Source organism: Sorghum bicolor, chromosome 8 (assembly GCF_000003195.3).
Source record: "Sorghum bicolor cultivar BTx623 chromosome 8, Sorghum_bicolor_NCBIv3, whole genome shotgun sequence".
NCBI lineage: Eukaryota > Viridiplantae > Streptophyta > Magnoliopsida > Poales > Poaceae > Sorghum > Sorghum bicolor.
The window spans coordinates 6,578,889-6,649,849 of record NC_012877.2 but is presented as its reverse complement, the minus strand read 5'-3'; the positions used below and the strand labels follow the sequence as shown (position 1 = coordinate 6,649,849).

Sequence of the window (70,961 nt, the reverse complement as noted above, 5' to 3'; positions counted from 1 at the left end):
GGATGCAAGTTCCTGCGAAATTCATCTTCTTGTTGGCTTAACACAATATTCATGATGCGTGGAAGTAAATTGTTCCAAGCCACTAATTCGTGTCCAATTAGATCTCTTTGCCAGGATAGAGTAGGTGGAGACGTGTTAGCACTTCTGCTACAGTAACCTGTTTATGCCGGGCTATGTTATAAAGGCAAGGATATTGTTGACGCGGAGTTGACAGTCCTAACCACCTGTCTTCCCAGAATCTTACTTGTGGTCCATCCTGAATTATGAAGGTCCTAAAACGTAGAAAAATCTCGTTTAACCTTCATCAGACTTACACGTAAGATGTAAGACTTCTTCTAAACCAATATTTCTACTACACTCAAAAAGGAAAAATAATAAAGTTAAAAATACCCTAGTTTTGGTCGGTGTAGTCTTGCTTCCTTGGAACCGGTCCATATTTGCTTATCAGAGTCCAATCTCATGCATAGTTTTTTTGATTATTTTGGTCCTGGTGTTTGGTTGTTTAGATTCGTTAGCCGTTTCGACTATTTTTATTTTAAGAAAAAATTAAGCGCATGTTGTCGTGTATGTTTAGGATCGTGCATGCATTATATGTGACCAGCTACTACACCTAGCATACGTCAAACTGGATGACAAACAGATAAATAGTCAGAAAGTATGCATGTATTGAAAAGCTATGAAGATATAAGCATATGCACGTCTTGGGCCTCGGGAACAGTGCCTAGCTAGGAGGAAGGGGCGCCGGCGAAGAGCAAATCATCTCTAGCCTAATTAATAAATTCAATAAAATAGATATTTTATTACTATTTATATGAAATCATATAAACATCATATATGTCCTGTTGCAATGTATGGCCAGTCTCAAAAGCAAGAGATAATTAGTTTATAATTTCATATTCATATATAATTTGGATAATATATATATATATATATATATTAAATTTTCTCTACTCCCTAGGAGTAGTTACTCCCAACTGGATGTAGGTGTGCCTACTCTTGTTGGATCGTGAACCCACCCATTAATTCAATCGGTTCTATTTTTCGGATCTAAATTGCAGTCTCACCCGTTAATAACTTTTGAATATAAAAATATTAGATCTAATCCAACCGAAATCCTCGTATGCGGTAGGCGACATCGCGGCCGAGGCACCGGCATCCCATAGCGACGACGCGGTCTTCCCAGCGCGCAAGACACCGCCAGCTCGTTCGGTAGGCATCCCTGGCGGCGGCGGTGGCGGCCCGACCGCACAGCGCCACACGACTGCGCCGCCCACTCACGTGGAGGGCACCCCACGGCGGCGCTCATGGCCAGCCCATCCGGCTGCCGCACGACCATCCCGCATGGACGGTGCTCCCGCGACGATAGTGTGGCCGCGCCCCAACTCCCCTTCACCATCAGCGGCCGTCAACCCATCTCCGCGTCACCGCCGTGGTGGTCGTGCCGTCGTGGGCATTCATCGGCGCCACGAATTGCGCTACCTGTAGCTGTGGCTCGTGGCCTTCGTCGTCACCACGTTCGGCCTCATTGGCTACTACGGGATCGATCCGGTACTGGCAGGCACCTGTTCTTCCTCACCTGCCTTGCTGGGAAGTGGGAACGGCATCTGCTTGTTGAACACAGTCTGCTACCTCCTTTGCATCCGCAACTTCGGCTCCAGCAGCGGCGTCGCGGAGAGCCTCGCAACCTGGTACCTCGGCCTCATCTGCAACTAGCTCTGATAGGCGGCCGTGGCGTGCCTGCTGGCCATAATCGAAGATCATACGGCGTTCATTCACTCTGGTGCATATAGAGATCTCCCGCTCTTTCTATTACATTAATTTGTTTGTCCTTAATCCTAGTTAAGCTCCTGAGTACACTATTTCAAGTACAAAAGTATGCAAATATACTCATTTTTTATAATTGAAGTATGCACTCATACTTATTCATTCACACAAATATATATGTATTTTATGTTAATGTGTATGTACTCATACTCTGTCAAATCCAAGTACGCAAATATACTCATTTTTGAAATCTGTGTCTACAATAAAATACTATGTACATACAGCATGTAATGAGTAGTAGATGTATATGTATATACATTTTATGACAAGAGAGTACATGTCACGAAAGTATATACATATACTTGTATGAATGCATACGGTCACGAAAAGTACACAAATATACCCAGTATGAATGCATACGTTCTTCTAAAAACTAGTATGAACATATACATTAGTATGTATACATGTACATACTCTAAAAGATTTGTATACGAGCGTACGTACCCACCAGCGGTATCTGGAAGAAATATATGCAGAGCCACAGTGGCGTATTTTCTAAGCAGCATTTGTCCATACTATTTAACTTTATCATAAAGTATTGGTCCATACTATTGTGTTGTACTATTATGTTGGACAAGTATTTGTTTATACCTTTTTAACCAATAGCATCTGTGCATACCTCTAGATTTTTGCCCGTACAAATATGCTAATGAGTGTTCCATCTATTAAACAAAGTATGAATGACATACCCATCCCTTTAAGAATTATCTCTATGCATACTTCTAAAATATTAGGTATACACATACTAGTACTATTTAGTGCACATATTTCAAAAAGATATATACCCCACCCTATGCCAACCCAACGTCAAAAGCAAAGAATTCAACCTGATCCGTTTTTCACGTGAAGTCATACGTCACGTACATATGCATGGTTCCCTCCACTGTCATCTATCAACCCGTTAACCCGTTAGCTTCTCCTGATTGACCTGAGCACGCAAAACAGGCTGCCGCTGGCCTTTGAATCTGAACGCATGCAAATGACAGTGCAAAAATGCTTAATGGGTTTTGATTGTCTAACAAAATCCAATAAGCTAGGTGGGAGTAATTACTCCCGGGAGTATAGAAAACTCACCATATATATATATAAAATTAATTAAAACAATAAACACGTGTGTGTTGCACTTGCACGTGCATATTTACTAGTACATGAAAAAAGTTGAATATTTGGAGCACCTCTTTTCCCTACACCAAAAATGCACCTAGAGGCTTGATCTGTCTAATGTAGTTGGCTGCTCTAGAAAATGACGGGGTTAGACTGTCTCCAACGGCCACCCCAAAACGCAGAATACATCATAAATAGTGTTTTGCATACCCAAATTCAGGTTCCAACAGAAGACCCAAACAGACAACCGATTATGCGTACGAGCCGAGAGGAAACACAAATATGCGTCTTCCAGAGAGGCGACTCAAACTCTGGCACCCGTAGTGGTGGGGACTGGGGAGCTCTATTGCATCTTCGTCGTCGTTCCAGCAGCAACCCAGACTTGAACCCACCACGTACGCACACAACACCGTCGTCAAACTCTTCCCGTTGCGGCAGCGGCGGAGATGGCCGCGAATCAAGAGGACGTGCCATCTCTGGATCTGATGCACGAACTGCTCCACCGCAGAAGTGCAGCTCCAAACCCGACAAGCACCTCATCCTCATCGGTACGGGAGGCCCTCCCCTTCTTCCTCATCAAAGGCAGCGGCGGTGAACTGCTCCTGGTGTGGGTCCACGGTGAGGAGCAGGGAGCAGAGCGAGGCGAGTCTGCGGAGGTGGCGTGCGACTGGCAGGGCTAGGCGGATCCACGGCGGCTGCAGCCACGAAGCAGCCATGGCCAGGTACCGCCGACGCGACAAAGGAGCGGGCGGTGGGCGGCGTCTTGCGTTTCAAGGAGCGGGTGATGCTTGGGGTCTGCGTAAGCTGTTGGAGAAGCTAAGTTTTGAGGGGGTTACCCTTTTGCTGTACATGACCCAAATCATTAAATGGGTCTCTGATTTAGGTCTCTATTGTTGGAGATAGCCTTAGTGTAGACCTCTTCAAAAAAAAAAAAACCAGTGCGGATGTGACGGCTCGGCTAAATTATAACAGTCTCAAATAGACCCCAAACGTGTTCATTTGATTTAAAGCAATTTTGACATTATTATTTTGGATTCTGGAAATATTTGTATGGATCATGCATGGAGCTAAACTGATCTTATAGAATCTCAAAACACAGATCCTAAAGTTAGAGCTATTCCAATTTCCAAATAGGTCCTTAGACCAAGTCTCAGTGGAAAGTTTCGTAACTTTATTTTTAAGGCTCTCTGATTGAAACAGTGTAAGCAAGTTTTATCTTCAGGAAACTCTCAATTCATCCCATAAAACTATTTTTACCTCTCTCTTCATTTAAACTATGCCGCATCAGCTTATTTAATATACATGAAACTCCGATGAAATTACCATCGGGACTAGCCTTATGCTAAATACAAACTTTGTGGAGCCCCGAGTTGTCTTGTAATGTCAACTGTCAAGTCCGCAATTAGCAGATGAACATTATTTTCATTCCCTTGTCCACCATTGTCGTCGTAGCATGTGATATGGTATACTGTACCATTCATGTGTGTGCCCTGCCAATATATAATGTCATTGTCACCACCATATCGTGTTTCCGACTTCCCGTGTGGTGACACAAAAATGCCACCCTGTTGTGCCCTGCAGCCGGCAATAGCACCGTCATGCATGCGAAGTTCAGCATGCAACGCGCCAGACCACGCAACACACCACCGATGGAGTCGGAGCCTGCTCCCAAAAACGTCAGGGACACCGAAGCCACACCATGGAGCGGGACTTTTCGGTGGCTATGACGAAGAGAGGAGTAACGATGCACAGCGTTGCAGCGGAGAGAGGAGCGACTCAGGGTTATTTGATTAGGGTCGATGGGGTCGTGACCCTGTTGCCCCTCGGCTGTATTTATTTGGGGTCAAACCGCTTCGCTTCATGGGCTAATTTGAGGAGCGGGTCAAGTTCGCAAGAGGGTTGACCCGAACCTCTTGTAGGCGGAAGCAAAAACCAAAAAAAAAAAAGTGTACACTACAGGAAATCCAGGCTTCGCCAAGTGCCCCAGAGTTCGCCGAGTGCCAAAAATCGGGCACTTGGTGAAGAAGGCTTCGCCAAGTGCCTGGCTCTTGGCGAAGCCAGCACTTGGCGAAGAAGGCTTCGCCAAGTGCCAAGCACTCGGCGAAGAAACGCACTTGGCGAAATGGCCTCTTCGCCAAGTGCCAAGCACTCGGCGAAGAAAGGCACTTGGCGAAGCCTGACGGCATCCATCCCCATCCCTTGCCGTCGGCTTCGCCAAGTGCCTCCGTCTGGCACTTGGTGAAGACGAGGCTTCGCCGAGTGCCATACACGTGGCACTTGGCGAAGAGAGGACCCTGGGAAATTGCCTGGAAGCGCTCTTCGCCAAGTGCCACGTTGCTGGCACTTGGCGAAGACCCCTTCGCCAAGTGCCTGCCACGTGGCACTAGGCGAAGTGTATACGTACGTTTGAACAGGTAAGCGGATCTATGCGCCCTCTTCGCCGAGTGCCGCCGATCTGGCACTCGGCGAAGCCGTCCCCACCCCCTCTTCGCCAAGTGCCGCCGATCTAGCACTCGGCGAAGTGCGTGTTTCAGTTTAAAAAAAAAGAAACGCTCAGCCGCTCCCCACCCCACGCACTCAGCCGGCCGCGCACGCACGCACGCACCCACACCACGCACGCAGCCTCGCCGCACCCCCTGCGCCCTGCGCCCCCGCCTCCCCTGCACCCTGCGCCCCCACCGTCGACTACCCGGCCGCTCTGGCCCCGGCCGCTCCGGCGCCCGCCGCTCCGGACTCCGCTCGTGCCTCGTCCTCGTCTTCGCCTCCTCCTCCGCCCGCCCCTTGATCCGGATCGACGACGCCAACGAACGCCAGATCCCCTTCCACTCGAGACTGAAGGGTGCTCCCTCGATCCACCAGAGGGAGAGAGCAGAGAGCAGAGAGGATGGTGAGCAGCACGACGATGGCGGCGGCGAGCTGCGGCGGCGGCGTTGGCGTTGGCGTTGGCGGCGTGAGGACGGCGGGCGTGCTGCCGCTGGCGTCGCTGAACCACATCAGCATCGTGTGTCGCTCCGTGGAGGCGTCGCTGCGCTTCTACACCGACGTGCTCGGATTCGTCCCCATCCGCCGACCCGGCTCCTTCGACTTCGACGGCGCCTGGTACGTACCGTACGTTGAGTAATCTGTATGTATGTACTATACACCTTCAATTAATTAATCTTGCAACGCAGAGTACAGTATACTATACGCACGGTCTATGCTTATGGATTTGTATATATCTGCAAGGAAAAGGAGAAGTTGAAGTAGATGTTTATTTCCTTACTAGCTAGTAGTACGCCACACGTACTACCTGCTGCGCTCCATATTGTTCTCTTCCAAAAAGAGATCCCTGTTTCTGAAGAAAAGACTTCAATTTGCTGTGTAGATCTTACTCCTACAGGACACAGGATCGGATCCATACATCCATGCATCGTCTCTGCAGGTTTCTGCTGTGTCTTTGTGTGATCTGTGGATCCATACATCCAGGCAGTCGTCTCCCTGTTTGCTTTGGAACTTGCATGCAACTAGTAGCTAGTGATTCGACGTGTGCTAGCATATATAGCAGCTGTGTGATGCTACTCCTTGCTTTTAATTTATTTTCAGCTGCTATATGCATGCTTGTATGTTGGCTTGATGGCAAGCATCTTAAGCTAGTGACATGACTATATATGTACACATTTGATATGGATGAATGAGAATATTATTGATGTGCCAATTTGTGTATTGGTTCTGAATGTGGTCTAGTTTTAAATATATGTGATGAGTAATTGTCGATGGATACGCTGTCCTAATAGCGGATTGCGCGGAAATAGCCCGGACATTTTAAAAAAAAAATAAAATTTCCCAGCTTCGCCAAGTGCTGCACTTGGCGAAGGCCTCTTCGCCAAGTGCCGCACTTGGCGAAGCTGGGAAAGCCAAGTGTAAAAGTCACGGGCTGAGGGGCTTCGCCAAGTGCCACGTGGCTGGCACTTGGTGAAGGCAGAGGCTTCGCCAAGTGCCTGCCACGTGGCACTTGGCGAAGAATACTTTTTTTAAAAAAATAAAACATTTCTTCGCCAAGTGCCACGTGGCCGGCACTTGGCGAAGCCTTCGCCGAGTGCCAAAGTCCCACTTGGCGAAGAGGACGGAGAAGCCACCTGCCGTCATCTTCGCCAAGTGGGGATTTGGCACTTGGCGAAGGCTTCGCCAAGTGCCGAAATTTGGCACTCGGCGAAGAGCTCTTCACCGACAAGATCTTCGCCGAGTGCTCTTCGCCGAGTGCGGCACTCGGCGAAGCCTTCGCCAAGTGTAAAGTGGCCTTCGCCAAGTGCGCCAGGCACTTGGCGAAGTCCTGTTTTCCAGTAGTGGTACTCGCGAGATTGATCGATATTTTCAACATCACCTCTTTTTTTATAAAAAATATAAGAGAGAGGGTACTAGCTAGAACGAAAACGGAATGCATGACATGATAAAGATGGACTTTTTGCAACAAAGAAAAACTAAGGTAGCATTTGGATCCATGCATGGGGATTTTAAGAATCTGGATAGGAAGAAAAAAAATCTGAAAATCCTAAAACTTCATTCAAATACTCTAAAATTCTAGACGATTCTACCACACACACAGGCATGGAATCCAAGAAACATCAGACATTATTTTTATCCACAATTCGGATTTTAGAATCCCATCCAAACATGCTCTCAGAAACACTGCGTCATAAGCATGCACGCGTACGCTTTGCTGCTGGCTCTAGTGAGCGTCTTCCTCCTCGCAGTGCTTGGTGTACTTGGCGGCGTCCAGCAGGACGTCCGCCTCCCCCGGGCTGCTCGGCTTCACCTTGATCATCCACCCATCCTCGTAAGGGCTCGTGTTGATCTGGGGGCCATCATCATGGAGATTTTGCATTATTATTATATATATTGTCAAGGAGATCGAGATTAATTAATTGCAAGTAAAAAGGTAAGGTGAAGATCGATCGCTCCAGCTGGTGGCGAGCTATCAGCTAGAGGCAAAACATGTATGGAGTAGTAGCGGTACCAGGCCGGGCGTCTCTGACAGTTTGGAATTGACCTCAACGACCTCGCCGGAGATTGGGGAGTTGACGTCGCTGGTGGCCTTCACACTCTCCACGTTGCCGAAGGATGCTCCCGCGGAGACCGTCGTGCCGGGCTCCGGCAGCTCCACGAACACCACCTCTCCAAGGTGGTCCTGCATGCATGCAGCGACCAGCGAGTAATAAATCAAGTATCTGAACCATTTCAATTTCTGAACATTTGGTGTGTGGTCTGCAAATCAAATTAAGCTTGTGTGTATATATATATATATATATGTATATATGTTCAGTTCCAAACTCTTGTAAATATGATTCTATAATGAAACATTTGTCCCTAGCTTGTAATGCTTCTTGGAATTATATTACTTGCTCTCGTCAGCTAGCTAGAAGAGCTCAGCTGACAGACAATGAGACAACTTGCAGATCGAAACTATATATGTCGCTAGCTAGTTCACTCACCTGAGCATGGTCCGTGATGCCAACAGTAGCCACGCCGTCGGCTGTCTTGACCCATTCATGAGACTGAGTGTACTTCAACCCATCATGAACTGCATGTGCAACACACCAAAATAACAAAAATACAAAGACTATACTGTCAACATATAAGACAGTAATCCAGTGTTTGGTTCCCAGCTAGCAGAGGACCAGCAGCATAAGAGACGCTAGCTTACCAGTGGAGAAGAATCTGGAGATTGACAAGGCAAAGGCCGGGGCAGCAGCAGAAGCCCCGCAGGCTCCGGCGGTGCCTGAGAGCTTGAGCGCATTGGCAGCTGAGCTCGCCCACAGCCTCAGAGCCATCCTGCACACTGCCAATGCCGGACGGTGGTGGCCAGAGAACGAAGAGGGTGGTGGACTAGTTGGCGAAGGGCAAAACAGTGAGAGGATTGGATAGGGGGGGGATAGCTTTTGATTTGTTTGGCTCAGGAAGAAAGGTGTGCAGGGATAGGGTTTGTATGGTTCTGGGGTGTCCGTTGCCTGAATATATCTGTCTTTCTTTAGATCTGCACCGCTAATTCTTACTTACCAACTTGATCCGAAATCAAGGGTACGTATGTAGTTACAGTTAGTGAGGGGCCTGTAATCTTTTTTTTTTATCACAAGGGGAATGTAATGTCAGCCAAATAGATAATTAATGCAATTAGCGTCCGCAATGGGAGGTGAGAAGAGGGCAGTAAGAAGCAGGTAATAGTTGCTGCCAACTACTGGCAGAGTTGGCGCTGACCGTGGTGGAGGGAGAAAGGGCGCGAGGGAGGAGACATCGACGCAGAGGAGAAGGAGCCAGCGCCTAGTGGAGGCAGTCGATGTCGAAGAACGAAGATGGACAAGTCCGAAGGGTCACAGTCGCAGACTCAACACGAGGTTGGATCGGCATTTTTTTTTTCTCATATTGTGGGGTTCATGTTACTTCTATACGTAGGTCTTGTTCGCTTGAACTTATCTATCGAATCTATCAGTCATTTAGTATTATTTTTCTCTCAAAATAAATTAGACAATACATTGTGTGGAGAAAGACGTACTGTTTACTACTACGGCCTGTTCTTGAGCCCACCTTCTTACCGAATGTGATAAAATACACTGCACACGCGTCACGCGTACTAACTCTATGACAATGATTGGATTAGTTAGTGAATGCATATAGTACGTACGGTACAATGCAAGGTTATGTAGTGATTAACAATGCAAGTGTCCTAATCCATTCAGCAAATATAGATGGATATATATACCTCACAAACGAGTTTGTCAATATAATCTAAGCAAATCCCAAAGATCCCCCATTGACTACTAGGCTACATATGAAGGAGAGAGAGAGAGAGGTTATAGCAAGAGAGAAAGGTTATAGCAAGAGAGAAACACAACGTCATATACTTCCTACCAAGAAAGTATACGCAAAGTTGGGTTTGGTTCTTATGCTAGTTGCATGATTCAGCTGGGAAGTCACTATTTTAATCTTTCCATTATGTATTATTAAATTGTATTGTACACACCAACTATGTTAATCCAAAAGTTTAAGATGGTAAAAATGTGGACAATTCACTAATACTTCAACACTGTCACTCATGTGTAGGCTTTTTCAAGCCTTAGACGTGTAAACAAGAGTCAACTGTATAATTATTTATTTAATCGTCCTTCGTGATTTGAACTTAAAACCTTCGATCTTGCTACTATATTGAGTTGTAGCCATTTACTAGTTTTACCAAAAAAAAAAAAAATAGAACTACTAATAGTAAAAAGTGCACAATTCACTTATATTCGAACAAATATACTTGAACTTCAAATGAACGGCGCTAGAAGTCTCTTTATATGCCTAGGCCTTGTTTACTTTCCAAAAATTTTATAAAATTTTTGAAGATTCTCCGTCACATCGAATCGTGCAACACATGCATAGAATATTAAATATAGATAAAAATAATTAATTACACAGTTTGCTTGTAATTTACGTTACAAATATTTTAAGCCTAATTAGTCCATAATTGAAAAAATATTTGTCAAAAATAAATAAAAATACTACAGTATCCATCTTACAATTTTTCCAACTAAACAAGAAACCTTTGGTGGGTAGGTGGCCCGATAGTGTACGGTGCTTGTGGGAGTGGCATGACACCACAGACCATGGGAGGTGGCAGTTGGTGGTCCGAGCTAATGACATTGGCCATGCAATCCATGGGAACGTTGGTGCGATGGCAGCGATGTTGCGGTCCAAAGCTGAAGAAGGGTGTGTAGACAAAGTGACTGGATGTGTTACAACTTGGTGTCCTTAAAACAACCTGTGGAGGCCACCGTCGACCCATGCACTACGCATGCATGTGGGGTGGAAGTCTCAGAAATATCCATAGTCCATTTTATCTCTCAACTATCGTGGTGATCTAATTTTTCTCCTCAGACTCTAAAACCAAACATCTTATATTCAGAACTCTTAACATCGTTCAAATTACCTCCCCACTTAGTGGGTTCAATGGCCAATTTATTCTTTTTTCAGTTAATAAAAAATTGACAAATACTTGGTAATATTTGTAAACCATGGAAAAGGCATCTAAGCTTCTACAAACTAGGCCTTGTTTAGATACATCCAAAAACTCAAAATTTTACAAAATTTCCCGTTACATCGAATCTTACGGCACATGCATGAAGTATTAAATATAGATAAAAAGAATAACTAATTACATAGTTTACCTGTAAATCACGAGACGAATCTTTTAAGCCTAGTTACTCCATAATTAGACATTTTTTGTAAAATAAAAACAAAAATTCTATAGTGTCAAAATCCAAAAACTTTTTGTATCTAAACAAGGCCTCAGTGAAAAAGTCCAAGAGATAGATTTAGAACATGACACAAATAAGTATTTAGAGCACTAGGAAATGAAAAATATCCTAAAAAACTAGAGAACTCGTAAAACATTCTAATAGATATCTAAACGTGTTTTAAAAACTTTTTGGCAGCAAAAATATGAGATGCAACTTGCATCAACACAACATACATTACTATCGAATGCAATGCTATGCATTCGTGTTGGTTGCATTAAAAAGTTTATATGTTCAATTGAATGTTTTGGGGGTTTAATATATTTTTTGATATTTTGTCATTTTTCTAGAGCTAAATCTATTTTTTGAAAGCTTATATGGATATTTTTTATGATATCAAAATATTTTACTTGGAATTATAGTAACCCCATCTATATCTAAACTTTTTTTATTAAGATTTTAGAAGCTCAAAGGCATTTTATGCATCATAAAAACCTTATCAAGTATTTACTAGATTTTTTAAACTAAAATGATGAGATTGCCTTCGAAACCACTTCTGTTTTTATTGGCCTTGAAAACCACTTCAAATCTAGGTAGGAAGGTATTTTGAATGGTTTGCAATTTAGGATGTAAGATGTTGGGTTTTAAAGTTCGAAGACTCGTGAAGGTAAAAATACTGGAAAAAGTCCTTCTAGCACCCTTAACTATTATTGTGGTCCGATTTATCTATACTCAAACTAGAAAATTAGATAATTTGCCTCCTTCAACTATTGAAACCAGTTGTTTCTCCTCTTAGATGGTTTTCAAGGTGGTTTAGTCTAATGTTGCACCATGTTAGACATTCAAAATGGCACCACGCATCAACCACGGGGGAGATAAATTGGATTACATTAATAGTTCAGGGTCAAATAGACTTTGCCAAAAAATGATAGAAATAAAATCTTAAAAACTACCCAATTCTTTTTTTTGGAAACGAAATTTAAAATCTAGTTTAATCTTAGAAATTTCATAGGAGATTTATTTTAGCTTAGAAAAATATTAAACCAGTTTAAATTATTTTATAAAATCGTGATCCATATGATGATGCATAGATTGCAATTATTTAGATCTTATATGGTCCTATTTTGTGTTTATTTACTAGTAGATACTCCCATTTTGTATTATAATTGTACACATTATACGTAGAAGTTTGAATGTCTTCAATGACGATACAACCCCATAGTTGAACCCTAGGTAAGCGGGCTCAACCACAAGTAACAAATTTACTTCACAATATTTTGCCCATTTAATTCCATGTCGTTCACATATGCTAATTTTGTGCTAATAGTTTAAATGTCACCAAATAGAATAAATGCATGTTTCTAAACAAGAAACAAAAAAATGCAGTAAAATTTTGTTTCTTTGTGATATGGCTAGTAGGACATATACGAGTTAGCACCAATCATGTGGCTAGATTGTTCATTTCCAGTCAAATTAGAAAAGGTTGCAATCAAATCCGTCTAACGTGGTGCCTTGTCAGACTAAGAGTAAAGCAGGCCCCTACTTGAGTCACCATAGCTAAATATGGATGCCCAGACTAAAAACAACACTCCAGCAGGGCCCCTACTAGAGCCCCCAATTTAGGGTGGGCACCCAAATCACTCCTGCAGACCTCATTCCCGTTGGCCCAACAACCCAGCCCCATTATGCATGGTGTGGCCATTACCTTCCCACACCATACAGACGCAGCCTCGCCCATCTCCCTCCAGTGTCGATCTCCACTACCGCGCTCCCTCCCTCCACCCCCGACCTCCACCGCTGGGCGGATCCACCGGTGCACAACTCCGGCGCGGCCCCTTCCTCGCCATGCGGGCGCTGCCCCGATGTGCCGAGAGCTCTTATCTCCTTTACATTCTGACCTCTGTGTGGAGGATGTGAGGAAAAAAGGTTTGACCCAGTGACAAGTGGGTTCCACATGTCATTGTCTGTCAATTTAGGAACCTTTATTTGGGTGGTGTTGTTGGAGTAGAAGTAAAATTTTTGAGCACATAAAAGTAAAGGGAGCACCCAAATAAAAAGTAAGGACTCTGTTTTGGGGCTACTGCTGGAGTTGCTCTGGCCTATTTCCTTGGACTAAAGGAGCAAAAGTTTAGTCCTTAATGGAGTGTTTGGATCATGGGCTAACTTTAGTCCTTCAACCAAAAATGTCCAATTTGCCCATAATTTAATTTAGCTATGCACATGCACATCCATACAACATCAAACTGGTGGGGTTGCAGGGTGTCTTTGTGCTCCAATGTACTTTTAGCCCAGTTTAAGTCCTTTTGCGGAGCAAATGGACCAAACTTTAGTTCTCCTCTTCTAGTCTCATTTAGCCCACTTGTTTGGATCCCCATGGATTAAAAGTTGGCAAAAAAGTATAGGACTAAACTTTAGGCTATGAGATCCAAAGAGAACTGGTTTTAATAGTTGAAGGAGCCAAAGCATGAGAAGGTATACTCTCTCCGTCCTGAAACAGAGTACATTGTAACTTCTAAAATTTATATTGAAATACAATGTATTCTACATAATGGCTATATTTTAATTTGGTAAGGTTTGTTAAAAAGAAAGCCATGATTTGACGAGAAGCGCTATAATTGGAGTAGTCTATGGGTACGTGCATCATTTGAGTGTTCTCTTAAGCTGTCTTAAAATTGACATAACACACTGTATTACAGGATAGAAGGAGTAAATCGGACTACAAGTCATAAGTTTTTTTTTTTCCAAAATACTTTCCAATGCATTTTTTAAGCACTACTTTCCAATGTATGTTTTTTAGGAACACTTTCAATGCATGTACTCCATCCCAAAATTATAAATGTTTGACTTTTTTGACCTTAAATTTGACCACTTATCTTATTCAAAAAAAAAACTATGTAAACATAGTTAAATCTAAGTCATTCTTGAAGAACATGTATTAATAAACCAAACTAAAATAAAAGAAGCAAATATTTTACATAAATTTTCAAATAAAAGCGGTCAAACTTGATATTGAAAAGATCAAACTTCTTATAATTTGCGATGGATTGAGCAGTTAACAACGACAGGCAGGCCCACGGCCACCTTATGGCCTGTTTGATCGTTCAGTCGGCTCTCATCTCTTGCTGCTATACCTTTGGCGGGTCGCTGCCAACGCAGGCGCCAGGCAAGGCACCCCCACATGGCTGCGCGCGTGGGCCTCTTCCTCCCGCACGCGCTCCTCGTCCCCACGGCCCGTGCTCGCCTCCCCTATCCTCCTCCTCCACCCATCCCTACCTACCGCCGCCGCGCCTCCTCCTCCTTTGCCTCCCGCCCCCGCCGCGCGTCGCCGCGTCTCCTCCCAGTCCGCGCCATGGCGTCGGGGAACCCCTACGCCGCCGAGCTGGCCGCCGCCAAGAAGGCCGTCACCCTCGCCGCCCGCCTCTGCAAGGTTCGTGGCTACCATGGTCCAGCTGCGGGCATAGTCCGGTGCTTTAGATTTCAAAATTCAAAAATAGTACTTAATGATAACACTGACTGAACTACCTGAAGTTGGGTTTCACGCGCCAGAAATGGGGGAAGAACCACTGTAGGCTGTACCGTAGTTTTTATACCTAATGTTTAATGTATTTCGTTTTCATAGCTATAGTATATTGTATTTCATGGCATACCAATTTCTTCTGTTTATATTTACAGAAGTGGGATGCTTGTGTAGTTGTACAGGCTTGTATTGGTGGTCTTGGCTCTGATAAAAAAAAAAACATTCGCATATGTGGTGATTGAGTGGTGTACTGTATTTGATTGTATAGACCCTTATATACCATTCAGTTTGGATTTATTGCTATTGCTTTGTGTTTCCTCCCCAGACAGTGCAACAGGACATTGTGCATTCTGGTGTTCAGGCCAAGGCAGACAAAAGTCCTGTCACGGTGGCTGATTATGGTACATGCTGGAATTTATGTTTAGTACTGAATCTTGATGCTTTTGAGTTGCATCCACAAGCCAATTCACTCCAAACGCCAAAGCTTATGAACAAAATCTGTGCAATTCATTCATGTACGGGCTGGCTCCCTCTTGGGTATGGAATAGAAGTCTGCTGTATTATATATATAAGCTGTGGTAGATAGGGTTTCAACTTAGCGGCTTCTGGCATGCATTAACCAATTGACTCCAAAAGCTTAAGCAACTAAGAGGAGCAGATACCACCTATAATTCAACATATTGCAGCACTAAAATCAAGTTTGGCAGTACCAAAAGTTAGCTTTTTAATGCTTGTAGCAATGTTTTCAGGTCGGCTGGTCGAACCTGGGACCGACAAGACGATTAATCGTGATTAATCGTCGACTAGGTCAATTAATCGACCCTGGTCGACCCATCTGGTCATCCATGTATATTAGGACATATACCTATATATATACCTCTATATATACTATATTATACACAATAAAGGAAGCATCAAGACTGTATTAGTGTTTAGCTGGTGACTTATTTGTGGGAGTTGTTTTCCTCTCTTTTCTGCACTGTCCAGAGGTCCATATTCATGTCCCAAACTCCATTTCTTTGCTGACTTGCTGCTAGAAGCCTGGAATACCATAATTAGCAAGCAGCAACACTAATGCAGTCTTGATCTTGACACACCTTAACAGCAGCACTGCTGCAATAGCAAATAACTAACATTTAGCAGACCATAGCAGCCACACAGCCAGCATATTACATAACCAAAGTCCATGTCCTGGTTAAACAGGCCCAAAAACAAAGTAACCAAACTGGTCGTCCATGTCCTGGTCGGACGACTAATCGGACAACTAGCTTTCTGGTCGAGCTGGTCGAGTCGGACCTCCTAATCGATCACTTGGGACCGACCAGGACGACTAATCGCGATGAATCGGACGACCTGAAAACATTGGCTTGTAGAGAACTAGAGATGCTGTTAATGAGAGTTGACTATGGTGGAAAACATTCTCCAACTAATATGTTGGTCATCTTAGTGTGTGAAACTTGTGCTTTCCCCCAACTTGCTGTTAACTTGCCACTTTTCTTTTCACACATTAGGATCTCAAATATTGGTCAGTCTTGCCTTAAAGATGGATGTAGCATCTGGACCATTTTCTTTGGTTGCTGAAGAGGTAACTATACTAGTTTTACTCTTACTTGTTTCCATGTAGCATTCATTAGTATTTTCTGCAATTAATAGGCATCAAGTGCGTATGTAGGACTCGGAAGAATTGAGAAAAGAAGGTGCTGAAGAAATTTTGGAAGAAATTACTGATCTTGTGAATGAAACCATCGTTGATGATGGTTCATATAACATTTCATTTACAAAGGAAGGTATACTCTCTGCAATTGATGATGGGAAGTCTGAGGGAGGTCCATCTGGACGACACTGGGTGCTTGATCCGATTGATGGTACTAAAGGGTGAGTTTGGCAACTTAACTAGTGGGTTTCATATTTTTGTACTCTAATATGTTGGATTCTTTCTACCATTTGCATTACCATATGTTGTAGCTTTTCTATTCTTGCTGATTTAATGTGTTTCTACAGTATTTCTGATGAAATTAAAGTAGCAGACACCACTATCTTTTGCGTCTCATAAACTAGAGTTGCTGACCTATATCTCTAATGTCTGAGCACTAGGATGTATTGTTTTTTTGATCAATTGCATATCGAATGATTTATCTCTGTTTCCTATGGTTTATAAACTGCAGTAAAAAGACTGATACATTCAACATGGCATGGAGTTTTGTACATACATGGCAATATATTTTTTTGTTTTTGTTTTTTTTGTTTTGTAAATCGATGTAAAGATTTTATGAAATGCTCCCATAGGCATTTATACCAAATGCTAATGTTAATTTATATGCATCTTTTTTTGTTTCTATACTTAAATAGTTAAATTACAAAAGCTGATACAGATTCAGTGTTTATCCATGTACTATGTATAAATCTTGGGAATGCCTATCAAAAGTATTGCATGTATGGTGATGATGATTCATTGCTAGTTTGCTACCTGATAATACTGAATAATTGTTTGGCTTCCATTCTATTCAAGATTTTAATTAATAGATAGCTGTTCACCACTGATTGCCTACCTTGCTAATAATTGACATTCCTTTATCTGAATTTCCATTTTATGTCTGAATCAGTTTCTTGAGGGGAGACCAATATGCCATTGCATTGGCTCTGCTTGATGAAGGTAAAGTCGTTTTGGGTGTATTGGCTTGTCCAAATCTTCCATTGTCATCAGTAAACAACCTCAATGGTAACTCTTCGGGAGATCAAGTCGGTGCCCTGTTTTCTGCTACAATTGGTTGTGGGACTGAAGTGGAGTCCCTATATGGCTCTCCACCACAAAAGGTTATAGCTCTTTTATTTTGATCATTAGTCTTAGGTTCTTAACCTCATTAGTCTTAGGTTCTTAACCTACCTACCTCCTCTCGTACTATAATATATAACATTTTAGTTTCTCTTGCTCATTATTTGGTTGTAAGCTTCAATTTATGAGTTTTTTTACTGACTCTTGGTGAGCTTTAATTTTAGATTAGTGTTTGCTCCATTGACGATCCTGTCAATGCGTCATTTTTTGAATCCTATGAAAGTGCACACTCCATGCATGATTTGACTGGTTCCATTGCGAAGGTAGTTCCCAAACTATTCTTTGCTTACTCGATATTCACAGGAGTACATAAGTAATCTGGTTTTTTAATGCTGCCAGAAACTTGGTGTCCAAGCTCCTCCAGTTAGAATTGACAGCCAAGCAAAATATGGTGCTCTGGCCCGAGGCGATGGTGCCATTTACTTGCGCTTTCCGCACAAAGGTTATAGAGAGAAAATATGGGACCATGCAGCAGGCTCAATTGTCGTGACAGGTTAATTTGAGGCTCTTTTTCTTTTCCCAAAACAACTGTTCCAAGATTTGCACTGACTCACATTTTGTCGTTGTTGCCCATAACAGAAGCTGGAGGCATAGTAACAGATGCCGCCGGAAATGACTTGGATTTCTCCAAAGGGAGATTTCTCGATCTCGACACAGGCATCATAGCAACGAACAAGAACTTGATGCCATCGCTCCTGAAGGCTGTCCAAGAGGCTATTAAAGAGACGAACCAGGCTTCCTCCCTCTTGTAGCTGTTGCAGTGGTCGACAAAAATATTAGTTGCAATTCTGTTTCATTTTCATAGTGACGAACAGGTGTGCATCCTTTTTCTGTGGCATTACAGTTAGTCTACTGAATTTACAACATCTATCCCATTGGTGATAAGACAGGCACTCTTATCACGAATCACAGGATAAGTTGGTTAAATTTGCATCATTGTACAACATCAAATAATGTAAATGGCTGAAAGCTTTGAATAAATTGTGGAATTACTCATGTCAATATAGATGATTTGGTGTATTATCCCTTTAAACTGTTGTATCCTCATAAACTGCACACTGCTTGAAATGTTCCATGAATACTTATTCAGTAGGATCTCTCATCTCACTTAATTTGATTGAATTCATAGTTGCCTGAAGTCACCTTTTGCATTTGAACTGGTTATAAAAATTGTGAATTGATTAATGGATATTTGCAAGACAAACTTTGACTATCAGTTTAAATTCAGATCTAGCATGCAAAATCTTTTTAGAACAAGGAATCCCGACCATGAAATGCATCATGGATCTATTGTTCATGTTGGCACCTTTGAAAAAGAATTCAGATAGTTGTTTTAAAAAAAGGATTCAGATTTAGGCCTTGTTTAGTTCTCCACCCCAAAACTTTTCACCCATCACATCGAACCTTTGGACACATGCATGGAGTATTAAATATAGACGAAAACAAAAACTAATTGCATAGTTTGCCTGGAAATTGTGAAACAAATATTTTAAGCCTAATTAGTCCATGATTAGACACTAATTGCCAAGTAAAACGAAAATGTTACAATAGCCAAATCCAAAAACTTTTTGTAACTAAACAAGGCCTTGAGACCAAAGGATGTGTTGCATTGTTTCCTCTTCCTGCACACACAAGCTAACGTGCCGGAAGAGGCTAGGGGCATACCTCCGTCGTTGCATTAGATGCATAGCTTTTCCCCTTGCCAACTTGTGAATATTGTAGATTTTTTTTTTAAAAAAAACAGGTTTATTTTCTACATCCTTTCACTTTGCCAGCTTGTGAATACTATAGTATTTTTAAAAAAAAAACAATTGTGAATACTGTAGCGTTGCTGTGTTGTGATTTTGACTAGATTTGTAGAAATTATGTGTATCATTTGTATCTCTAAATAAATTTATTATGAAAATAGTATCAATGGAATGGTATTAATTATATATCATAAATATTAGTATTTCTTATGTAAAATTAGTTTAAGTTATTTTTCAGAAAGCAAGAACAGTTATTAGGGATGGTGGAAGTAAGTACGAAGGAACTGCCAATTCGTGTGGCTATATTTATAGGACAAAAAAAACAGTACAATTTCCTTAGTTACATACTTGATATACGTACTAGAGATTTATGTGTTTTTCAACACCATCGTTGACTACAATATGCTATCATCGTTGACTATAATATGCTAAAATTGATACTTCTATCTTTATACATTATATCTAGCTCAATTGATAGCAACAAGTTAAGGAGGTGTTTAGTTAAAAAAAATACAAAATGCAAAATGCCAACTATTTTGGAATGATGAAATGCAAAAACTATTTCTCATGCCAACTACTTCTCATGACCCAGTACACATATGCAAAGTAGTTCCTTCTCATGTTTAGTTCCATTCAAAATACAGAATTTATTGCCCTTATGATGATCTTTTGAGGCTCTTTTGAATTTTTTTTGTTTCTTGAGACCAAAATCCAAAATGGAGAATAACCACCTTTTTATCAAATTTTTGCATGGTGTTTAGTTCTATTTTACAAAATGATGAAGCAAAAACTAATTTTTTTTGGAATAAAAGGGAAACTAAACACCCCCTAAATCGTTGTAGCCTGTGCGTTGCACACCATCATGCTGGATGTGAGAGCTCAATGAAGAGGGCTATAAGATGCGGCAATATATCGTATTTTTGTCAAGACAAGTACATGTAAAACATTTAATTACTATGATCTTATCTTTTGGTTTCCATGGCAACGCACGTTCGCAACCTTAGTATAGATATGAAGTTTAATTTAATAGTCTTGACTTAGTTTCAATCTTATATATTTGTTGCTATTTCAATGCAATATCTATTCTTTTGTTGCTGAATAATATTTTTATATACTTTAATTTATTAAACTTTTTACAAGCTTTTGGTGGCGGCTTACCTTGAGCTATATTAAACATTTATATAGCTATACGAAAGAAGGTATAGTTTGTTTGAAAACTCATAATTTGAGTGACGGCATGTGCCCCCACTCCTCGTGTACTGGGTTGACTGAGGGCATGTGCCCCCACTCCTCATGTACTGGGTCCTCCCTTGAGAAGGAACTGAGAAGACTTGTGCCAGTAGCTTTTGTGTTACATAGTTCAGGCTCTTCTCAAATGTGTTATTTCGGTAGTAGAAGTTCTAGTAGCACACAAATGAAAAAGGAGGAAGCTTCCAACCAGAAGTGTCTGAAAGAAAGTCCACTTCATTGGTGATGACATCACACGTCCACTTCATTGGTGACGACATAACCTTATTGATGCAAAAATTGGTCACACACTAGCTAGAGTTAGATCACCCAAGGGGTCACGGACCAAAGAATATAGGAGATAACCAACTCTCTTTTATGGTGAAGAACGACGAGGTTTATGGGCAAACCACTAAAGGATAACCAATCGTGTTTACGTGACGAAGGATGGCTAGTTTTCGAGCAAACTAGTAAAGGAACAGTCGAAACTCTCATCTAAGAGGGATCTCGTGAGGACAAGAACGTTGTTTGGTTGCCCTAGGTCGACCAACAACCCTAGGGCACCATCCTTGGTCATCAGATGAAACGATGAACAACATGGGATTGGAAGAGATTAGGGTAAAAAAGGTAATACATGTAAAAAAGGTCGATTAGATGTTGGATTCCTTAATCGGCCGCATAACCCCTATTTTATAGGGAGTAGGAGTGGTCTTATCCACGGAAAACCCATGTGTTACTATTTTTATGTCATTTTACATAGATTTTCTTAGATTGGGCCAAAACTGGCATGTGTCTCTTAAAATTGGCTAGGTCCAAATTGAGTGTCAATGTATGTCCCCATTGTTTTTAGGTGAGATTTGTGCATACTTATAAAATATAAAGCACCAAACAGGAAAGATGTCCAACTCATCGGTTGTTTGAGATATAAGGGAGATTTATACATCGGACATATTGTTCTTGGGGCGATATGTGTATATCGACCATTAGCTGGGCGTCACTTATGCTTCCCTTTAATTTGCTATGAAAAATATACTCTCTAACGTCAAAGCCTGATGCCTGTTGGGCCAACATGGAAGCCATACTATTCTCATGCCTTCCAATATGTATAGTCGCAACCCCAGATCTGAATTTATTCTAAAACGAAATGTGCAGCAAATGCATGCCATTCATGACATGCACTACCTTCACGGTTTCAAGTATATATATATTTCTCCTACCTGGTTCATTTTTCTAACCATGTACAAAACATACCAAGTGGAAAATGGCCTATCTCAGAGAGTAAGAGCGCGCCTATAGCAAAAATTACAAAGATGTTTCTCACCCTTATGATCATTCTTCCCCACACCACTCGCACCACTCTCTGCAGCCAAGGTTTGTATTATCATATATGTATTTACAGTATCATCATGACTAGCTAATAAAAATACATTTCCTGAATGTGAAAAGTTGAGATTTAGCTGATTAGTGCATGTTAACATGTGAGACAAGGATAGCCACTATTTTTCAAACTTATTTTTGGCTGAATCACGTGGATATGAAACAATCTGAATTCCTAGGATGTAATCTTTATTTCTCTATCAATATTTACATAGTTTTTTTCTTTTCACACAAGAAATACAAATACTGAGTACATGTAACTAACAGGCGATGCAGTGTTTAACGGCGGCATCATCACAGGACACAGTGCATTAGAGTCTACAGAAAGTCACTTGACACACAAATACGGAAAGTATGTGCACCATGCCACTGTGGCCCTGAGAACAATTATAAAAGCTGCTACAACGCGCCTTCATGTTGCATAGAGCTAATTAAGGTGCAATGGACCCAATGTACCAATAGGCAGTTGTCTAATAATTAAACACTCTTGTACTTGTACCAATTGCAATTAATCGCTGGTACCTTTGGTCATGATATAAATGAATGTCAACAAAGCATATTCAGTTTCAAGTTAATTAATTAATTAGGATACTAAAATTGCCATATCTATAAGATTGTGCAAATTCATATTGTTTAGCAGGCCGCCATGTTGGTACTGATGATCGAAGTACACCATTGCGACCTACCTCTCGAAGCCCCAGCAGATTTATTTGTGGAACTACTTGAAGGCTGCGTGTCAGATCAGTCATTTGGAACTTGGGTCAATGAGTACTTAGGTGGCAAGTATCATGGCACCGGGCCACCGGTGGTATGATATATAGTAGCTCTGCGTGAATATGGATGTTCAAACTTTTGCTCTCAGTGGGTATGCCGTGAATATCTCCTTCATGCCACGACCACTGCCACCGGGTGTATGGTCTTCACATCTCCAACTTCCGTAAATATGGATGTAAATAGTGTACTGATATTTTCTAATCGACCAATCATCCAAGGACAAGGAGGGTCACATAGTCATTTACATATTTTATTTATGTTTCTCAAATTTTCAAAAAAAAAAAAAAATCAGATATCAGAGCTATGATTTATATAAACATAAGATGTTCATATCCACTGGATGTCCAACATTTGTTAATTTGGATACATTATATAGTAATATCCAAAATAGGCTAGTTTGCATCATGAATCTATTGTTCATGTTGACACGTTAATTCAAGAGCAAAGGATGTGTTTCCATTGTTTCCTCTCCCTGCACATACAACAAGCTAACGTGCCGGAAGAGGCATAACCTCTGTTGTGCCCAATATGTCAAAATATGGTATTTGCAGAAGCTGGTGGCACAGACGATTACTCATTGTCTTGACCTGGCATAAGCATCATCAAGACAGATGAGCGCTTTGCACTGGTGCCGGTGCTCCTAAAGGCCATCCACGAAGGTCTCTCAGTCTCTCTTGTAGCACTTGACCAGTTGTAGTGATGGACGAAAATTTTAGTTGCAATACTGTTTCATATTCAAATATACTGTAAATTTTTTTTTTATTTTTCAGCTGTACTACTTTTGATCAAACATATACCCAGTGGTTGGTCATCAGACAAGAATTCTTTTACTGAATACTGTAAAAGATTTTTTTTAAAATTTTATTAAAAAATAAAGACTAGGTTTCCTCTGTTTTCTTAATTTCTACCGAAACAAAACGTATAATCCGTTGTATTACATCCTGCGTATCCAAGGCTCGCCTGCTGAAGATCCTCTCCACAGAGCTAGCACCAACATCTTGACTGATGCACCTGTCGTTCAACTCAACATTCTCGCCACCATCCTGGCCTTGTTTAATTCGCAAAAATTTTCAAGATTCCCCGTCACATTGAATCTTTAATCGCATGCATGGAGCATTAAATATAGACAAAAATAAAAACTAACTGCACAGTTTACCTGTAATTTGTGAGATGAATGTTTTAAGCCTAGTTACTCGTGATTGGACAATGTTTGTCAAATAAAAACGAAATGCTACGGTAGCCAAAAACAAAAATTTTTGCGAACTAAACAAGGCCTGATCTCCTGTCCTCACAAGTCACAACACAACTTGCAGGTTCAGGGTCCCAGCATCTCCTCAATTAATCCTCATGTTGTCCATTCCAATCTAGGCAGCTCCACAGTGAACACTCATCTTGCTTGCATTAGTTGCATAGCTTTTGCCATCTTGTTAGCGAAGCGTCCTCACGTCCTTCCACATCAGCCCCTGAAAGCAAAAACCATTTCGCACTTTCCATAAACTACACAAAATTGTACTGTTCGGTTGGAAGATGTGAATTACACAAGTTTTGAAATTTGGTACCACCAAGGCACCAACCACATTTGATCGCCGAAATTAGTCTACTATTATGTGGCTGAACAATTGCCAATATAGGAGCAAACATTGACTCTATTATTTAACACGATGAAAGGTTCTAATATGGCTAGAGGGGTGAATAGCCTAATAAAATTTCTACAAACTCACTAGGGTAAAGAGCTAGTAAATAACAAAGCAAAGTCTTTTGCTCTAGCTCTAGTTGAGGGTTTACAAGCCATCTATCTCAACAATTCTAGTTAGTTAGATTACTAGGCACACAAGAGCTATGTCACTACAAACTACACTAGTGAACTAAGCTACACAAGGCAAAACTAGCAACTAAAGCTAATTACACTACTTTGTGGGAATATAAATAGAAAAGATGTGACCTTTATACCAACATGTAGGGGATGAACCAATCACCAAGATATGAACAATCACAACTGAGACATGATTTTTCTCCCGAGGTTCACGTGCTTGTCGGCCCGCTAGTCCCTGTTATGTCGACCCCAACACTTGGTGGTTCGGCGGCCAAGAGGTGTTGCACAACCCTCGTCCTCACATAGAACATTGCAAGAACCAACCCACAAGTAAGGTAGCTCAATGACATGAGCAATCCACTAGAGTTGCCTTTGGCGCTCTGCCGAGAAAGGCACAAGAACCCCTCATAAGATCATCGGAGCCAGTCACGAACAATTAACAACACATGCCGGACCTCCACCGCTGCTCCCAACTGTCTAGGTGGCAGCAACCACCAAGAGTAACAAGAACTCCGCAGCCACAACGATCCACAAGTACCACTAGATGTAATCACTCATGTAAATGCACTTGGAAATACTCTCAATCTCACAAAGATGGTGAATTTATGAAGAAGATGAGTGGGAGGTGTTTGCTTAGGCTCACAAGGATATCAAGTGTGTCAAAGTATCAAGAGAGTGAGCCACAAGTCGGCCAAACACTATTTATATAGAGCCCCAAAATGAATAGAGCCTTTGGCTCTCTGTTCTCACAAAACTCGAGGCCACTAGACGCTCTGGTCGGATGGACCAGACGCAGACCCCAGCGTCCGTTGCTCAGCTTTCTATCACGTGTCACTATGTTTTTAATGTCAGACATTACATCTAAACGGTTAAGTTCACTCTGGACTCACTTCAGTAAATGACCGGATGCTAGACCTCAAGGTCCGGTCGCTACTCATAGAGGTTGACCGGACTCAGCCCTGTGTCCGATGTTTTCTCAGCTCGTACTTCCACCCCACATCACCTGGACCGGACGCTAAATAGTTCACTTGGCGTGCGGTCGCCTGCGTCCGCTACTCTCAAAAGGTGACCGGACACGTAGGTCCCTACTTTCGGTGCTCAACCCTTGGTTGTTTTTTCTGTGCGCTGCAAGTCAGTACTGACCGAACGCACGCCCAATGTCTGGTGCTCACGGTGCCAGCGTCTGGTGCACTATTTCAATGCAGAACACTTCCAAAAAATTCGTCGAATCAAGTGTGGCAACACTCTCTCTACCTCTCAAACTCCACCTCCTTTGCAAATGTGCCAACACCATGTGTAAACATCAAGTGCATGTGTGTTAGTATTTTTACAATCATTTTCTTCAAAGGAGTTAAGTTAGCTCACTAGGTTCTAAATGCATGCACATGAACAACGTCACCTAGTGGCACTGGATAGACCGCTTAGCCATAGAATTTCCATCTTTATAGTACAGTTATGATCCTAAATATGATCACACCCTCTACGGTGTCTTGATCACGAAAACCAAAATCCTATTTGTACCTTTGCCTTGAGCTCCATAGGATTTTTATTTTTCTTTTTCTTTTCTTACAAGTTGAGCACTTGATTACCTTAAGGTCATCACTACCATCACCATGATCCTTTAAGCTCCACCACTTGACATAAGACTTATCATTTTATGTATACACACTTAGCATAACGATTAGTCCTTAGGTTTATCGAAAACCAAACTAGAGCTTTTACACGAGAAATATTTTCTAGAAAATCACACACAAAAAAGGAGGAGCTAGCTCAATGTAGAAAAGGAAAAAGGCTGAGGAGCTCCCAAGCGAGTTTGGCGGTGTTTCTAAGAGTTATTTTCCCACCTTTTTTTTTTCCTTTTTTATTGGCCTATTTAGCATGGCTCTAACAGGTGTTTCACCACGGAGCAACTCTTCGGTGGAGCTGAGCTTCCACAAAACTATTTGGTATAGCTCCAACTCTAAAATAGATTTGTATGTAATTATGAAAACATATTGAGCAAAAGAAAAAATATCTCTTCTTCCTCCCGCCGGCCAAGAGACCGTGCCGAACCTTGCCTGTGGGTAGGCTGGCCACACCGGTTAGGCCGCCGTGGCGGTCCCCTGCTGCACTGAACGAGAGAGAGGAAGAGGCGTGGGGAAGGGAGCGACGGGGAGAGAAACAAGAAAAAAAAAGAGAAACAAATCATTCATTTTACACTGACCAGTGGTATGGTGGGTGATTTTAGCCAACTCTATAGATCCATGGGTTTTTAGTAGATTTGAGAGCTAGATCTATATTTTTGGCAAATTTGGAGTTCGCAGAGCTAGGATGTTTGGCTAAAAAAATTAGGAGTGAAGTTATTGTTTAAACTAGAGTCGCGAAGAGCTCTACCAAACACCCCAATTATAAATGAGACACAAATGTTTTTCTTAGATAATATCTGGATAATTTTTCTCAAATATAAAAAACAGTTTTCGGATATGATTTATATAAACATAAGATGCTCAATATTCATTGGATATCTAACATTTCTTAATTTGGATATATTATATATATAATATCCAGAAAGGGGCTAGCTAGCTAGTTAGGCCTTGTTTAGATACATCTAAAAACCCAAAACTTTACAAGATTCTCCGTCACATCGAATCTTGCGGCACATGCACGAAGTATTAAATATAGATAAAAAGAATAACTAATTACACAGTTTACCTGTAAATCACGAGACGAATCTTTTAAGCCTAGTTACTCCATAATTAGACAATGTTTGTCAAATAAAAACGAAAATGCTACAGTGTTAAAATCCAAAAACTTTTTGCATCTAAACAATGCCTTAGTTAACTAGTTGAAAGCTTGACTAGAAGTTAACTAGTTAAATATTAGCTGACTAACAATTTGCTATATGCATCAAACAAGCTCTATATAGGGAGTCATTAATTAGGGATACAGAGAGCCAAATATAGGGAAGTCGTTAGAGATCACGCGCCTTGGGATCTTAAAAACAAGTATATTTTAGCTCTGCAGTGGCTAACAGTATGTGGGGAACGAGAACATGTTCGGAGCAAAAAAAAAGAAGGGAAAAATGAGTGATCATGTTTTGATGCATTTTATGTTAACTGCGTCCTTTTTTAAAGAAACTCAAACAAGCGGCACATCTGATATATAGTAAGAAAAAACAAAGGCTGATATAAAATATAAATAATAAGACACAAAACGACCTATAACTGCGTCCGTTTGACAATACGAAACAACTTAAACACAGCTGAGCATAGAAAAGCAAGCCACACGCTTTGTGGTTGCAAAACTACTCCTGCCCAAGAGTACTACTTGGTAAATCTGGGTAGTAGAATGAGAGGATGGAACATGGGGATAAGTGCTAAACAAGCTCATAGGATCTCCAACAATATGAGCTAGTACTAGCTCTAAGCTACTCTCTCCGTTCCATTTGATCCGACGCAAGTTAAAGTGACACGGTCTCTTAGATCATATTTCAACTATTCATTTACTTTATATTACACTAGTCCATCAGCCCATGCTCTTACACATGCTAGAATTTTAGAAGATATAAAGTACTATTTAGTAATTCATTCATTCTAATTATAAGATATTTTGGCATTTTTAGATTTTCACTATATATCTTGACAATACAAGTATAGCCTCAAAACATCTTATAATTTAGAATGAGGAGAGTACATCCGACTAATAAAGAATTATTTATATTAAATTATATATTTTCTCTTTGTTTATTTCCTAACATACTAGATATAATAGATACTTTGCAGTCCATATCTAATTATCATAAACTTATTAACTAATATTTTTTCAAGGAACTAATCAATATTTTTTTTATTCACTCATTTTTTTGCATGGCACCTCTATATAATTTAAATATGTAGTTACTTTAAAACCTTACCATTAATCATGGTGGCTCTTATTCCGTTATGTATCTTATGAAGTCATGAATGCAATTTTTTGTTTTTTTTCAATTTTTATTCTTATCGACTAATACAAAATTTTTCCTCTTCTTAAGTTAACTTGAAACTCTTGTGCTTATTGTATATTTCATTAACTCTTCTTTTTCCACTTTTAAAAAAAAGGGATTTTAGGTCATGACTATGTTCTTAAGTACTACAATAGCATCAGCCATTATTTGAAACGTACACCACTTAAGTCATGGGGCTTGAAGTGAATTCTCGGACATGGGGGTAGTAGTGCTAATCTTAAAAGAATTTTAATACTTAACCTTATAATAATCGATTTTTTACTCTAAAGTATTCTTAAAGGCCCAAAAAATATAGCCAGTTGGTGGTTTCACACACTTCTCAAGATGATTGAATTTCACCATCAAGAAATTATATTTACAGTTATTGTTATACAATCACTATAGACATATCAAATATTTTAATTAAATACATAAATATATCTAAAGCAACAATCTATGTAAATTATGTTATGGTTACTAATATAATTTTAAATAGTTTGTTAGTATCATTAGTATATGAGTTATCAAGAAAATATTATTTATGTGATGAAACATAACATATGTATTTTTTTTGCTCATGCATATTGGCATGACACATATATTTACTTTAATCAAATCTTACTATATAAATATTGATAGAGGTGGGGGTAATGTACAAACATATACATGCTCTATTTGTTATCTAAACAACTTGTAATAGGAGATGTTCATAATTTAGATGCATATTTGATGGGTATTTAATTTTTGTAATAATGAGATGAAAATTGAGTTATGTAAATTAAATAAGAGGACATCGAGACTTAAATGCAAGATATGTTTCTTAGCAGCATATGTGAGTAATATAAATTAGAGTCATGAGTTAATTTATATTATTTTACACAATAGAAGAAATGGAAAATTATTAAGAAAACATAATAGATCTAATAGCTATTATTACTATCAATGGTGATTAGGTCATACCTAATTGATGGTAAGATGTTTATGATTTTTATGAGAATTTATATGAGTTATCTTTTATTTCAAATTAAAGTCTTGTGAGGATTAACACGCAGGCTCCAGCGAGGACCTCTAGTTGGAATTTGTAGTATTTATATTTTTCTAGTGGGAATATTTAGTTGAAATCTAGTCTTAAGATATATAAACTTTTGATACAATCCTTTTTGTATCTTCATAAATCTATAGTTTATCTTTAACTTTTAATCAATTGTTGCATTTTTCACATGTTAATTAGATATTCTACTTATCTCTATCTATTTGTTTCCACGTAAGTTCAAACTCGGCTTGCATCCTGACACTAAACATGTTGAATTTGTTATATCAAAGTATTATATGTGTGTAGTATTATTTGTATATCATAGAGTACATAAAATTAATAATATTAATATGAAATAATATTTTAGTAAAAATATATAAACTTACTTAAAATAATAACTTATGAAATTTATTGTTATAGAATATTATTTTATAATGGCAAAGTTAGGTAATTTACATGCAATGATATGGTGTTATTTTAAATTATGTTTTATAATGGCCAACAGGGATAATTTAAAGCAAATTTAAAGGGTTATTGTAACACCCTAAAATTTGCTTGTTTTTAAAATAGTTGAAATTTGATTTATTGTGTCAATTTTGTGAGCATCAAAATATAAGAAAAAAAATAATAATTTTAGAGAAATTAAAATTTAATATAAGTTTAGAAACATATTGATGCATTCATGCTACAGTATTTATTTATGTGATGTGTGGATTTTGTAAAGAGTTTTGAATTCAATTTTCAGTTGAAAAATGAGTTTGAAAAATTGTTTTGGAAAAAGAAAAATAGAATTCCTTTTCTTCTCCTCTCTCCTTCTCTCGGCCTGCTAGGCCCAAATCTCCCCCGCGCCCCCTTCTCCCTTCCTGGGCCGCGGCCCAGCCGGCCACCCTCTCCCCCCTTCTCCTCTCTCACCCGCTGACAGGCCGGGCCCGCCTGTCATCCCCTTCCTCCCTCCAACCGCCTCCTCCCTCTTCCCTTCCTCTACTGCAGGAACCGCCAAGCCGAAGCCCCGCTCCCACGTTCGCTCCCACTCTCCGCTCCCCGCGCCTCGGCTTCAAGTGGAGAGCACCCGCTCGCCCGAGCGCTCCCTCCCCCATTTCCCTCCTCTCCTCGCCTCCGTTTTTCGCCTGCTGCGCGCAACTGCCGACGCCGGAGCTCCGCCGCGACCCTCCGCGCGAAATCCGTCGTTCCGAGCCGTCTTTGCCCCGCTTCGTGCTGTGGTGAGCTTCCCCTTCTTCCCCGCTCTCTCCGCGTCCATTTGCCGAGCGAAACGGGGTCCCCTGCGCCCCTTCCGTGCTCGCTGGAGAGCTCCATGGCCGCCGGCCATGGAGCGAGCCGCTCGGCCCCTTCCCCGGCCGCGATTTAGCCCGGGTCGAGTTCGCCTTCGCCTCCTCTCTCTCCCAGAGCAATTGGTTCGTGAAATGGAGTTCCGCAGCGCCCGGACACTCAACCCCGGCGAAGCTTTGGCCGGCGGCCATGGCGCGCCGCCGCTGTTGCCCTGTTCCGGCCGACCGGCGAGCCCCTCCCCTCTCTCTCTCCCCCAGATTTAATCTGTGCCGTTAATTTCTAATCGGACGGCCGAGAGCGTCCCATACCCCTTCGGGGGCAATTTTGTTAAAGAGTCCCCCAAAAATCTTGAATTTGCACTGCAGTCCTCGGCGAGGGAGGAATTCCAGAATTTTTATATTTATTTAAATCCGTTTAGATCATGCTTTATTTATAGAATTGCCACTGCATTGTTTTGGCCATAAAATATTCGTTTTAGCTCCGATTTGACCCGTTCAAATTGCGTTAGATTCGTAATTAAATTCCCTACATGTTCGTACCACTGTTACTGTAGTTTGCAACTTTTTAATTTCAGGGTTAGGTTTAATTAATTAAATGCCTATAGGAAATCGCTGTAAATTCATAACTTGATCGTTTTAGTTTCGATTTTCGTGATCTTCGTATCTATGTGATCGTAGCAAAACGTAGGTTCTGTTTTAAACATTTTATTTTGTTTTTGATCTGTTGGTGTACTGTTCTAATTAAAGGATTGTTTGCTTCGTGTATGTCTGTCTCCGATTGTTGTGTGTTGATGATCGATGATCGAGTCTAGTCGGTGAGCTTTACTTCAGTAATCAAGATCAGAGCCTTGGAAGCAAGTAAGATCAGCAGGACCAGCAGGAGCAATTGGATCAAGGCAAGTATAGCATTTGGATTTTAATTCTATGACCATGATCTTGTGACTAGATTAATATTAAGCAGCAAATGATAATAATGACTTTTTAGCAACTTGAGGACTTATTCGTAAGTGATAACCAGGATGAAAGTGCAACCATAAGGGCTATAATGGCTCTGGCTTTAGTCAAGTATGAGTAATTTTTCTAGCTTGTTAGAGGTTACCCGTGTGGCGCAAATGGGGGATAGCAGATCGTGGATCCCCTGCGGGGTAGAATGACACGGACTGACTAACGAAACCAAGCGGCCCTAACTTGTTAGACGAACCTTTGAAAGACTTCATAGTGATCCCTGCCGACCTACCTTGGTAGTGGGTTACGAGGCTGATCACCTCAGGCGAAAGGGGTAAATCATGATTCATGGGTAAAGATGTACAACCTCTGCAGAGTGTTAAAAACTGGTATACTAGCCGTGCTCACGGTCACGAGCGGCCTTGGGAACTCTTACATTAAGGGTGATGAATTTTGTGTTAAGAAACTCATTGATTATTGTTTAATGCTCTATATTATTTATGTCACATTGATCATGAGATTGTGGAATCTATACAATCTAGTTGTTATATTTGCGGAGTTCGTCTTGGACTCACTCTTGATATCTCCCCCACACCTGAGGAGAAGTATTGGGCTTGTGATCAACCAGTCAGTTGGATCCTGTAGAGTGAAGTTAACACCCGAAGTTTGGAGTTATATTCCGTGGTTTGCTGCCTAAGGTTGTTTCTGATTTACTATGTACGCTATGTAATTTATGCGTTGTCCTTTGATATTACCCCTTATTTGTAGCTATATGTGAGGCTTGTCTTCTAAAACTCACATATGGTGCATATCTGATTTTGTTCTTAAAATCGGGTGTTACAGTTATTTAAAATTATTTTTCATAATAGCAGACGTGGGTAATTTATATATAAATATAGGGGTTGTTTTTGAATTATCTTTAATAATAGCAGAGATGGGTAATTTATATGTAAAATTAGAGCATAATGGTAGTGGTGGGTAATTCTTTAATAAATTTCAATAGATCCAATGGCTAATATTTGTGATATTAGACTCTACCAAATCAGAGGCCTGTCTGGCTAGAGTTTCTGATTATTATGAGAATTTTAGGATTTATCTTTTTTTAGCACGTCTAGTGAGAATTAGTGTGGCGCCTTCGTTGGGGCCTCTAATCAGTAATAGTAAGATTATTTATGTTTGTAAACTTATATTAGTGGATAATATAATTTCTTAGAGATCTAATTATATAAAGTTTGTATTAGTTAAAAATTATTAGCCTAATTATTGGTTAAAGTTTTTAGAGTTTGAATCTTGATATACGTGCGCACTATATAAAATGGAATGGGGTAGTAATTAATATGGAGAAGAGAAAGAGATTGCAAAACTTTGAATATTATGCTGTGACAAGACTATCTCTTGAGTCCACACTAAACTCTCATATTTTATACTATTCACTAGTTAAAAAATTAATTGAACTAGCTCTAAGCTAGAAGATCAGAGACACTCTCAGCATTTCATAAATGGAAAAATAGGACCCTCTGTTGGGCCACACGTCATAAAAAAAAAACAGTCAACAAACTCGACTATCCGAAGTTGATTCCCAGATTTGTTTTGTCACGCGCCCCGCCCGCCACCATGTCGCAGGCTCCGGGGGTCGCCGGAAGCCCGTACGCCGCCGAGCTCGCCGCAGCCAAGAAGGCCGTCGCCCTTGCGGCCCGCCTCTGCCAGGTTTTGTTGGTCTCATCCTAGATCTCCCTCTCTGTTGGCGGCCTGTACCTTCCTGCATCCGCTCCCTTTGGTAGTTTGTTCGTTGGTACATTTGCTCGGGCATTTCATAGTCATACCAAGCTTATGTGTTTAGAGTTTTGTTGGATGGATAAGATTTGTTTAGTTTCTAGATTCGTGATGAATCCTTGTTACTTGCACTGGGGAAAAGACATGGCTCCAGTTCTTTCTGGGAAAGATGAATATATGCTTGGTAGGAGGAAATATACACGAAATGCATGATGCTTATTTATTTCCCACATTGAGAACACAACCCTGGCTGAAACTCTGAAGCAGTTAGCTCAAGTTGCATCTTCTGAATTTTTTTTCCTCCCGAATAAGGCATCATCTGAATTGTTGGAGCATCCATTTTGGGGAAAACCATGTCAACCTTCTAGGGTTGAGTCTGATGAAAAAATGTGACAGAAATGTGTGTGTTGGGGGGGGGGGGGGGGGGGGGGGCATTGTTGTCTGATGCTAGATGTGCTGATCAATTGGGCATTTGATATTGAGATCGACTCACTCGATTGAATCATTTTGTTGTATTTTGTTGGACTGGACGATTCCAAATTCCCGTTGTATTTACTTGTTTCCTCTTCCCCTATGTTTCCCAATGTTTATTCAGAGAGTGCAGCGGGGCATCTTGCAATCTGACATTCAATCGAAGGCAGACAAGACTCCTGTTACAGTCGCGGATTATGGTACATGAGCATACTAATTTATACAAGAATGTGGAGAGCATGTCTATGATACGTTATCCATCAGTTGGAGTCCTCTCAGAATGAAAACTAGACATGCGGCCTCCTGCATATTCTGAACTTTTGATTTAATTGCTACTCTTGGTTTCATGACCAGGATCACAAGTATTGGTATGTCTGGTCCTGAAGAAGGAATTGCCTTCTCACTCTTTCTCAATCGTAGCTGAAGAGGTAACCAGCATATGCTTCACTTGTCTTGTTATTGTACACAGATCACATAAGCATTTTCCTGTACTCTTTTTGCGAGGCATTTTCCTGTACTTAATTAGTTAATTGTAAATTTGTACTTTTATAGGATTCAAAAGACTTGAGAGAAGATGGTGCCCAAGAAATTCTAGAACACATTACTACCCTTGTAAATGAAACCATTGTAAATGATGGTTCGTACAACATGTCGTTATCTAAGGAAGACGTGCTTGCTGCAATTGATGGTGGTAAATCTGAGGGAGGTCCATCTGGGCGACATTGGATATTGGACCCAATAGATGGCACTAAAGGGTGAGTTTGATAACTTACACCTACAAATTTCATGTTTTACCAACTAATTATAGCTTCATATACTCAGGTTCTTCAAAATTAGGCCTGCCAAATTATACTAGCATACTTGGTGTTATCCTTTACCATTGATGTATAATTTATCTATGATTTCCTAGCTGGAAATCATTACACCGGCATGGAGTCATGGAAGAACTTTACATGTGAGAGCACAGTGATATCCCTTATTTTTCTGTAAACTAGATGCATCGGATGACTTATTAACGATGACTTTATATGATTTGATCTATTTGTTTTGTATATACAAAATGTAACAGCTCACAGAGTTGAACTGTTTACTAGTACCTTGCATTGCTTCTCCATTCACATACCTGGTTAATTATGAATTGCATTAGATAAACAGAGTTGAATTTGATTTTTGGAGATGATTTTTGAAGAGGTAATAAGAGTTATTTCAATTGGTGCCATTTGATAAAAAACTATTGACAATGCAGGACCTTCGTTTAATATGCCTTAATGTATATTTTAATTGAGATTCTTATACTGAAAAATTTGATGCAGTTTCATAAGGGGAGATCAGTATGCAGTTGCACTTGGACTGCTTGATGAGGGCAAAGTTGTTCTGGGTGTGTTGGGATGTCCAAATCTTCCATTAAAATCAACAAACAAGAACAATAGCAGCTTTTCTGGGGATCAAATAGGTTCCCTCTTTTTTGCCACAATTGGTTGTGGAGCGCAAGTTGAGGCCTTAGAAGGATCTGAGCCACAAAAGGTAATCAATGCTTTTGATTTGGGCCATGAATGTAACTACTTCCAGTTTCAGAAGTTCATGTTTGGTTCATGAATATAACTACTTCCTGTTTTTGTAAGTTCATTTCTTTCTTATTTAACATTCTTTCTTTTCTAACTTACATTTTAGATTAGTGTTTGCTCCATCAATAATCCAGTCGACGCCTCATTCTTTGAATCCTTTGAAGCATCACACTCCAAGCGTGATTTAACTAGCTCCATTGCAGAGGTTGGTCCTTAATTATCATTTCTTAGCCCAGAGATCTTGATTAATTATATAAGTGAATCCTTTGTTCTTGTGTAATTAGAAACTTGGTGTCCAAGCTCCTCCTGTTAGAATGGATAGCCAAGCAAAATATGGTGCCCTAGCACGTGGTGATGGTGACATTTTTCTGCGCATTCCGCACAAAAGTTACATAGAAACAGTTTGGGATCATGCAGCTGGATCAATTGTTGTCACAGGTATGGAATATAATTCTATTCCAGGAGATAATTCAAACACCAACTTATAAAAGATCTATTTACCAATGCCCCCCTATCTGGTGTTTGCAGAAGCTGGTGGCATGGTAAAAGATGCCTCAGGAAACGATTTGGATTTTTCCAAAGGTAGATATCTTGATCGTGACAGAGGAATTATTGCAACAAATAAACATTTAATGCCACTTGTTCTAAAGGCGGTTCAAGAGGCTATGAAGGAGGAACAGTAGGCTGCTGTGCTCATAGAGCAGTCACGAAATTTGTTATGAAAATTTCCTTTTTGAATCAATATATTTGTTATGCACAATCTCGATGTGAAGAAAAGTATAACAATCCTGTTGTACTTGTACCATATGCTATTGTATCGTGCGAGTCATATGCCAGTCACATACTCACATGTCATTTTCTCAATAAATGGATATGAATTTATCTAATTGGACTTACCATTTTCTATGTTACAATGTTCATCTTTCTAGAAAAATCTTTGTTGAATTTGGTATTGTAACTTCTTACCTTTGGTTCAGAAAAATATAAGAATGAGTCCCACTCTATTGAACAGTAAATGTGATAGATAAGTGATTATATTGTGAGAAGATAGGGGGAAAATATGTTCGAGACAGATGTGAGGAACCATACAACATATACTTGTTGCTGTAAGTTGTAACTACATCTGAGGCAAAAGCATAGGCACAGTATAAGATATTTGCGGTTCTATTTCTGATATAGTTTGCAGAATATCAATGTGCATTTAGTATTATTAGCATGGAAATTTTAGGTCAACAATTGTTGATATAGGGCCTTGAGAGATGAATTTGAAATTGTAAGTCTGATATTCACTGTTTGCTCCAATGATCCAATCTTTGATTTTTCTCCACCTTAACACAAACAAGGTATCGTCTCTTTTGCCTGTTTTTCTCTACAATGTTTTATTTTTCAAACTGTAAACACTGGAATCTTGTTAGCAGAGTTTCCGCTTTATACGCCAAATTATGACTGGAGGGCATTTAAGTTAGTTACAATAAGGGATCATTTGAAACGATCTGCCTCTTTGCTTACTAATATTTTATATGGAGCTTTAGTAGATAAGTAGATATTATTATTATTATTATTATAAGGTACATTGTGCAGGCGATGAAATATATTAGTATTACTCTATTTCACAAAAATGCCAGCAACAGGGCAATGCATCTATGAGCTTTTGGTGTGAGCATCTGCCAGGTTGAATTCTTGTTTAAGAACCTGTTGAATCAGCAGTTTTACTGGCTGAATCACTATATTATTTAAAATGCTATGGACCTGAGTCATCAATAATTACACAACGATATTGCTCATCTAAGGGCAAGAATACTAAACGGGTACATCAGTTGGGTAGTCTGCAGGGTGCTTCATGATTGTATCCCGCAGCAATTGCTCTTGTTCACATAGGTTAGAAGGAATCTTATCGTAAACATCAGTGAAAAGGTCAGCAACTGGTGGTTTTGGCATTCTTTCTGCAACCTGGATGGCTTGAAGAAGCTGCACAGAAGTTAACAGGCAATTTCAGATGTCATGTACGATGTATCACAGTGTGCTGGAAAGATGAATCTTTGTTCAGTACCTCTTTTCTCACTCTGCTCCTGAGCTCAGATTCTTCAGCATCAGACCACCAGTCATTACCCTGAACCCATTTTCTGTATCTGGAAATTGGATCCCTTGCTGTTCGCCAGTGCTCAATCTCATCAACTGGCCTGTACTTGGTTGAATCATCGGACGTCGAGTGATGACCAACTCGATATGTAAGTGCCTGAAATCTCATTAGTCAATACTCAGATTAATTATATTCTGAAGTTTTTGTTTCAGGTAATGTAACTCCATTGAACTACTGAGCACCTCAACTAAAATAGGTCTTCCTTCAGTTATAGCCATTTCTCGGGCTGCATGGACTGCGCTGTACACAGCAAGAGCATCATTGCCATCTACTCGGATACCACGGATCCCATAAGCCTGGCCACGGATTACAACTCCATCACCTGCAACAAGACTTGAATTTTAACATGGCATTGCATTGCTCACTTGTAACTGCCATGGATGAGTAAGAAGACATGTTTTGTTACTTCTGAATTGTTCAGTAGTTGGGGTGCTGATTGCCCAGCCATTGTTACGGCAGAAGAAGATCACTGGTGCTTCCATAACAGCTGCAAAGTTGAGCGCTGCATGGAAGTCTCCCTGAACAATTTTTATCTGTCAGGAGGGCTGGATATAATGGTACTGGCAAGCAACTGATCAGTGGCTGGTGAGTTTTCATGTACCTCACTTGTTCCACCGTCGCCAAAGTATGTGATGGCACATGCGTCCTTTTTGTCCATCTTCAGAGAGTAGGCAGCTCCAACAGCATGAGGAAGCTGAGTTCTGGGAAATAACGAATAATTAAACATATGTCCTTCAGTTGCATGATCTTTCTGGCATGGAAGAGATAGTTCAGACTTACGCAATAGGCGATGAGACAGTGAAATAATTCAGACGGTTTGACCCATAATGAATGGGCATCTGCCTCCCTTTACCATAGTCCAGCTTGTTCCCAAAGCACTGGTTTGCAAATTCCTGCAGAGTGAAGCCACGCCATAGAAGAACACCTGGTTCCCTGTACTATATTTTGGCTCCGCAGGTTACAGCGAAGAAAGGACAGAGGACAAATCAATTGTCGGAAATATTTTTTTTGCTAGATTAAGCTACAGAAAAGTGGAGTAACTGATGCTGTACCTGAGGCAGCACAATGTCATCCATACTGAGCGCAGCAGCAGAGGCTATGTTGATTGCTTCCTCGCCATTGGAAGTGAGATAAAACGAGATTCTACCCTGCCTCTGAGCCTCATAGAAAATGGTATCCATGATCTGGAGTGTGACCATCTCGCTGTACATTTTCACAGCCAACTCCTTACTGACCTGACAAGGGTGAATAACATTAGTCTTCAGGATAAATTTCCCTCACAGCATGTTTGCAGAGAATTTCTCAAAATGGTGCGGCGAGCAGCAGTGTACCTCTTGGAATCTACTGCCTGATATAGTTCTGCCGTCATCATCAAGCACACGGTAGCAGTTTATCCTTTCCTTCATCGAGTCTGGAAGGAAGTTCATTTCAGCCACGAAAGAAACTTTGCCTCCAGGGAAGTGAACTGCCTGCAAAATTAGCGGCGCATATTCAGTGTCCATGTGCATCGGTGACTGAAAATAGTTTAATTTAATTGAACTGAGAAGCACAGCAGCATCAGTGTAGCATTAGCCTTGGAGGCAGTGGACAAATTTAACCATATTGATTGAAGACAGTTGACCGCATTGACCATGTCATAGAGACAGCACTTTGGTCTGTATATAAAACACAAAGTGCAGGCTCCTAATCATTGGGTCTCACTCACCCTTTGACACAGAAAGCAAAGGTATAATACTGGAAGAGAGTAGCACTAACATTTTCTAGATGAAAGCACGTTACTATCTACTACAGCCATGAGCTTGTCAGGCAGTCAACCCAGGAAATCAGCAACACCAAACGTCCAAACCCATTGACCTAAAAGACTATCCATCCTTATCTGCTTTGTTTACTAATTGTTGTCAATTCTATCCACAATTGTGCTCCGTGACTTGTTACCTTCAATCTTCACATAGCGTACCGCGTACGTACTCGTGGAAAGAGTTGACGTGTCTGAATTTTGGACTGAGAGGAAGTACGTGAAGAACACAGATGAAGCCTTTATCATATCATATTATCTCCTCTATATCTTGTACCAAACCTTATCAAAAAAGCACATGTCATCACCTGCTACATCTGGATGTAGCATCCAGGATTGGAACTTCCAGATCCCACAAAAAGCCATAAGATTTTGCAAATCGGAAAGAGCATCCTGACCCAATTAAACAATTCCAATCCAGCTAACACACATACTACGGATTATACAAATATACTGGTACAAATCAAGAAGCATGTTTCACACATGGTTAGACGCATACCTGCTGATCGCTGGCGACGAATCCGTTCTCCGGCTCCTCGTCGACGACAGTGGCGGCAGCAGCGCTGCTCTCCCCTGCGAATCTTCGTACGGAGCAGAAGCCCCGGCGCCGGCTTGTCTCCACCGCCGCCGTCGATCCAAGAGCCGGCGGCGGCACCGCTCCCAAGAACCATGGACTGGTGGTGGGTTCGCCGGAGCCGCGGCCGGCAGGAAGCCTCCTCGCTGCACGGCGCGCCAGCTGGGTCGACGCCCTCGATAGCCATAGCGCTGCCATGTCAGACACACCGTGCTCTGCTCGGCCGAGCTCCAATCCTCTCCAATGGTGGCAGGCTGGCATGCAGCTAGCTGAGCTCAGCTCGACGAGAGGGATGTGTATTTATAGGTGGCCGTGTTGGAATTGGATAGAGGTAGACGACGATGAAATGAGGAAGGCAGCAATGGAGTGCGTGCGTGTGAAACTGTGAAATGAAAGAGAGGGACGGACGGACACTGAGCTGGAAAGATAAGTGTGCGGGGAAGCGAGGAGCATGGAGGGAGGGAGGAGGAGCAGACGGGCACGGCTCGCTGGGAGAGCGACGACGAACAGGGAGGGGGCCCAGGTGTCGGCGACGGCGGCGCACCAGGGGAATGGGGCTCCGGCGCGTGGGACCGGGCTGGGTGATGGGCGGGTGGGGGTGGTGGTGACAGAGATCGGCGTCAGCTCAGGAGGTTCATCGTGTGCTGGTTGGTAGGTTGGGGACGGACCGGTGACGACATGATCACGTTGATGAACCACGTGTTGGGTGGTGCCATGAGTCCTATGGTACTACTGCCATAGGAATATGCCTTGTTTAGTTCCGGAAAAATTTCGAATTTCGCTACTGTAGCACTTTCGTTTGTTTGTGGTAAATATTGTCTAATTATGGATTAACTAGGATCAAAAAATTCGTCTCGCGATTTACAGACAAATTGTGTAATTAGTTTTTGTTTTCGTCTATATTTAATGCTTCATGCATGTGCCGCAAGATTCGAAATGACGGGGAATCTTGAAAACTTTTTGAATTTCGAGTTGAACTAAACAAGGCCTAGGATGGATGGATGCTGGTGGCTGAGAGGTAAAAGTGGAGAAAAAGACAGTAAATTTTAAGGCTTTCGTTTTCGTTCCTATGGCATGTAAGAAATTTGTATTTATCTTCTTTTTTTTTTTAAACAAAAAACTGGAATCTAGTTGATCTTTTTGTCGGCCAGCTATAGGACAATTTGTCATATGCTTTGTAAGGTTCCAGTTAAGTATCTATCATTAAACCGGCCGAGGACAATTTGTCATATATGCTTTGTAGATTCCAGTTAAGTATCTATCATTAACCGGCCCGGTTCCTTTTTTGGTGGTTTTGGCCACGTACGCTATCATGTGGTGTGTAGCAAGACCAATCGATCTACCACGCTAGGCGGTGGTAGTTCTTGATTCGTGAAGGCGGCAGTTCTTGGAAATATAGTCTATATATACAATCCGTACGTATGAGTAGCTTGTCTATACAATAGTATCACCTTACCTAACAGTGAACATGTTTATTTTTATTTTATTTTTGAGGAATGAGCACGTTTATTTTGAGCTAACACTCATGATGCAACAATTTTTTTTTCCCAAACCGACATAGAAGATACTACTACGTGTCTAAATCATACATCTATCATATACTCCTCCTGGAAGCCGTGTTTGGATGGCATCGACGGTAGGTTGTAATGCTGCAAGTTCGGGGTTGGGCAGTTATTTGCTTTGAAATCGTACTTGTGGCATATCGAACTTTACTTAGGCATTCTATGTTGTGTTTGGTTTGGAGACAGAGATAGATAAAATAGACATATTTCGGTTTTTAAGATGGATCCATTCTCATTGTCTAATCTATCTCACAAGAACATGACCTGAGATAGGATGCAGACCCATTACTAATCAACCTGTCTTAAGGAGTTTTAGATTTTAGAAATCAAACAAGAAGAGTGGGGTTTGGACCTGAGAGAGAAAGACAGGATGCAGACCACTACGAGCTGGAGGCTATTTGGAGAATGGAGGAGATGAATGCCAACCAAAGATCTTGAGACAAAAACATTAAGGAGGGTGACAAGAACACGGCCTACGACTTTGCAGTAGCTAATCAACACAATAGGGACAAGAGAGTTATAGGTTTGGAAGGTCTAGAGGGCTGGATTGAAGATAATGGCAAGTTGTTGGATCATGCATTAGATTTCTATAAATCACTGTTTGATCAAGAGAAGAGTAGTAGTGTGAGAGATGAGGGGTTCTAGGAGTCAGAAAAAGGTGACTTCTATGGAGGTTGACCTCCTACAGGCTGATTTCACATAAAAGGAGATTAAAGAAGCTGTTTTTGGTTCTTATGTTGCTTAGGGGGCACCTAGCCTAGATTGTTTTTCTTTTCTGTTTTAGCAAACCTTTTGGGAGGTCATTAAAAAAGGATCTGATGCAGATGGTTAATAGCTTTGAGAAAGATCAGCTAAACCTAGATAGGCTCAATTATGCCATGATTACCTTAATTCATAAGGAACCAGAAGCCAAAATTCACTAAGAGGCTACGTCGTCGACTTTAGCTTCAATGGCAATATGTTCACCAATGTCTCAGCAAGGGGCCTCACCACAACACTAATATAGCGTCACACATGTGTCGTTATAAATATACTAATACTGTTGAACGGTTGGTCGGTATAGCTGGCCCACAGATCAAGTGTCGCTAAATGTACCATTTGCGATAAACTATCGGTCGGTATAGATACTTACCTATGAAGTCAAACTTTCGGTCGGGATAGATGAGTAAAGAGGACGAACTGTCGGTCGGTAGCGCGCTCTTGAAATGTAAAAGTGGGCCATAGCGGGAAACTAAAAATAAAACTGGCCCATTCACAACCAAATTTGTTCAGCCCAAATACCACCCTCTCCAAACCCTAAACTCTTCGTGGCCACTCAATCTCCAACTTCCTAGCTGCCGTCGCCTCCATTCGCTAAAAAAAAAGAAATCGCGCATCTGTTGCCTACTACCGCCGCCACCGGAAGCTGCGCCACAGCCACCAAGCTCCACCGCAACCACCACATCTCTCCCATGCTCTCGGTGTCCTGCCCTCTGCCCCGCCTGGATCTCGCTCCCTGCAGCGGCGGCGCATCGCGGCTGCAATCGGCAGAACACTCAGCGTTCCGCTCGCAGTAGCCTGCTTTGCTGCATGGCTGGCGGCGGCGCCCCATGGTCCTCTCAGCCGGTGATGCTCCGAGGGTAAGTTCTTCTCTGGTATTTGTTCCTGTCTTCGTCCAACTCCTAGATCCTGTACCTGGCGGCGGTGCTTGGTGTCTCACACGCGGCTGCCTGTGCGGGCTCGCATTAGGTATTACTGTTAAGCCAATTTGTGGATGCCCTCTGTTGCTTAGTAACTTTGATCCCTTTTAAAGATTATCAGCCCTACCTGTGTACACTCAGTGTCCTTTAGTAGATCCGCACCTAAGGTTATGTGTGCTTTGATCTGGTGGATGTTCCTATTTATTCATATAACGGTTTAGCTAGCTAATTTTGTTTACAGCCATCCCATTATCTGCTTCCAGATTCATGCCAAGGTTCACCAGATTCATGCCAAGGTTCTCCAGGCCTGAATTTTGTTGCAGAATCATCTCATGTCCATTTTCTACATCTGAATGATCTGCAGAGGCATGTATATGTACAAGAAAGCACCCATCTTCTACCTGCTCCTGTTATCTAGCCAATTTTGTTTAACATAATTAACCCAATGATCTGCAGAGGCATGAATTGGTTGCAGAGGCATGTATCTGTACAAGAAAGCACTTTTCTTCTACCTGCTCCCATTATCTAGCTAATTTTGTTTAACATAATTAACAACTTCACTAAATTTGTTGTAGAGGCATGTATTCTGTCAGATAGGAAAACAACACATTTTTTTGGTTTTCTTATGGGTATCGAATAGATGGGAACTTCTTATAATATTTTCAAGCTAATTTATGGGTTAGATTGAAAAGCTGCAGATCTTTAACAATTCTGAACCATTAATTAATTCGAGTTCCAACTTTCTATGCTATGTGCAGATCCAGAATTTCTAGATTTTATTGAGTAGGCTTGTATCTAATATGTTCTCTACTTTTTAGTATAATTAGCAATTTGTTCCAAATTCCTTGCTCTTATGGCCAAAGTTTTCTCTCTGTTACTATAGTTTGTATGTTGACTTAGACAATTAGTATAGTTTGTATGTTGACTCCTTTATCTGTAAACAGTGTTTTGCTGCAACCATTGTGAGAATAGAAGAACCCAAAACCACAACACTGATACTTGCAATAGGTAAAATGATATGCCACCTATATTGTATACTATCAGTGTTCAAGGATTTGCATACGTACTTTTCCCCTAATAGGACCTAGCTACTGTCTTATTGAGCAATTACTTCATTTCAGGTAGGCAGGTTGGCATGGTACAATCAAGGATATCGACCAGAGAGTGATTGACAAGTTTGATCAGAGGTAAAATAGCTTCTTCATCATACTCACGTAAAAAAACCTCCATCTAAATCAAACATAGCCTTCCCTGTTAATACCTGGAGCCTAGCCACTTCAAATTATAGCATGTTCTGTTACTTGTCACATCATTAACTTAATTATTCTGCATATATGAGCATTATTCCTAGCTCTGCACCTGAGACATCAAAGTTTCTGGACAATCTGTTGCTGCCTATGTGTTTGGTACTGCTACTGCCTGCGTGTTTGATCTGCTGCTCTCTGAATCATTTGATTCTTCCTCCAGTACAAGACTGGATCTATGGTATATATACTGATGCTTGTGTGTTCATATGATTGTTCCTTCTATACAAGGCTGCACTATTTGAAAAACCGAGGCTTGTGTGTTCACCATTTTATATGTCACCCTCCAGTGCCAGCCCATATACTAAATTTGTATATTGCTTTGAGTTAATTAGGTACTATCAGTTTACTTATTTCATTTACAATGGTTTAGGACTGGGACATTGAACTTTCCCTTTTTATGAAATTTGACTATTAATTTTAGAGAGCCTCTTGAAGTTGATCTTATTGGTGTCTTTCTCTGACTTTGGTTAAAGTTGTCGCTAATTGGATATTCATATTGCATTTCAGCCATTCTGCAAGCCCTATGCAGTGTACCTGATGGTGTCGACAAGTTAAAAGTGTTCATTGAAGATGTGTTTAGTTTTAAACCTATTATAGATAAGACTATAAGCTCACTGTAAGTGAAATTTAAGCAGTGAGCTTTAGGTGTTAGTGATCTAAGCTTTCGGTTACAAGTGGTGGATGTATGACTTCTGATCACATGAGGTAGAGGTAGGGAAGTTGATGCTCATGCACAATTCATGTATGCGAGCTTCTAATGTATGTTGTACTTGTATGATGTTGAATCTGATCAACCATATATTGGGCTAGCTCATATCTGAATGAATCAATGTTCAATGTTTTATGCTCGTATTAATAATCATTATCCTTGTATGTATGGTTAATGTATATTGTATTGAATGTCTGTGCATTGACAATAGATAATTTGGGATAGCATATATAGTCTCTATATGAACGATTTACGTTGGACTGTTAGTTGCTAAAAGTATTTATAGCCTCAAACTATATGTCGGTATATATAGCCCCTAAGGCATCAGACTGTTGGTCGCTATAAACAAGTCGGTCGGTATAGGCTATACCGACGCCACTTTCAGCGACTCCAAGTAAGTGTCGGCATAGATCTATACCAACCGACAGAACGTTGCTATATCGATCTATACCGTCCGATGGTATGTCGCTATTCTGGGGCTGTGGTGTACTGTAATTGACACCAACTTCGACATCATTAGATACACTTTTGTCAACATTTCCGCAAGGGTCCACGCCGTCAGCTTCCCACCTTCATCGTCAATTAGAGTGGGGGAACGCCACCAACACCTTTGAATTCACCTTTGCCATCAATTAGAGTGAGGGGATCCCCATATACAACATCTGTGAAATCAACCATGCCTACACCATTTTTCTTCAAGCACGCAAGAAGAATTTCCCACAAGCGCAAGGATGGGTTGGTGGGTAGCGCATTGGAAAAGCAATTTGGCCAAAGATAAAGGCTTTTTGGTTGGCACCCATGAGTGAAAGCTTGAAGACATGTCGTGATCATCCACAATTACCTCACCTACATTGACTACTTCACCTAATTCGACTACATCAATTTCTTTGGCAAAGGATCAATTATAAAAGAAGGTATCAAAGGTTCAAGGGACACGAAGGAGCAAGCTACCAAAGATAATGTTACAGAGTCCCCAAAAGATTGGCCAAAGACTAGCTAAAAATAAAATCATCCATAGATTGTCTCTATATAGACGAGAGGAACATGTTAGAATTGAGATGTAATTAGGCCACACTAGGATGTATTTAGCTACTAGGTCATGTACTTTTGATCAAAACTAAATAGCTAAGGAGCTATTGTTCCCATCAGTGCTTGTAAGATAAGATTTGGGGGGCCATTTGTAGCCCCTAGTGGCTTCTTTGTAAATATAAACCCTATCATGGAGAATAATAAAAACCTCCCCTCCCACTTTTCCTATAAATGGAGAGAGAGGGAAGGTAGAGGAAGACCTTTTTCTAACCACTTGTTTTGGCTCTCTACCTTTGCTCCGACATTTTGTTGGCTAAAATCAACACTCCTTCTCACAAACCTAATACTTACCATTTGAATATGGAGGTGACCAAACTGTTGGTTGGGCTTGACATGCTTGCATTTGTCATAGTTATAAGTTATCAATGGAAATTTGATCATTTTTCTCAAACCATACATTATCCTGATGTTTTCATTAGGAAGATTTTTTATAATTGGGAGTATTGTCTCTCCTCAAATGATGTAATCCAGACATTGCAAATACATTCTTGAGTAGTGAAATGTCCTAATATGTCTAGAGGGGGTGAATAGCCTATTTAAAAATTCTACAAAAACTCACTAGATCAAGTGGTTAGTAAATAACAAAGCGTAGCTTTTTGCTCTAGCTCTAATAGGGTGTTTGCAAGCCACCTGTCCAACAATTCTAGTTGATATGATCACTAGGCACATAAGAGCTATGTCACTACTTACACTAGAGAGCTATCTAAAGTTTCTATACAAGTAAGAAAGCTATTCTAGTTTACGGGAATGTAAGAGAGATGGTTTGATCTTTATACCGCCGTGTAGAGGGGATGAACCAATCAATAATATAAAGTCCAATCACTGGGAGAAATCCAATGAAGAAACACAATGGAGACAAACAATTTTTCTCCCAAGGTTCACGTGCTTACCGGCACGCTACGTCCCCGTTGTGTCGACCAACACTTGGTGGTTCGCCGGCTAAGAGGTGTAGCACGAACCTCGTCGTCACTAGGACACCACAAGAACCGATCCACAAGTGAGGTAACTCAATGACACGAGCAATCCACTAGAGTTACCTTTTGGCTCTCCGCCGGGGAAGGTACAAGACCCTTCACAATCACTGGGAGATGGCCACGAACAATCACCAACTCGTGCCAATGCTCCTCCGCTGCTCCAAGACGTCTAAGTGGCAGCAACCACCAAGAGTAACAAGAAAACCACAGCTAAAATGATCCTCAAGTGCCACTAGATGCAATCACTCAAGCAAATGCACTTGGAATCACTCCCAATCTCACAAAGATGAATAATCTATGAAAGAGATGAGTGGGAGGTGTTTGTTTAGGCTCACAAGGATGTCAAGTATGCTAGAATGCCAAGAGGGTGAGCCCTAAGCCGACCAACAACTATTTATGTTTGTGTTGGCTCTTTCACTGGACTAAAAACGGGGCCACCGGACGCTCTTCATGTTACACCGGACGCGTCCGGTGCCTATTGAGATAGCGTCCAGTGCCTTGAATAATTCGACCGTTAGAAATCCAACCGTTGCAGTCAACGTGAGTCTCTCTGTGGCCGCAGCACTGGACTCTCAGTGAGTCCACATCGGACTCGTCCGGTCCTCAATAGACTTAAACTCAGGGAGGTCTGCAAACTCGTGGGGTCACCGGACGCTGAGCACCGGACCGTCTGGTGCTCACCGGTCTCATACCCAGAGAGCTTTGCAAAACGCACGGACACCGGACGCTCTCCATCGGACGCACCTTGGGCGTCCGGTGCTCTCCATTAGGTTTACTTGCAGAAGTTAGATAGCACCGGACACATGAACATGAGCTACCCTGCGTCCGGTGCTCACCGTCTGGTGCTTAACCCTAGTCGAGCCAAGCACCACAGTACACCGGACGCGTAGGCTCAGCGTCCAGTGCTTCCACGGCCAGCGTCCGGTGAGTGTTTCCCGAGACTTCTCCAAACTTCCCACCGGTGCAATAGAAAATATACACTTCATTTTCTCAAAAAGCGCCGAATCAAAGTGCGCCAACACCACAAAGTGTGTACCAACAAGTGCACGTGTGTTAGCATTTTCACAATTTGGAGAAGTCGCGGGAGTGACGCTGAGTCTAAGCGTCCGGTGCAGACAGTGCCTGGCCCAGCTAGGGTAAGGCACCGGACGATAGGCACCGGACGCAGGCCTGTGCGTCCGGTGGTTAGCGTCCGGTGTGCGGGCGTTTTGCGGAACTCTCTGCGCATGAGTCCGGTGTGCACCGGACGCGTCCGGTGCTAACTTGCTTAGCGTCCGGTGACCCGCAGGATTGCGGAACTCTCTGCGCATAAGTCCGGTGCTAACTTGCTCAGCGTCCGGTGCTCTGCAGGTTACCGTTAGACTCTGACACGCAGCTGATGTTGGAGCACCGGACGCTGGTGTTGAGCATCCGATGCCCCTTTAAGAGCGTCCGGTGACCCCGTATTTCACCCAGTGAAAGAGCCAACGGCTCTATTTGTTTGAAGGGTTATAAATACGTGTTTGGCCGGCTTGGAGCTCACTCTCTTAGCATTCTAACATACTTGACATCCTTGTGAGCCTAAGCAAACACCTCCCACTCATCTCCTTCATAGATTATACATCTTTGTGAGATTGGGAGTGATTCCAAGTGCATTTGCTTGAGTGATTGCATCTAGTGGCACTTGGGGATCGTTCTAGCTGCGTTTTTTCTTGTTACTCTTGGTGGTTGCCGCCACCTAGACGGCTTGGAGCAGCGGAGGAGCATTGGCACGAGTTGGTGATTGTTCGTGGCCATCTCCCAGTGATTGTGAGAGGTTTGTGCCTACCTCGGCGGAGAGCCAAAGGCAACATTAGTGGATTGCTCGTGTCATTGAGCTACCTCACTTGTGGGTAGGTTCTTGTGGTGTCCTAGTGAGGACGAGGTTCGTGCTACACCTCTTAGCCACCGAACCACCAAGTGTTGGTCGACACAACGGGGACGTAGCGTGCCGGCAAGCACGTGAACCTCGGGAGAAAAATTGTGTGTCTCCATTGTGATTGTTCATTGGATTTCTCTCGGTGTTTGGACTTCATTTTATTGATTTGTTCATCCCCTCTACGTAGCGGTATAAAGTTCAAACCATCTCTTTACATTTCCGCAAAATAGAGTAGCTTACTTACTTGTATAGAAACTTTAGGTAGCTTTCTAGTGTAAGTAGTGACATAGCTCTTGTGTGCCTAGTGATTGTATCAACTAGAATTGTTGGATAGGTGGCTTGCAAACACCCCATTAGAGCTAGAGCAAAAAGCTTCGCTTTGTTATTTACTAACCTCTTGCTCTAGTGAGTTTGTAGAATTTTTAAATAGGCTATTCACCCCCCTCTAGCCATATTAGGACCTTTCAGCTGCTCTTGAAAGTTTCAGCCTTGAAGTGATTGTGATGCTCCAACAGCTTCATCAACAAGGTTCAAGTAAGATCACACTCACACCCATGAGCACCTTAAGGGGTACATGCGATGAGTCAGCCCACTCATTGTTCCAATCAAAGTCCTCAATAACCAAAGGATCAAAGTTTTTCTCCTTCCGGCGTAACTTTTGGGACCTAGATTTCATCTTCTGATTGTAGGAAACGAAGACGATAGAATTCAACCTCTTATGCAACAATCAATTCCTTTTCTTTGGATCTGCAAAACTAGGAACACAATTGCAACCCCAAAATGAATAAAATGCTTGCTAAAATATTGGTAAGGGTAGCAAGCAAATGAGGAAATACTCATAGATTCAAATTTGCTCCAATTTTGCTCACAACCATATGATGAAGCACAAAGACTAACCACATGCCTTGCAAATCTTTGTAGCTCAATAGCACGACCACCATAGGAATGCCACCAATCAACTAGAGAAACCAAATCAAACAATATGTTAAGCTAGGACCAAAAAAAGTTAGCTATAATTAAATTGATATGGTGTGCACTTGCTGAAATTAAAATGGAAAAATGCTAGCTGAAATTAAATTGATATGGTGTACACTTGCTGAAATAAAATGAAAATGAAACACCTACGAGGACTCATTGACTCAAGGTTTTGTATGGCCATCTTATTTGAAAAAGCTTCTCCTCTGAGATATTCATAATCCATGACTTGAGCATTGATCTTGGTTCTAGTTTCTTCATCCTCCACCATTCTTCCAAGCACATCAAGAAAGCAACCTCTCAGCTGTCCAACAGTTGCATCATCATCCTGTTTTACTAGAGGATGTAGCTTCCCTGGGTTCAAGTACATTGCAGCCCCATACAATGGATGATCCATTTGTTTCTCCCAACGTTGCTCAATTATTTTCATGATCCTCTTGAGCAAAGATTTCTTGCTTTCTATGGCAAAGCTTTGTTTGATCCTCTCCTTCGCATGGTTCATTAGAGCTTGAACCTCCAACATTGCTGGCTTCTCATCTCCATCAACCGCCCTAAGCACAATAAGTAGTGGGGCTGAAGCTCTAAGGCAATCTTCCACTGAATTCCAAAACTGTGTAGAGAGCACAATGTCATGCACATCTTGACCAACTTTAGTTTTTGACAGTTTGTTCCCAGTCCATGCTTCGCTAACCATTAAATACTTCAAAGCATCCTTGTGCTTGTACAAGCTCTTCAAAGTCAAAAAGGCCGTTGCAAAATGTGTGGCTGCTGGCCTCACAAGGTCAGCCCCACCTGTTTTCTCCCTCATGGCACTAAGGATCCTCCCATGCCTATAGATGAAAGTTGTCACACACCTTGCACGTGTAATAGGTTTCTTGAATTCTAGCAAATTCCCTATATCTTCTAACATGAGATCCAAACAGTGGGCAACACATGGACTCCAAAATATTGTAGCAATTATGTCCATCAGAATCTTTCCTGCGGCCTTGAAGTTAGCACCATTATCTGTGATAACTTGAACAACCTTATCTTTCCCAATCTCCTCAACCTTCTTCTCTAGCAAACCAACAAGCATGTATGCATCATGTACTTCACTTGATGCATCAATGGACTCCAAGAAGTAAATCCCCTCTGGGCTGTTTATAAGGAAGTTAATCAAGTGGTGTCCCCTCCTATCAAACCATCCATCAGACATGAGTGTGCAACCATAATGTTTCCATGCTCTCTCACGTTCCCTCTCATGGTACTTGTTGACTTCACAGCTTCTTGAAGTAATGGATCCCCAAGTTGATATGGTGTTGGAGGCTTGTACCATGAACCATATTGTGTTGTGGCCTCAACTACAATCTGAAATTGCCTTGCTGCTGCTGCTGCATTAAAAGGTATGCCACATTCATAGAAGAACAATGACCATTGTGTATCCACATAATGTGTCTCTTCCTTGGTTTTTGTACTGGACACAATTGTGGGCTGATAAGACCGTGAATCTACTATCTCCTCTAGTGTTTTTCGAAGCATCTCAACTATAGATTTGTTTGCCTTTGCCTCTAGTTTAGTCTTGTTGCCAACAGTCATGAATTGTAAGGATGCTTGCCTCTTTTTTGCTGTTGTCCCTGAACTAGGATGTACCGCAACAGCAGCTTCATTTGCAGGAGCCTCATTTGCTGCCACCTCCATCGTACCACCTCATCATCTAGAACCAATGGTCTTTTCCTCTTGTTTCCATTCAAGTAAGCTGCCATCTCCCTCCTAACTTTAGCGCTCACACTTGGATAGAGTTTTGCATCTCCATAACCTCCTGCCAAATGTTGCTTCAACCTTTTAATCCCTCCACGAACTGAGCCGCCACATAAGGTGCATGCTACCTCATCTCTGTTTTGAAGGTTTGACCAATATCCAAACCTATACACTAGATCTTTTGACTTTTGTGGCTTCTAGGCTGGATCATTTTTGGGATCATATCCGCTAATGATTGATGGTGGACTTGCCATGGTTCATGCTGCATGATTTTTATAAACTAATGAGTTCAGAGAATGACAATTTAATTAATTATTAGCAATCTAGCACAGAGCAGAAACAGAGCAACAACAACAACAAAAATAGAGCACAGAGCACCCTCCAGCCTAGTAAACAAATCAAATTAGCATAAAAGGTAGTGCAATTAGCATATAATATAGAGTAATTAGCATATAATACAGAGCAACATCAGCTAATGTACTACTCCATTTAGCATCTAAGTATAAATCAAAGTGCAAGTAGACAAAGCAACAACTGTACCCATGCGATATGCTATCTGCTCTATTTTATATGCAAATAAACAAAGCACGGGACAACCGCGTGCAAGCTTTAGCCTTTCCAAGAGCAAACAAAGTAGGGATAACCGCATGCAAGTAGAAGCAGAGGACCGCAACACATGCCACAAGCAAGCTTTGGCCTTTCTAAGAGAAACACACACACAGAGAGAGAGAGAGGAGGTGAGGGATACCTTGTCCAGTGGAAGGCTGAGCGGGGCTAGGCGCTGGTGAATCCATGGCTTGCTGCTGGATGGAGCTGGGCACTAGTGAAGCCATCATGGGTCCATGCAGGGGAAGCGGGTCATCCTGGCCCTCTTGGGTCTGTGCGGATGGACGCACGGGTCTGTGAAGAGGTAGGCAAGCGGACACACACCAGAGGACACACGACTCTGAGCGGACGCACGCAGGAAGATGAGTGGACCTAGCCGCGAGTGGGGAAGAAACTCCACAGGTCTGTCTCTCCCTCTCTCTTCTCAATCCCCTATCTCTCACAATCCCTCTCTATTCCCACATGATTTCCTATCTGCGCGTGGAGGGAATGGCTGAAGGCGGGAGAAATCCCACGCGGGAGTGATTTCCTGCCCTAGGTCGCTACCCTTTCCCACGCGCCCACCCCTGGTCCCTTCCCTTTCACGTACACCCGCTCTAGGTCCCTTCCCTTTCACACACTCCCATCATGTTCCCTTCCCTTTCGCGCACGTGGCTGCTCATAGGTATGGCGACTGCCTCAAGCTGGCTGGCAATGCCCTAGATGCCTAACGCGAAAGGCGGGCACCTTAGGTGCGGAGGCGAACGCCATACGACTGTCACCTGGACGCCTACACCTAGGCGATACCTTTAAAACATTAGCTGCAATAGTCAAATGACTCTGATACGTATTCAAATATGTTCTCATTTTGTATGACTTCTGATGTGTCAGTCACAGATATAGCAATTACCTCGATTACTATAGTGGACGCACTATTGTATACTTGTGTAAGACCTCAAATGAAACTGCTTTAGCCAGTGGACCATGCTTACAAGACTGATGTTACCATGTGCATCGAGATCGTGATAATTTTTTTACAATATTTAGAATAGTACATGCCAGGTCATATATGAATTAATATTGTGTTGTTGAATCATTGAGCTCCAATTTAAACATGTCAAATCTCTTATTTTCCTAGTCCTTTATATAAACATTTTTCCTACGAAACTTTCAAAAAAGATCTTACCCATAAATAAATAATGTTGTTTCATGCTTATTGTACTAAAATGTAAAATCTCATCACCTGACTCAACGAACTAAGTTGGAAAATATGTAATATTTGCCCTACACCATGCCCATACTTTCATGATACCCTTTTTAAAGATATGTTTTGATACATGCAAGTCATCTCTATCTAAAATTATAATGATAATGTTTCTAGGATCACTATCATCCATTGAGTTTGAAATTGGCATATAAAATTAAATAAAAAGAAGTGTATAAATATGATTACCATCTCTATACTAATGACACATTGCGTACAATATCACTAACACTAACAGGAACAAACATTTTGGATGAAGAATACGAAAATACTTTTTTTAGTCTTTTGCATTTGAATATAGAAATAAATTAAAGCTGCAGAGCAAATTGAAAGGACCTTGATGTCAAACTTGAAGCGGATTAGTGAAGTGTGCGGCACTGCTGCTCTAATGCTATGGCACTACTGCGCTGCAGCACTGTCGTGCCTTGTAGATAGCTCTACACTAGCTGCGCCTATAACCCAAACTTGGAGATATATATACATGGAGATGTCCAGTGACAAGTCCACTAAGTACCTACACTTACAAACATGCACAACCAAGTAGATCAAGTGAAACACAAACAATGCAATTTAAAATATAAAGGCACAAGACACAAGATTTATCTCATGGTTCAACTTGTCACTGAGGGTTGCCTATGTCCATATTGTTGAGGTGTGCCACAAAAGGCTAGAGCTTGTCACAAAGGCTTGCCTTTCCCTTATTCTCAAGTTAAGAGAGTGAACTCTTGAAGTAAGGGGTGATTTCTTAGTTGCAGGAGCTGGATTACAAACTTTCCCGCTACTCACCACAAGCACAGGAGCTCGTTGGGTGACACCTAGCCGTCTAGGAGTCTTCACCTCCAAAAGTAACAAATATGCAACGAAGATTGATGAAGCCCGACAAGTGCACAAGGTTTGGATTCCTCTAATCAGCTCTCTAACACTTAACCAAACACTAATTACTCACTCTCACAAAGAGAGAGGTTAGAGAGCTCTCAAATGGCTTGGAAAGGGTTTGGAATGGTCTAAGCATCGGTAGCAACACGAGGAGGCGTGGAATGAGTATCTATAGCCACCCACACAAACTAGCCATTGCAGTTTAAAAACTAGTCGTTATGGTCTGTAAGGTGTGGCATTGCCGCACTAGACGCGCAACACTACCAAGGTCTGGCACTGCCTCACTTGAGTACGGCACTGCCGTAGCTCCTAGAAATAGCACAAGTCACCTTACATAAAACACCATAACTTTTTACTCTAAACTCCATTTTTAGTGATCTTGAACTTTTCGAAAAGCTTGTTTCAAGGGCTATTGAACTCAGTAGAGAACAAGCCCAAATATCAACAAGTGTAGGTGCATTGCTAAGTGTTTTCTCTCATGTTAGCACTTGGGTTTGATTAGTTTGAGCTCTTGAAACTTGTCTATGATTTGTATTGCATCTTGATAGTACGTCATACCTATACTCAAGATCAAAATAATATAACCAATTTAACCACTTGAGTATTTAATATCTTCATATGCTATTTATTCTCAATATTACTTCATGAGGTTTTGCAATCATCTTTGTCTCATCTCTTCGAGCAAACATACCTTGAGCATCTGACTTGAACCATTTCCACACATATGAGTTCACCTCAATGGCTTCAAGTCACTTTCACTAATGATTCGATCCTCAACACAATATGACTTCTCATAGCTTGATTAGTTCCTTGACTCATTGCATGTACTCTCTTCTTCACCTTATAGCCATGGTACCTCGGTCCTTAAAGCCATTGCTTGCCCTTCACCTTCTTTTAGTCCCTCAAAGCCCTTTCCTTGCTATCTTCACCTTATCAAGCCATAATCAAGTCACATAATATTAAGCATCCATTGAAAAGCTATTTCTTCAATATTGTGATCCTTGCTTGAATATCTTCTAGATAGGAGTGTTATGATCAATCAAGCTTTAGTTGAATTCACATAGATTGAGATATATGAATTAACATCAATATGGTCAAGCCAATTCATAGTTCCTCGTACCCTTTTTTTATCTTGGCTTGACACTCCTAACCCTTACTCCAATATATATCTTCATACTTCTAGCTTGATCAAACGAATGCAAAGTGATTTACCAAATCTTTATCCATACAAGCAACCCAATGTAGAGACCGACTTATATGCAATACAAGTTGGGTCCTTTGTCATTTGACCTTTGCTTGTTTTTTCTTCACTTATGGATTCTTGATTCATTCTTCAACCTTGATCAAAACTAGTTCACTATCAAACTCTTCTTGTTCATAAAAAGCAAGCCATCACTGAGACTAATCCAAAATCATCAACTCATGTCTCTTTTACCATTTTCCAAATATGCTTGCTTTCCCATGATACTATGATATCCCACAACATAGAATCCATTTCATCAATTCCATTTACACTGTTGTCTTCTTCTTGAACTAGATCGTTCCCATAAGCTTCGAACACAACAATACTCAATTTGGCCTTCATTTCAACACTATGTGGAATACCATCAAGTTAATACACAATCCATAAGTATATGCAATAGACTTAATTTCCTGTTCAACACTTAGCAAACTTGTTAGCCCTTTAATTTATGTTGTCATTCAACTCGCCAAAACCTACTAAAGGGCTAGATGCACTTTCACAAATATACCTTTCTCTTTTTTGCCATATCCATGCAAATTGTACTGTGAAACAACCTTTTAGTGCTAGGTACCCAAGAAAATGAGACAATAAGTTGGTGAAGCAAATAGCCTTGTAAATGCAAATAAAACATGAACAATTCTCAAACTAAGACTATTGTTATCACATCTAAGTTCAAAGCCTCATATCATGTCACAATCATCATTATGTTTTGGAATATCCTAAGACTCATTCTCTACCATTTATTTTTCAGCATGAAGTTAATGCTCTTTTTATAGCTTTCGTTAATCATTAGTGAGGAAACATCATGACCTAAACATCGACTAGAGTTTGTTACTGACCTTACTCAATTCATGCTCAGTAAACTGAATGCATTGAAGTTCTTTGTTATAAGACCATAGTATTGACTCTTTATGCTCATTATCCTGCTGAATTCTTGCCATTTGTAAATCGGCAAACCAACATCTTCATGGTTAGCATAGTTAGTGCAACCCTAAAGCACCATGAATCATTTTTAAACTCATTTAGCACCTCATGTTGGTTTTGTATGGCATTTTTTATTTACATATCTAGACCATTTAGGGGAAAAATAATTTGTTAAAACACCAAGGACATTAACCATTTTGAAGCACTAAGTCTTTTAAGCAGTGAGCATCACTAAAGAAAGCCAAGTAGTTGCAAAGCACTGAGGAATTGATAAAGCTAAGATTTGCAGCATTTCTATGGCACATGCATTTGTTTCAAATGAAAAAAAAAATTGTTCAACTTAACATTGTGCCATGTTCCATCTTAAAATGTATCAAACAGTACTCATAGTGTTTCATGTTCTTTGATTTTTTTTCATTACATTTGCTTTTTTGTTTATGTTGAGCGCTCTTCGGCCTAAATTTTCCAACATTCAGAAAAAAGCATTGTAAAATTCATTGTGATTAACATACCAAAGTGTTGCAAAATTAATAGCAGTATTGCAAATTAATACAAACATAATACCTAGAGTGGTGCTTCCACTTCTGTAGTTGATTTCTAGTTGGCTTTGTTTTTTCCCTTCAACAAATTGCCATCATGTTGCAGCAATTCCTTGGTGTTGGATTTTGCATGTACAAAAATAGTCATATGTTGCAATGAAGGAAGGCTCAAAAGGGATAGATGTTGCATCATTGAATGACATACCATATGTCATTTTCCGCAAATCCTCACCACAGTTTAGAAATAAAATAAGTAGCATTTGATAATTTTATAAAATCTCTTATTGCAGTTTTAATACAAGACAATACTGTCAAATGATTTCATAAGTATTTAGCACATTGTCCATCATTCCATCTATGAATACTCGTGTCCACAGAAGCATAGAGCATATAATTCTACAAAGATTTGCAATCAACTTGTACTGGTTGTAAATCATGCAGCAGGCACTGTGGAATTCCTTCCAAGTATGCATGAGTAACAGGTGCAAGTTTATTGTTTCTTTTTTACTAGTCAGATCTGAATTAGAAGGTGTGCATAAATAACTGTCACCATAAAGTTACCTTTCTCTGTTGCTCTTGTGAGTTTAATATGTTGAATCATAAAAACATATGAATTAGTAATAAGAGATTGTGACAAACACCAAAATAACATGTTTGGTGTAGAAGAACCAATCACAGATAAACTCATTTTGTACTTGAGCTGATTTACCATAGGGCTTTGCACGGTACTCTCAAATAACTGTGGACCGTTGATCTGGATATCAATTATCGCATATTACCTCCTAGAAAGCAATAAGAGAAATATAGAAAAATATATCTATTAGATCTAATATGCATGGATTATCTAACTTTCCTATATGATGTAACGTGTACAATGTTACACACCATGCAATAATTGGACACACTGCATACATGTAGAGACATGTTTCATATGACGTGATAGTTGCTTTTAGAACTAACTAGTATAATGCCCGTGCTAACGCTACAGTTTTTTCTAGGGAACACTATATAAATCATAGTAACTTTTTTTAGAGTTTTAGTTTTAGACAATTGTTTTTGAGTCTATATACATTTTATGAATCATCAGTACATAAAGACATCTTTACATTTTCTCTAACTTTTTAATCAAATATTGGATATCTTCAGGGATGTTGTCGTAGCACTCGTTTGTACGACTCTCCAAAATGTCAGCCAAGAACTCCGTCCTTAGTGATCTTGATAGTTGTGAATGACAGATAATATTATGTCAATATTTAATCATTTATTGACACAAATATAGTTGGAGGTAATACTTGTTTGAATTATTAAATATATTGTTACCTAGTTTTTTGAATTATTAAATATATTGTTTTGACTCAAATATTGCGTGGAATATTTTCCTTGCCCAGTATAATTTGTGTGCTCGGTTCCATATTGGAACAATTATTATCTGCATTTATTATTTTGGTGTTCAAAAAGGCTCGAGCACGGATGGATTGATTATGGAATACAAGTATGAAATGAAAGAGGATTAAATACCCATTGTCGATGAGGTCAGCAATGTTTGAGTCAAAATGGTGGAAGTGCAATGTTTGACGTTGGTGATGTCGCTTAGCGCATCGCGTGTATGTCTTGGTGTAGACATTGAAGCCTCCTAGATAAAGAAAAAGGAATTGCAAAAAAGCATTCATGAATTTTTATCATTAGACGTTGCATGATTACTCTCATACTATGACCTCATAACTCTGAATTTTCTAAGATCTCAACTTTAATGCATAGCTACTAATACACTTTTATTAGTTACTTACTATAGAATTATGCAACCATTCAGATGTACATGCATATAGGTTCAGAAATCACCCACCACCCATTTGAATCTATATCTGAAACCATGGAACCATTCAGATGTATATATGCATATAGGTTCAGATGTATATGCAACCATTCAAATGTATATATGCATATAGGTTCACATGTGTATGCAGCCATTCAGATGTATATGCATATACTACAGGACCATGCATGTTGAGATCAGAATACTGCTACTTATTTGAGGTTGCCGTCAGGGACCTAAGCAAGACGATTAGATGGTTTAATTTATGACATGCAATAGAGGCAACACCTAAGCATGGCGCATACTTGTACCATTAATTACTGCTTGTATTATTCAGAGGAAGATAATTACTGCTTGTATTATTCAGAGGAAGATAAAAAAAATTGTCTGCACGGTACTAAAACGTCTGCCGTGTGTATGCTAATCACCTAGCAATCACTGATCCAAAGGTCGTCGTTTGCCATGTGTACGCTAATCACCTGGCAGTCGCTGATCCAAAGGTCCGTCTCCCTACCATCCGCCGTGTCGTTGTGGAGGACAGGAGTAGATGTCGGCGCCGATGTCACGAGTAGACGGCGGCACAGGCAAATTTTTATGCGTTCATCCTGGTGTCCTACTTGTACACGCTCTGCTTGTATGTAGATCGTCGAAGAGGAAGGGAGACGTAGATTGTGGCGGCTATCGGGGTGGATTCAAATGGACGGCAGGCGGGGTGGATTAATCGTGATTGAACTGGAGAGACTGCAGCGTGAGGGTTGGTTATGGTGGAGATTAGTGGGCCAGATTAGTGGGCTGCGGTGGAGATGAGTTAGTTGGGGGTGAGTTTGTCTGGTCTAACGGCCCAAGAAGTTTTCAATTATAGTGGAGATAAACTAATACAAAGATATTTGTACTTATCTTTTCATATTTAGGACACAAACTTTTTGGAATACAATAGACCTATTTATTTTGGGTGTATAATATAAGAGTTGAATTATAAATTTTATATGCATGTAACATTTTTAATGATACATGGTAGGTCCAATTTATTTCTTTAAGTAATTAATTAATGTAACATGTTTTCTATGAATATAACCTGTTCTTTTTCATAAAAAAAGAGCCAACTGCATAAGTTAACGTGTTATTAGCACAAAACAATCATGTGATCTAAAATAAATATACAACACACATTGATAAATAAAACTCATAAAAAGAAAGGATATCATCATTAGCCATTAGCCATAATCGTCCATGCTAAATACGGAAAAGGAAGGATGTAACTATGCGCATGAACATAGAAAGATGTCCACTTATGCATGCCGTGATGATGGGGATTTCAGAATAATTGATTTCTTTTCCTAGATTAATTAATTAATCAATTAATTAAAAACTAAAAAAAATCAATGGCTCAGATTTATCTAAGGTATTACCTCCTGGTAAGTAAAAGGAGTACCGTAGCATTACCATATATCCATGGCAATGGAACATTTGCACCATTTAAGGTAACTGTAGCGAAAACGTTGAATTATTACAAATCCACTTTTTTTTTGGCAAAATGACCAACACAAGAAAAAAATATAGATTGGTCAAGTACTCAAGTGGGATATTATCTGTCAACCAAAACAATTACAAAACTCAGTTACAAAATAAGTGCTTACTCAGCAAGTGGCTGTTTAAGATTGACAATCACTGTTGAGGAACAGATACGTGACAAACAAAACTTTAGGCGAAGGCCCTGTTTAGTTTTCCACCCAAAAATTTTTCATCCATCCCATCGAATCTTTGGACACATGCATGAAACATTAAATGTATATAAAAAAATAAACTAATTACACAGTTTGGTTTGAAATCGCGAGACGAATCTTTTAAGCCTAGTTACTCCATGATTAGCCTTAAATGCTACAGTAACCCACATGTGCTAATGACAGATTAATTATACTTAATAGATTTGTCTTGCAGTTTCATGACGAGCTATGTAATTTGTTTTTTTATTAGTTTCTAAAAACCACTCCCGACATTCTTCCGACATATCCGATGTGACATGTAAAAAATTTTCATCTCCAATCTAAACGGGCCCGAAGTGTTGTCCTCAATCCTTTTTTGGCAGCTGCAGCCTTCATCATTACTGAACGGCTAGCAAAGGCTAGTCTGTGACCAATTGTGTCTCTCTGTCTCTAGCATGTGGAAGCAGTTGCAAAAAAAGCCATATTCGCCTATGCGGTATATCCCACCCGTGGTTGCAGCTTCGGCAAAGCGAGATAAGCTACTTGCTATCTTCAACACTGGAAATATCGTTGTTGCTGTCCCTAACATCCTCCTATTCTGCCCTACTCTTCCTCCTCAAAAACCCAATATTTATGATCTGCCTTGGACTTGTCATACGTGATTTTTTTCAAAGTTATCAGCAGTTCTCAAGTTCCTCCTTGGGGCGCTTCTCATGCGTGAATTTTTCAAAGTTTATAAGCAGTTTCAAGGGAACTTTGATAATTCTTCTCTGGTCGTGCACTGTCATGATGTTTCCACTAGGAAGGTTCTTAATAATCGCGAGTAACTATATGTTTTTTTTCGCAAAAGATGCATGCTAGTGACTCTCTTAATTAGTATGACAGTGTTGCAACAGTCAAAGGATTTAGATATATGTTTAAAGATGCATTCATTCTGTATGACTGCAGCAGACACACTATTGGACTTATGCAAGACATGAAATAAATTTATCAGAACCAATGACCTCATAATACTAATGTCACCATTTGCAACAAGATTATGATAATTTTCTTCAAAAGCAGTTGTGTTGCTGAATTATTGAACTTTATCTAAACATGTCAAATAAATAATGATATTCTTCAAAGGTCATATGGAAGATGCTCTTTTCAGGTATTATTAAAACCTCGGCACGTGGTTCAATATAAGCTAGGTGCCCTTTCACTGGGTGCCCTTTTCAGGTGTCGTGAAAATCTCGGCACCTTGTTTTCAAGTGTCATGAAAACCTCGACACCTAGTCCAAAATAATCTGATCTCGCGCACAATGGACATGGTACTACCTTTTAGTATTAAAAAACATATAAATATACATTAATATTAGAGCAGCGAGTACGAACTTGAAGGTAACACATGGTGAGCCAGGCAATCATGCCTGAGGTTACTCTCCGGATCGTCTGTTTGGCGAATCTTAGGGCCTGCACAGTTTACCTCGTCGGCTATGCTCCAGTTTTGGTACTAGCTAGCTATTGAATTATATGCACTGTTCACCTAAACGGCTGTTTAGACCATTTAAACGCCATGTAAACGCTACACAATGATACACTGTTTCTGTTTAGTCATCCGTTTAGTTCATTTAATAGACCGTTTAGTCCGTTTAATGGACTGTTTAGCCCGAATAATGGCTAAACGACTGGTGACTGACTGTTTATCGATTAGCGTTTAGAAAAACATTGATTAGCGTTTAGAAAAACATTGATTATATGAATACCAATACTCATGTTCATCTCAGGATCTCAAAGTAGCAAATCACCGAACAGTCTGCATTTCTGAGGTGTTACAACTGTACACGTTCCATCCATTCCAGTCTCAGCATCCACGTAAATCGCAGGCCAGCTTTGCGCACGAGCCTTACAGAACAATTCCCCATCAACTGAGCCCAGCAAATATCACAAAGTGTTACTCCTGCACCTAATGATGAAACTACACTTTGACAAAATGCTCACGCACTTGTCACTAAAATCACACAACGCATCAATGTGCAGTGGAAGTGCTAGCCTTATCAGCAGCGGTTCCGACGTAACCCAAACCTTTCAGCTTCTCCACCAGCTTCCTCTCCGCAGCAGCCTGAAACCATGAACCAGTGAACGTCAGATACACAACACAACATCAGAAGATTGTTGTGCAGAGATGAGCCTGCCTGTGGCTGTGAGTACCTCCAGCATGGGGCTGTCTTTTGGGATGTTGCATGCCAGGACTATGTTCAGACCAGTCTTCAGCACTAAAACATGTGGGAGAGCAAGCTTTCTGTTACTAAAAGCTACCATGAGTGCAGGGCAATTCATTACTGCAACTGTCAACAGAAACAGTACCTAGACGGCGGGCCATGCTTGATCCGGTGTTATCAGATGTTCCACCTAGTACAGAGGTGACACTCACTCTGCTATCCTGCAAGGGCCACAAGAAGGCCGCAGAGTGAAAATAACAACAGAAATAACAAAATATCAGTTTTCATGAGGCAACGCTGCAAAAATGACACAAAATGGAATAATTAAACACCATCATTTTAAGAATAAAGCAATTGCCGCTTACCGGCCTAGTGGTTGCAGCAGCATATAAATGGCCAAACTTTGTTGTGTTGCATCCAACCCACACATAGATCTACATCAGAAGTATAGAAATGAAAAACTCAGATGTGATCACTCATATAGTGATTCTATATACACCAATTAAAGCATGAGAGATACCACATTGCAAACATGCTGAGAGTATTCAGATAAATATACATCTAAAATATGATTGCAAACAGGCCAGGAGGATTCAAACAAATCACATTTAAAGTATGGAAAATGTAGAGAATACAGCAGCAAATCAAGTTCTATCCTGACAGATTTTAGTCTTCGTATTATAAGTGATATAAAGCATTTTCAGGTCATAACCATGATTGCTAAATAAACAGTTCAAGCTTTGCTCATAGTGACAATGTGGAAAGCGGAACACTTAAAACTGGCATACTTTCATGTCATCGAAGAGACATACTGGATATGATTATAACATCAGGGTTCAAATTTAATTGCTTTTCTAAAATACACTTGTAGACATAAGGTAGAACAGCTTTCTTTTACTAGATGGCTAAGACAGAGAGCGAGCGAACTATTAATAGTATATAATAACTCTGCAATTAGTGCACTTTCTTCCAGGTGAAGGATTTTTCTGTCTTACCTATAAATCTTTATTTTCATGTTATGCTTGGCTGTACAGATTGGCCCAATAGAGTTGTGGCGGTGAACAGACTAAGAAAACGCTGTTCCATACTAAACCAGAAGGGTCTTGATTTACTACACAGTTTTCTGATTTCTCAGCCTACCTATTCAGCGCTAATTGTGTTGTGAACAACCATAGATCACGAGGACAAGATAGATGTACCAAATGTCAAAACTAAATGCTTTCAGGTCACATCATGACATTCTAGTAATCTTGTCCTACTGAATGGAAGCACACAGCCATAAGCCAATTTTATCATAAATGTGAACAAAATTGAAGTCAATCACTAGTAGCCATAACCATAACAGACAAATAAACATTTCTAGCTTTGCTGACAGTGAGACTGTGGAACAGAAAAATACTAAAAAGTGGCATGCTTTCATGCTATATGAAGAGACAAACAGGATAAGACTGTAACTTAGGGTTAAAATTTAGTTTCATTTCTAGAAGAAACTTGATAGATATCAGGTACAACTTCTTTTTACACACATGGCTAACACACAGAGCAAGTGAACAATGCAGCAACTATAAGTAATACCATAAACACTATTTCTTCCTAGTGAAGGGTTTCTCTGGCTTAACTATGATTTTTTTCTTTTCATGGTGCACTTGGCTGTATAGCTTGGCCCAATAGAGTTGTGGGGGTGAGCAGAGTAAGTAAACTCTGTTCCAAATTTTCAACCAGTAGGGTCTCGATTTATTACATAGTTTTCTGATTTGTCAGCCTACCTGGTCAGGGCTAATCAGATTATGGAACAGTATGTGAACTATCATAGGTCATGAAGACAAGATGGACTGGCAAAATGTTAAAACTAAATGTTATCATCAGGTCACAACTTGACATCCTAGTAACTTTATTTTACTGAATGAAACGGCACATCAATAAGCAAACTTGTTCACAACATCGAACAAAATTGAAGTATATCCCTAGAAGTGGCATAAGCAACTTCCAGTTTGAGTACTTTTATTACAGCCAAGAAACATTATTTACCTGTTTAGCGAACCTCACTATCTGAAAATGAAGTATGACATCATGAAGGTCCTCTGTGAAACAAGTTACTTGCAGTGCCCCCTCGGATGACAAGTCACCTGAAGATTTAGTTTGGCCCTCTGTCAAGGCAGGCGAACCCACAGCCAAATCTGGAAAGCTAGTTCTCAGCTCCCCTGAAGACATGATGTGCCTCTAAACCCTGAAATGAGTTCAAATTGCTTCTTCAGACAGGTGAGTAGCATGGTCACCTCGGACCAAGCAAGGGGGCCATTCTGCCATCCATTAGCATGGAGATTACAATAACCGAGGATTTAAACTGACCGAAGCAAAGAATTGTTGTAGCCGTCTAATAGGGGGTAAATCCGTTATCTAGAGCGTGGTAATCTCGTGGGTGACAGATGCCACAGCCCAGAGCAAAGCTGAAATTTTTGCAATAGCCAAGCAACATGGGCAGCACGGAGCAGGCACCACCACCGGCGGAGCCAAGGCCCGGCTACCCTGGGCAGCTGGCCGGGCTCCCACGGTACAGCAGAGGCGGGAGGGGAGAGGGAGGTGCGTACGCAGGGTCGCCGGCCGGTGCGCGGAGGACGGAGGCGAGGGCGCGAGGCGACTGGCGAGAGGCGGAAGGGGGAGCCGCCGACGCCGACGCCGCCGCCGAGCCGAGCCTGAGCGCCGCTGAGCGCGAGTGGGGAAGGAGTTGAAGATCTGCCCTGAGCGCCGCTGAGCGCGAGTCGGATAGGAAACGGAGACGTTGGGGTGCGGCCCGTCTCCCCTAACGGGTTTGGGTAGAACCCGCCTTGTTTAGGCCTGGTTCAGTTCGCGAAAAGTTTTCGATTTAGCACTTTCGTTGGTTTGTAACAAATATTGTTCAATTATAGATTAACCAGGGTCAAAAGATTCATCTCATGATTTACAGGCAAACTGTGTAATTAGTTTTTGTTTTCGTCTATATTTAATGCTTCATGCATGTGCCGCAAGATTTGATATGACGGGGAATCTTCAAAATTTTTTGGAACTAAACAAGGCTGCACAAAAATTTTGGTTTTTGGTTACTGTAGCACTTTCGTTTTTATGTGATAAATATTACCCAATCACGGTTTTTGGTTACTGTAGCACTTTCGTTTTTATTTGATAAATATTATCCAATCACGGAGTAACTAGGCTCAAAAGATTTATCTCACAAATTACAGGTAAACTGTGCAATTAGTTTTTATTTTCATCTATATTTAATGCTCCATGCATGCCACCAAAGATTCAGGGAATCTTGAAAATTTGTATGAACTAAACAACGCCCAATTGTCTGTGTCGTTTGCAAGCACAAGGATTCCACATGCATGCATACTAGGAGTTAGATGTATTTTTATGAAAATATTTAGAAACAAATGATAAATGTATATTTTTATGAAAGTATTTTTTTAAAATAAATCTATTCATATAGTTTTCATATTTGTAAACTCAATAATTTAAAAGTTATTGATAATTTATATGGCAACGGATCTAGTACAAACTCATCTCCCGTGCAAACTGTGCAAACTCTAATCTAGACCACAGGATGTTAATCCAAAGGGCACGGAGATTGGGTAATTTTGCACATAACCGCCCGCTCTTAATCACACTTTTACAAAATCCCTCCTTCCACCTCTCTCATGCGTCCCCTTGGATCAACATCCTGCGGTCCAGATTAGAGTTTGCACATTTTGCACAGAAGATGAGTTTGCACTAGATCCGTTGTTAATTTATATTTCCAATGTTTGACCTAAACTTTGTCTAAAACGACATCTAAATTCTATACGAAGGAGTATATATGAGTATTTGTTGGTATATACGTGAATATTATTTATTAATCATCTGAGAAGCGTCTGGTCGGATAACTATATTTATTAACGGAGCACACATATATAGACATATTTGGATGTGTACATGTATATTAGTACGTGTACATACTTCTAAGATGATTGAGTATATACATATACCTTTCTTCATATACTAGGTAATTGCCCGTGAGTTGGAACGAGAGCAATAACAAACTTCACAAGATATTGGGTGTTGTTCAGAGATTGTCGCGAAGCCAAAATTTATATTTGAAGAAAACTTTTGCCTTGTTTAGTTGGGAAAAATTTTGGGTTTGACTACTATAGCACTTTTATTTGTATTTGATAATTATTGTCCAATCATGGACTAACTAGGCTCAAAAGATTCGTCTCGTAAGTTACATACAAACTGTGCAATTAGTTATTATTTATATTTAATGCTCTATGTATGTGTCCAAAAATTTGATGCGACAGGAAATTTTGAAAAAAAAAATTGGCAAATTTTGGGAACTAAACAAGGCCTTTGTACCACTTAGAATATGCAAATCCATATTGCCCAACTCCCTTATTAAGATCCGGTCCAAAGCTATAAGCTATAACACGATTTTCTCAATCCATAATTTTTTTTATTTTCATCATTGCTCAAATTGTTTTAAATTTGAAACAATTATATTATAAAACCACATTGCAAAGTGCCAAATTGTTTTAAATTTGAAATAATTATATTCTTAGAAGGTAATATTATGTTGTTGCACCCTGCTCAAAGAAATGTTTGAAGCTCGATAGACGACATGACTTCAAAATTGTGAAGTATTAGTATCTCCTTACAACTAAAAAAACAAAAGATGGACAATTTTTGGTGCGACATTGTTCCTTCGTCGGTCTGCCTCCTCCTACACGTGCGACCGTGCTAAATCAAGGAAAGATTGATGCTATCCTTGTGCGACCGTGCATGCCTACGTGTTTCCTAATATGGTAAATCTGTATGTTGCCTGGGTAATTTTTTCTTTTTTGTCACCCGGATCTGTGGCCATCAGATCATCCCTTATTTGATCTGGTTCTTCCTTTCTTCTTTGCTTCTATGTTAGAAGTCTGTTTTGTTCATTGTCTAGATTTCAAATAAAATGCAAATTAGTGTCTATGCTCGGTGTCAACATGTTTTTCTTGTTCATGTGTTATTTTAATTCATGTCTCTCTCTTACAGTCTTATATTGTAGTTTTTACATTGAATATGTTGGTGTAAATTTATTTTATTATTGGTGTAAATATAGTTTTTTTATCTGCTCTCTGACATTTGTGTTTCTCATATGTTTTCAATTTCAATTTCTTCCTATTTGTCTTCCATAGAATTAATCTATCTCTGTAATTTGTGTTTTTGATATGTTTTCAATTTAAATTTCTTCTAATTTGCCTTCCATAGAATTAATTTGTGTTTACAATTTGTGTTTTTTATTTTTTTTAGTTTGAATTTCTTCAAATTTGCCTCCATATAATTAATTTATTTTTTATTTGGATCCTTTGTTTTTTATTATATGGTACGTTAGATGTAGGTGGTTTTCAAATTCGGGTGTTTGATTTCCATGTGTCACCTATTTTGTAATTGATACGAGCTGAGCGTTTTAATTGTTTTCGTCACCCGAGTGACAGAAGCCTTTAAATCACCCATGTTTCTGATAGACAGATTCTTCCTAATATGTATTTAGACGGTAGTATTAGGAAACAAATAGGAGTCAAATCACAGTTGGGCACCCAACACTGCCGCACGTAACAGCTCGCAGCTGGCCGCGTTGCCGTCAGCCACCCGCGCCCTTGACTCGCCCACTGAAGGCCGCCGCCGCCGCCGTTCGCCACGCCTACCCACGGAACTGCCCCGGCTCTACCTGCTGCTCTGCCCGTCGGAGACAGACAGCGGTCAACGAAACGCCATGCGCGCACACTGGAAGCCCACGCCTTCATCGCCATCCTGTGCGCGCGCCTTGGAGCCCTCGCTTTGCCGACTCCAAGGCTGCCCCTCGCCTCACCGACACCAGCAACCACCCTCGGCGCGCCGGCAGCGCCGAGTGCTCCACAGTCGACCTCCAGAGTCGGGAGCTCCTTGTCCAGCTGCGATCGAGTCAGGCTCGGAGGCGGTGGTGTTCGTATTCCCGGCCTTCCGCGGCGCCACGGTGGTGCAGCTCTGCGACTTCAAGGTTGAGTCTTCCATCGATGACGACATCGCCAAGCTCCTGGTGTTCCTGAACTGATGATTCGCTGCTGCTTTAGCTCTCGGCGGCATCGTGGCGGCGCAGTTGGTCAACCCAGGGTATGCCCACTCCATCTCTGTTTTCCCTTCTGTGCAAAAACAGACACCTAACTACAGTGGCGAATCTAGGATTTTAGATCAGGCTATGCCAAAAAAAATTCATATACATATCAGTAAAATCATTTGGCAAATCGATAACAGTTATAAAATTTACAATGTAATTTGACATGGCCTCCCCCTCCACATACGAAGATCGAGGAAAATTGATGTACAACCACTCCTAGATAAAATCAGCGCTAGGTTACCAGCATGGAAGGGGCGGTTTTTATCTTCAGTAGGGAGAGAGACTTTGGTCAAAACGGTGCTTTTATCTTAGCCGATTTACCATATGACGGTCTTCCCAGAACTCAAGTGGCTCATAAAGAGGATTGACCGAGTGAGAAGAAGCTTTCTCTGGAGGGGAGAGACACCTGACAAAGTCCATGGTGGACATGCGTTAGTGAACTGGCCTACCTCCTGCCGCCCAAAGATCAAGGGTGGACTAGGAATTTTAGACTTAGAATGTTCATGTGACAACCAAGATCGGGACCTTTTTGCGACATCGACAATAGTCATGATTGGAGATGGCAAAACGGCCAAATTTTGGACCTCGTCATGGGTACAAGGAATGGCGCCTAAAAGCTTTGCACTAAATTTATTTAAGAAAGCCAAGAGAAAGCATATCACAGTGCAAAAAGCTTTACATGACAGCAAGTGGATCTCTCATATTACACCAATTCTTTCACTCGACGAGCTTCAGGAATATGTCCAACTATGGGAAGTTGTACAACAAATTCAGCTAGATACCAATAGAGAGGATAACATAATTTGGAGATGGACAGCAGATGGGGAGTATACGTCCAAGAGCGCATATCGCATCCAATTCAAAGAGTCTTACACTAAACTACGGATTATGCCGATATGGAAGGCTAAGGCCGAACCAAAATGCCGTTTTTTCGCGTGGACACTGCTACACAAGAAGATTCTAACAGCAAATAACTTGATAAAAAGAAATTGGCCAAATGACCCCGTGTGCAAACTATGTGGAGTCGACCCGGAAAATCCAACGCACTTGTGCAAGGATTGCCCTTTCACAAAACAAGTATGGGCCGTGATGAAAAATTGGTTCGGATTATCAACTATTGACACGGTGGGAGAAAATGGATCACTCCATGGGTACTGGCGCAGATGCAGGCTACGGATAGACAAACCCCATAGGAGAAATTTTGATGGTCTCATGATCTATTTTTGGTGGAATATTTGGAAAGAGAGAAACAGAAGAACCTTCCAGAACAAAAGTCTGCGACCAAGAGAAGTGGCACGTTTATGCAAGGAAGACATAGATCAGTTCCAGATGGCCTTTAGTCCAAACGTGGAAGCTTAGCATTAACCCTCTCTTATTTTCTCTTTTTTTTGTCTTTTGTTTTCTGTTTTTGAGTGGCTGCCTCCGGTGGTTGAGAGTTTTTAAGTGGGAGTTGTAATTATGTTGTACTTCTTTTTTATTTTTTCTCGTCTAATAAAAATACGGCAAAATCTTTCTGCCACCTTTCGAAAAATATATGATAACATGATAATTTTAAAGTTTGAAGATTAAGTTGAAAATCGTCCACAAATTATTAAAAAGCGATGCAATATCTTCATCTCTCTTCATAACTACATAATTGTTGAAAACACAATACCGAACAATTAAACAAATTGCAAGTGCATGGATTGAATCCTCAATCCTCATATGACACAAATACTCACATGATACTA

At 40.8% G+C, this 70,961-nt stretch overlaps 5 protein-coding genes and 1 long non-coding RNA gene across 8 annotated transcripts; 3 read left to right on the top strand and 3 right to left on the bottom strand.

Annotated features, from left to right (window-relative positions):
* On the bottom strand, window positions 7,348–8,887 carry LOC8054115 (glycine cleavage system H protein, mitochondrial). The gene is made up of 4 exons (XM_002441893.2): window positions 8,609–8,887; window positions 8,397–8,485; window positions 7,922–8,092; window positions 7,348–7,759 (listed from the first exon to the last, which is right to left on the bottom strand). The coding sequence occupies exons 1-4, from the start codon at window positions 8,733–8,735 to the stop codon at window positions 7,634–7,636; spliced, it is 513 nt and encodes a 170-aa protein (XP_002441938.1). The 5' UTR covers window positions 8,736–8,887; the 3' UTR covers window positions 7,348–7,633.
* LOC8054114 (3'(2'),5'-bisphosphate nucleotidase) lies at window positions 14,262–18,560 on the top strand. The gene is made up of 8 exons (XM_002442899.2): window positions 14,262–14,604; window positions 15,020–15,095; window positions 16,206–16,279; window positions 16,367–16,569; window positions 17,298–17,508; window positions 17,692–17,790; window positions 17,867–18,020; window positions 18,107–18,560. Exons 1-8 carry the CDS (start codon window positions 14,356–14,358, stop codon window positions 18,277–18,279), a joined length of 1,239 nt encoding a protein of 412 aa, XP_002442944.1. The 5' UTR covers window positions 14,262–14,355; the 3' UTR covers window positions 18,280–18,560.
* On the top strand, window positions 33,236–36,406 carry LOC8082771 (3'(2'),5'-bisphosphate nucleotidase). The gene is made up of 8 exons (XM_002442898.2): window positions 33,236–33,398; window positions 34,060–34,135; window positions 34,290–34,363; window positions 34,488–34,690; window positions 35,249–35,459; window positions 35,607–35,705; window positions 35,785–35,938; window positions 36,029–36,406. Exons 1-8 carry the CDS (start codon window positions 33,306–33,308, stop codon window positions 36,181–36,183), a joined length of 1,065 nt encoding a protein of 354 aa, XP_002442943.1. The 5' UTR covers window positions 33,236–33,305; the 3' UTR covers window positions 36,184–36,406.
* LOC110429745 (2-oxoisovalerate dehydrogenase subunit alpha 2, mitochondrial-like) lies at window positions 37,086–40,429 on the bottom strand. The gene is made up of 9 exons (XM_021446212.1): window positions 39,935–40,429; window positions 38,972–39,109; window positions 38,693–38,875; window positions 38,421–38,578; window positions 38,242–38,341; window positions 38,047–38,158; window positions 37,823–37,962; window positions 37,551–37,736; window positions 37,086–37,468 (listed from the first exon to the last, which is right to left on the bottom strand). Exons 1-9 carry the CDS (start codon window positions 40,268–40,270, stop codon window positions 37,301–37,303), a joined length of 1,521 nt encoding a protein of 506 aa, XP_021301887.1. The 5' UTR covers window positions 40,271–40,429; the 3' UTR covers window positions 37,086–37,300.
* Window positions 42,884–45,399, top strand: LOC110429849. Its single transcript, XR_002447036.1, has 4 exons — window positions 42,884–43,190; window positions 44,195–44,258; window positions 44,372–44,437; window positions 45,065–45,399. It is a non-coding gene; the product is annotated as an uncharacterized LOC110429849 (long non-coding RNA).
* On the bottom strand, window positions 62,619–65,853 carry LOC8054113 (proteasome assembly chaperone 4). Of its 3 annotated transcripts, none has more exons than XM_021445666.1 (6): window positions 65,436–65,853; window positions 65,115–65,313; window positions 63,452–63,520; window positions 63,232–63,307; window positions 63,060–63,140; window positions 62,619–62,986 (listed from the first exon to the last, which is right to left on the bottom strand). In XM_021445666.1, exons 2-6 carry the CDS (start codon window positions 65,295–65,297, stop codon window positions 62,922–62,924), a joined length of 474 nt encoding a protein of 157 aa, XP_021301341.1. In that variant the 5' UTR covers window positions 65,298–65,313; window positions 65,436–65,853; the 3' UTR covers window positions 62,619–62,921. The 3 variants fall into 3 exon arrangements, with proteins under 3 accessions (XP_021301341.1, XP_002441936.1, XP_021301340.1); XM_002441891.2 differs by having other exon boundaries at window positions 63,076–63,140; XM_021445665.1 differs by having other exon boundaries at window positions 63,076–63,140; window positions 65,675–65,828.

What these genes read in the sequence shown, in the direction of transcription:
- LOC8082771 (XM_002442898.2), top strand. Translation starts at nt 33,306, where the DNA reads ATGTCGCAGGCTCCGGGGGTCGCCGGAAGCCCGTACGCCGCCGAGCTC. An exon ending in AAGGATCTGAGCCACAAAAG is followed by an intron (nt 35,460 to 35,606) that starts GTAATCAATGCT and finishes CTTACATTTTAG; the next exon opens with ATTAGTGTTTGCTCCATCAA. An exon ending in TGGATCAATTGTTGTCACAG is followed by an intron (nt 35,939 to 36,028) that starts GTATGGAATATA and finishes TGGTGTTTGCAG; the next exon opens with AAGCTGGTGGCATGGTAAAA.
- LOC110429745 (XM_021446212.1), bottom strand. Translation starts at nt 40,270, where the DNA reads ATGCCAGCCTGCCACCATTGGAGAGGATTGGAGCTCGGCCGAGCAGAG. An exon ending in CAGGCAGTAGATTCCAAGAG is followed by an intron (nt 38,876 to 38,971) that starts GTACACTGCTGC and finishes CACCCTTGTCAG; the next exon opens with GTCAGTAAGGAGTTGGCTGT. An exon ending in ATGACATTGTGCTGCCTCAG is followed by an intron (nt 38,579 to 38,692) that starts GTACAGCATCAG and finishes GCCAAAATATAG; the next exon opens with TACAGGGAACCAGGTGTTCT.
- LOC8054113 (XM_002441891.2), bottom strand. Translation starts at nt 65,297, where the DNA reads ATGTCTTCAGGGGAGCTGAGAACTAGCTTTCCAGATTTGGCTGTGGGT. An exon ending in CTGCTGCAACCACTAGGCCG is followed by an intron (nt 63,308 to 63,451) that starts GTAAGCGGCAAT and finishes TGGCCCTTGCAG; the next exon opens with GATAGCAGAGTGAGTGTCAC. An exon ending in AAGACAGCCCCATGCTGGAG is followed by an intron (nt 62,987 to 63,075) that starts GTACTCACAGCC and finishes TCATGGTTTCAG; the next exon opens with GCTGCTGCGGAGAGGAAGCT.
- LOC8054114 (XM_002442899.2), top strand. Translation starts at nt 14,356, where the DNA reads ATGGCTGCGCGCGTGGGCCTCTTCCTCCCGCACGCGCTCCTCGTCCCC. An exon ending in TGTCACGGTGGCTGATTATG is followed by an intron (nt 15,096 to 16,205) that starts GTACATGCTGGA and finishes TTCACACATTAG; the next exon opens with GATCTCAAATATTGGTCAGT. An exon ending in TTTCTTTGGTTGCTGAAGAG is followed by an intron (nt 16,280 to 16,366) that starts GTAACTATACTA and finishes GTGCGTATGTAG; the next exon opens with GACTCGGAAGAATTGAGAAA.
- LOC8054115 (XM_002441893.2), bottom strand. Translation starts at nt 8,735, where the DNA reads ATGGCTCTGAGGCTGTGGGCGAGCTCAGCTGCCAATGCGCTCAAGCTC. An exon ending in CTCCAGATTCTTCTCCACTG is followed by an intron (nt 8,486 to 8,608) that starts GTAAGCTAGCGT and finishes TTGCACATGCAG; the next exon opens with TTCATGATGGGTTGAAGTAC. An exon ending in GCATCACGGACCATGCTCAG is followed by an intron (nt 8,093 to 8,396) that starts GTGAGTGAACTA and finishes GCATGCATGCAG; the next exon opens with GACCACCTTGGAGAGGTGGT.